At 53.4% G+C, this 71,166-nt stretch overlaps 1 protein-coding gene across 7 annotated transcripts; it reads right to left on the bottom strand.

Moving 5' to 3' along the window:
- Window positions 1–39,100: 39,100 nt before the first annotated feature.
- Window positions 39,101–69,530, bottom strand: Fam53a (family with sequence similarity 53 member A). Of its 7 annotated transcripts, none has more exons than XM_020177269.2 (6): window positions 68,088–68,370; window positions 67,708–67,839; window positions 56,141–56,379; window positions 50,216–50,270; window positions 47,436–48,202; window positions 39,101–39,934 (listed from the first exon to the last, which is right to left on the bottom strand). In XM_020177269.2, the coding sequence occupies exons 3-6, from the start codon at window positions 56,216–56,218 to the stop codon at window positions 39,650–39,652; spliced, it is 1,185 nt and encodes a 394-aa protein (XP_020032858.1). In that variant the 5' UTR covers window positions 56,219–56,379; window positions 67,708–67,839; window positions 68,088–68,370; the 3' UTR covers window positions 39,101–39,649. The 7 variants fall into 7 exon arrangements, with proteins under 7 accessions (XP_020032858.1, XP_073898862.1, XP_073898864.1 ...); XM_074042761.1 differs by having other exon boundaries at window positions 67,760–67,839; XM_074042763.1 differs by lacking the exons at window positions 67,708–67,839; window positions 68,088–68,370 and adding an exon at window positions 69,295–69,530.
- Window positions 69,531–71,166: the final 1,636 nt, after the last annotated feature.

The raw sequence follows: 71,166 nt of genomic DNA, 5'->3' as shown, positions 1-71,166 counted from the left end.
CCTCTGAGGTCTGGGGTCACTTATACTCCTTCCCGGCCACACCCTGGAGGGAAGCCCACTGAGGTGCAGCATCTCAGCCGAGGGCCAGCACCAATGGCCAGGCTCCGTGCAGGTCTTGGAGCCCCAGGTCCCTCTCGGGTTGCTCTGCAGTGCGGGATGAGCTCAGGCTCCGTGGCTGCCCCTGGACACCCTGCCCCATGCCCCAGCCTGCCCCCGCCCCATACACACACACTTGGCAGATCAATAGCTTTGGAAATCTGAAAAGAGCCCAAACAAAGAAGTGGGCTTGTAAGTATCCAGCTTGTATCAGCTGATAAATGGTCCCCTCTTTAAGGGACTTATCTCTTTAGGACTTGCGGAATGAGGGATGGCGTCATTTGTCCTGTTGGCTCGTCTGGACCAGCCAAGCCGGATCTATTTAAAAGATAGTGTGATACTGTCGACAGCAGAAGACAGGGTAATTGCAGAGCGAGTGCCGGGGTATAAATTACACGGCTCTAAGTGGTGGAGTGGCCGCAGGAGAGCGGAGAAATTCCTGACAATTTACTCGTCCCTGTGCCCCGCTGCCTGCTTATCACAGGCCAGCAGAAGAAACGCGCTCCGGGTGAAAAAATTAAGTATTGATCAAATTAACAGTTTTTACTGATCTTTTTAAGGGAGAAAAGGAGGGCAACAATTAAATTTAGAACACAAAAGACGCGGCAGGATAACTCTTGACCCCGAGTGGCAAAGTCTATGACACCAACAAGCAGGAAATACAGCCTGGGCAGGCGCCATCCTCAGAGATTTACCCGGGCCATGGCTGCCTCCACCATATGCAGAGCCCAGGACTGAGTGGACAGCCAGCTGCAGGGAGGGTCCGAGGGTCCCATGCTTCCCCAGACCAGGTGGCCAGAAGCCTAGCTCCCTGAGGGACCCCCACTGCCCCAGATCCACCCCCAGACATACTCCTCCCTCCCCTCTGGAACCAGCAGCACTGTCTGTAGCCCCCCAACCCTAGACTCCCACAAGTCACCAGAGGCAGGGTGGGCAGCAGAGAGGGGCTCAGGACAGGCAGGTCACACCCCAGCCTGGAAGGCTTCCTGGAAGGGGAGATGGGCAGAAGGGGATGGACCCAGCACATGCTGGCTCTGTGTCCCCTGCCTCCAACTTGGGGCCCTAGGCAGAAGCCCACCACTCTAGGCCTCAGTTTCCCCTCACAGATGGGGTGGGTTTCCAGACCAGGGGTGGTTCTCATTATTGTCGTTGCTGTTGTTCTTTGGGACTCTTTTCTCTCACCACATACACCTGTGGCCCTGTGGTCTAACAGGTCTAAAAAAAGGTTCAAGTCCCAGGAAGGTCACCCCTTAGTACCTGTCTGGGGCCAGAGGGCAGTCAGGACACACAGGGACCCAGGGGCCATGAGGAAGTGCCAGTAGGAATAAACCCACAGGGTTTACTATGATGAGTCCCTGTTCTACCCCAGACTCTGGATATCCACAGGGCCCAGCCTCCTTGGAAGCCAAGAGACTGGGCAGTGGGAGTCCAGGGAGCCGCTCTCTTTAAGGATGCCACAATCCTCAGTGGACAGTGACCAGGAAGGCCAGGATGCCCCAGCCCTCCTTGCTGCTCCTCCCACAGACTGGGGTAGGAAGGACTTTTGTCTTTTGGAAGCTGAGAAAGGGACTTGAAGGACTGGGCATCGTAACCACTGAGCACCCATCCTAAGCTGGACAGGGACAGGCTTCCCTCACACCTGGAGCCACGTTCCAGGATTTGGAGATGCTGAGGCACCTGGGGACCATGGACAGGTAAGTGACTATTGGGACAAGGCTGGACCTGGAGCTCTGGGAAGCCACCACTGGTATAAATCAGTTGTGTTGACCCAGGCTGTTCCTCTCAGTGGCCCAGATTCTGAGTGGGGTTCCATGAGCTCAGAGGTGACTTGTGGGTCCCTTTTGGCCCAGGACAAGAATGAGCTCAACCTGGGACCACCAGTGGACCACAGTCCCAGATCGTTCTGTGAGGATTGAACCCATGGCCAGCTGGGAGCCAGCACTACTCAATGTCAGGACCTCACCCTCTCCACGCCCTTCTCGATAAAGGCCCCAAACAGCCCCTAGCCCCTTTCTAAGATCGCTGATCCTAGAAAGTAACCATTGTCCCTACAGGACCAAAATATGCACTAAGGAGAAGTCCTGGCCAGCAGCCAAGAGGCCTCGGGGTGACCACCTATAGCATCAGGGTCAGCCTGGCCCCTTTCTGCACATCCCAATGGTCTGTGGGAAAGGGGGGGCCCAGGACCCCCAACACACACTAGGGAGGCAGACACCATGAGGGTGAGCCTGAGGAGAAGGTCCCATGTTCTGAAGCCCCACCATAACCAGGGTCAGCTATAGACCCTGACGCGCATCCACACAGAACTCAGGGGAAGAAGCCCATCCCAGGTGAGTGGTCAGGGGCCACTCGCCACCAGAAACATGGCCAGCACTCATGGCCTGGACAGAGTCTGAGGCAGGACCCTCGGGATGGATAGACCTCACGTAGACCCATGAGGGGCTGCACAGCTCCCTGTGGTGAGGACTTTGATTACAACTTGTTTGCTTCTAATTAAACTCTTTACTTTGAGAAAATTTAAGGTTCATGTACAGTTGTGAGACATAACACAGAGATCCAGCGTGCCCGTTGTCCAGTTTCCCCTAATGGTGACATCTGCAAGGCCACTGTGCAACGTCCCAGACAGAACATTGCTCTAACACAGGGCCCCCACGTGGTCACCCCTCCTTAGCTTCTCAGCTGCTAACCCTTCTTCACTTCTGTGATTCTGTCAAGACAGTCTAGACAGGGAATCACAAAGAATGTGACTTTCAGGCTTTTTTTTTTTTGCTCTGTGGGGTTCTCTGGAGATCTATCTGTTGTCATCCCTTTGTACAGCTGTATACTATTCCACAGTGGTTTGCCAAGGTTTGTTTACTTACCTATCTATGACATCTAGACTGTTTCCAGGTTTTCAATCATATCTCTGAATTGAAGCTTCTTTGCAAAGAAGAAGATAGACAAAGATAGAAGAAGATAGACAAAGATAGAAGAAGATAGACAAAGATAGAAGAAGATAGACAAAGACAAAGGCAGACATAGAGATGGAAACAGAGGGACCGATAGAGACAGAGACAGAGGGAGCCAGAGAGGACAGAGCCTCTTAGGGTGCGAGAACCATGTGTAGGGCTCACTTATGAGCAGTGCTGTGCTTCCCTGGGGAACCCCATCCAGCATCTGTCCAGTACTGTGTTCTCGTCCAGTCACAGAGAGAATCAGGAGAGGCTCTCCCTCCGCAGCACTCAGCTCCAGCCAGACACCACCAGGGCTAAGCCAGGTGCAGCCAGTAAACGCTCGGCTCCCCTGCGCTCCTGTCCTCCCCCTCCTCTCCGCCCTCTAGCTCCGGCTGCAGCTGACACAGCCTGTCTGACACAGGCAAGCTGTCTGGGTCCCCTGCCAGCCCCCCTTCCACAGCACCTACCTGTCTGTCCTGGGTGGGCCCCCCAAAGAAACACCTGCTGTGGACTCCTCCTTGTGCTCAGACAGGAGCTGGGACTGACCACAGGATCCTGTGGGACCCAGCCCCTCCCTCAGGTCTAACCCAGCTCCAGTCCCAAGCCTCTGGAAGGAGCCATCACAACCTCAGGGCAAACTCGGAGCCATTGGCAATACAGAAGCCTCCAGCCGGGGAAAGTCACCCACCATTGATGTCTGTGAGGCTTCAGAAGTGACCAGGGGCAAAATGGACGACCTTGGTGAAGCCATTTCCTGGGGGACTGGGGGAGGAGATCATGGGAAGTCAAGAGTTAGGGACCCTGGCCCTGGGGGCTGTTCCCACAGAAAGATCTGATGGCAACACTTCCAGATCCTGGTGGCACCTGAGGTCAGCTACAGGGACAGTGACCACAGGGCTCCTAAGGCCCCTTCCCCACTCAGGTTGCAAGGTGGAGCCACCAGTGCTCCACGCCTGGTGAGGGTAGCCAGGGCCTCAGGTCAGCATCATGACAGCCACCTGAACTGGAAGGGCCAGAAGACCAAGCCCAGAGTGTCATCAGCTGGCCTCGGCGAGGGTGACTGAAAAACCTGGGGCAGTTCCACAGCAGCCTCTCCCCACCAGCCAGGAGCTGGGACCTAGCCCTGGCTGCTCAGATTCCATTCCCCAGAGCAGAGATTGTTGGGGCAATGTGACCCCCAAAACCATGAGGGTGAAAAACAGAACAAGAGCTAGAGATGGAGGGAGGGAAAGAAGAAGAGAAGAAGAAGGAGAGAGAGAGAGAGGAGAGAGAGAGAGAGAGAGAGAGAAAGCCAGAAAGCCACAGAAAGCAGCACGTCCCTCAGAAGACAATTTTTAAGCATGAAGAATTGCTATCGCTGGATACTTCTGGAATGCCCCCTCCCACGTTTGATGCCTTTTCTCTGCATAGTAATGTGTCTTAAAAAAAAAAAAAGAGCCACTGATATATGTTACAAGAAGTGTATCTCTTTCACCGAGACAGAACATTTTAATTCCCCGACACCTTTTAGTGATTGCTTCAATTTCCGAAGATTTTGATAAAATCACACGGTTTAAGAGTCGTGGGATGGAGCGCCCGGCGCAGGCAGCTGTAATGAAATGCTTCTGTTTCATAGCCTTCATTTGACACAGCCCAGCTCCGGGGGCTAATAAACGCCATGTGATAAATGTTGGAGCCACGATTGTAAAAATATACTTGTAATTGGGTTAATATGCCTTAAAATACGACCCATCAGTTATCTTTCTTTCTCCTCTCTGAGGCGTGCGTGCACAGGGGCGCATGTGGGCCAGGCCGCCTCTCCTCCCCACCCCATTCACTCTCTCCATTCCTTCCTGGGCCACAGACCCTTCACCACCTAACTAGATGATCCAGAGACTGAGGGCAGAGCAGCCGCCCTGAACCCGCCAGTCACTGGGTAAGACAGGACACACAAGAGTGGGTACCCTTCGGTGTGGGGAGCTGGGCAGCCCTCAAGATGATGCCAAGGATGGGAACAAGTGCCTCAATTCCTGGGTGGGGTATGAGGCCCTGCTCTGCCCTGTGGGGTCTTGGAGAGGTCCTGGTGTAGCCTGCAGCAAACTCCCCTCACTCGATCCCACTTCTGCCCCAGCAGACATCTGTCCCAGAAGACAGGGTCCCCAGGGGCAGGAAACCAGAAAGGGGGAGCACCAGCAAGGTACTTGGGGAGACAGCCCTGAGGGTGGGAGACTAGCAAGACAAGACAGATAATGTGCTAGAAGCAACGGACTTTGCCTCCTTTGCTGTGAGGAGCAACCGAGGCAGGGATGGGTCCACAGGCAGGGAGGCTCCGCCCTGGAACAGTATTAGAGATGATGCTGAATTGAGGGGACCCCAGGCTAAACCACAGTAACCCAGCATAAGGGCCACCAGACACAACCTTGCCTCTGATCTGCCCCTCCACCCATATTGTCACCTGCCCACTCAAGCAGAAGTGGGGGTCACAAGACTGCACTATGTTCTCTTCTGCAGCTGAGATGCTAAAACAAGCCCTTTGGTCATCTGCAATGCTAAGACTATGGCCTGGACACATTGGTGTCCTGTCCATGTTTGTGAACTTGCTGACTGGATGGATGGGTGGGCAGATAGATGGATGGATGGATGGATGGATGGACAGATGGATAGATGATGGATGAATATCTGGATGGCTGGATAGGTGAGTGAATTGATAGAGGATTGATGGATGGTGTGGGTAGTGGATTGATGGATGAGTAGGTAGTCAGTGGATGGATGGATGGATGGATGGATGGATGGATGAGTGGGTGGATGGAGGGATGGGTAGAGGATGGATGAATGGGTGGATGGATGGATGCATGACTGCATGGATGCGTTGATGCTGGATGGATGGGTGAATGGACGGATGAGTACATGGGTGATGTTGGATGCATAGATGAGTGCGTAGGTAGATGGATGGGTGGTGGGTAGGTAGATGGGTGGATGGATGAAGAGGGATCCATTCATAGATAGATGGACGGATAATGGATGGATAGGATAGGTGGATGGATGTGTTGATATACTGGTGGATGGATGTGTGGGTCAGTGTATAGATGATGGATGTGTGAATGGGTGGGTGCACGATTGGATGGATGGATGGGTCACGATGGCTGACTAGATACATGGAGCAAAATTGGGTGGGTATATAACTAAATGTTCTTTATACCCAGCTTAGGATCCAATTCAAGCTGTAGGCTGGTTTGGCGGCTGCTTTGTGGGTGTGGAGAGGGCTCAGGACAGCCTTTGTTTCACACCTAGAGTTCCCCTCTTCTCCCATGGGGGATGTCATCTGCCTCCTGACTCAGTCTCCTGGCTCAGCCTTTCATTCCATCCTCCCACTCTCTCCAGTGTTGTTGAGGACCAGGTCCTTGGCTTCCATCAAAGCCAAGAGTGTCCAGTCCATGAGGAGCTAGACATATTAGGACCAAAGACAAGGCAGAGCCTGGGAGTACTAGGAAGGGGCAGGGGCTCCAGGTGGGATCTATACAGAGGGTCTTCTGGGCCAGTGGGGAATAGTGACCTTGGGAGCAGACGTGAAAGGGCCAGCTGCACCACACAGGAGACCCAGGTAGGGTGGGGTGGTCCATAGAGGCAGGACTTATAGTCTCAGTGCACTCCTGAGTAACACTAAGGGACTGGAATCTTCTAGAAGCTACCCCATGGGAGATGGGCCAGCCAACCAGGAGTCCACTGGGGGCATGGTATGGTGCTGAACCCCTCCCCTGAGCTGAACAAAACAATGTCCTCAATGTTCCAGTGACAAGAAGGTAAGGCACAGAGTGACCCCAGAACCCACATCTTGGGGCAGGCTAAGCCCAGAGTGTCCGGCTCTGTGGGCTGGGTTGGGCCTCTGGTCAGCACATGAAGTCTGAATGAGAAACAACTCTATGAAGGACCCGATGTTTGGCAGAAGGACCCCTCTGCCTCCAGCTTAGGAATTAGGGCCCCTCTCCTACCTCTGCCTCTGCCGAACCCACTTCCTTTGGTCCTGCCTGGCAGTTGCTCCTCCTAGAGTCACACACGTCACCACACAGACACCGCACACACTGACATGTGTACAAATCCCCCAAGCCCAGCCCCTCTCAGGACCAGCGGCCTTGAGCAGCAACCTCAGAAAAGCAGACTGAAGGATGATGGAGTCTGCTGGGAATCTTCTCTCTCTTGGTCCCCAGCCCTTCCTCACCCCTCTCCATCTTCCTGCAGGTCCCTGATCCCTGCTAAGATCCCTCCAACTCTGCTCAGCCCCTGGCCCCCCTCCAAGCCTAGGCTACCTTCCAATTCATCTGGGAGCTGACCCAATGGCTAGTGGGCAGTGAGCTGGTTCCCTGATGCAGGGGCCACTGGGCAAGTCCCCTCTTCAGAGTCTGACCAGCTGTGTGAGGGGTAGGTGAACCCTTGTCTCCTACTATGGCACTGGAGGAGCCTAGAGCTAGGGCAGGCCCAGAAGCAGGGGGGATGGGCACACTAGCCCCAAGAGGGGTCCTCTGAAAGGGAGAATTCTGGCCTGGAGTCAGGGCAGGCAGAGGCCTCATGCTCATCCACCCTTCCAGAGAGGATCCTTGAGTCAGCCAGTGCACAGAAGGACTAGGAGACACATGTCAACAGGCTGCAGGGCTAGAAGGAGCAATCCTTCCAGCTTTCATCTTTCCCCTTGCCTGCACGTCTGCCACCAAGAGGCTGCACACCCAGGTGCCACCCAGAATGACTTCCATTAATCCATCACTGCACCTCCAGCCTAGTGGCTGGGCATGGGCCGGCACCCACAAGGGGCAGGGGAGCCACCTTGGACAACTATGGCCCACAGGGCCCCCGCCCCCTGGCTCTACAACCCACTGTGGGCCTCACTTCTCAACCTGTTGCATCTCCCATCCTCTGGCATCAGCAGGCACTGCTCTAGGTCCTCAAAACAAGATGAGGCACAAATGTTCAGACAGGCAGGGTCAGTCCAGCTAGGACCTGGGACCTAGCCCTGTCCTTGGGCCCACCATCTATCTGAAGGGAGGTACGAAGAGGCCAGAGGCTCCGAGACCAGTGCCCCAAAGACCCCAAACTCCCCAGTGCCATACCCAGGAACAACTGGGCAAAGCTTCCCAATTTCTGGCCAGTTACTTTCTGGGCCTTTTTGGCCAATGGAATACAAAACCTTTTTCTGGTTGGCCCTGTACCAGCTGCCAGAGTTCAGGTGGGGTTTAGGCTATCCTGCACAGGGAAGCCTGAAACCCTGGGTCTCCCATGAGTCAGCGTCCCTTCATGTACAGGACCCCTTTTCCCAACCATAGTGGCTCTGGCACCTAGGGGTTCTCCGCCTAGAGAAAATCTGTACTTTATTGAAATCTGTTTTCAGGGCCCTTGGCCTGAAGATGGGATCCAGGCAGCAAGCCAAGACTATGCGGGCTGCCCATGAGGGTGTCCACCCACCCATCCGTCCACATAGGCCCTGTCTGGGCAATCAACCTGCTGTGGAAAGGAGCTCTAGCAACTAGCTCCCAGCTCCTGGCTTCCTCCTGCCCCTAGGCTTCCACCTGGGCTGTCTCCTTGCCAGGCCCAAGCCCCAGGCCACCCTCCACAAGCACCCATCTCCCAGGGCCAGTGTCAGTCACTGCCTGCCCCCCTTACACCCCCTATCATGGACTATGAGCTCCTGGGATACATGCCTTCCCTCAGGGACACATGCCCAAAATACCAAGGAAGAGAAATGGCTGCCAGACAGGCTTGGTAAATCAACCAGTACTGAGAGTTTGAGGTGACTTGGAAAATGGGGTACACCCTGGAGCACTGGCCAGCCTTGTGTCTGTGGCTCCCAAGGGCTGTCAATCCCCGGCCAGGAAGAAGACAGGGGGGGTCTCCGGTCACACAAAGGCTGCAGCAATGAAATGGCATTTGCCTGCTTATAGAAAGAGTGATGGAACTTTGAATGAGCCGCTGACCTTCTGCAATGACAGGTGACCCACAAGATAGCTGTAGTGGGCAGCGGCAGCCGCCTCGAAAATTGCTGCTGCCCGAAAATAAACAATAAGAGAGCGAATGTGGTTTGAAAAATTGACTTGCTTGAACACTCGGCGGGTGGGGGATGGAGAAAGTGAATTATTTCGGGCCACCAGTCAGAGCCAGTCAGCCTGCCCTTCCCTCACTCTTGCTGTGGCAGGGCCAAGCCGAACAAGGAGACCCCATGTAGGGCACTGTAGTGCAGGATGTGAGGCATGCCAGGGGGTTCAGGCCCACCCGTAGTAAGGAAGGGGCACCATAGGGCTTGCCATGCCGGGGAGGAGTCAGGGAGACAGAAGCACTGTCCAGCCAGGAGTCCACACAGTGATGCTAGAGCTGGAGCCCCCATGACTCCAGGGCGCCTCATAAAGACCTAGTCTGACCCCTCCCCTCCCCTCCAGAGGATCCCTGTCCTGCTGGCCCAGCATCATACTACAACCCCCTGCCTGGCAGCCATCTGAACACTGTGCATGACCAACTTCTAAAGGCTCTTCCTCAGGATGCTGAAATAGATCCCGAAGGCCCCAGCTGGTGGCCCACCTCCTCTGCCACTGTCCCACCCCGTCCTTGGGGCATAGCTCCTCCTTCCCCAGGGAGAGATGCCTCACCAAGAGGAGTCTCCACCTCCCCCTCCTCCCCTGCCCCAGGCCAGGCCTGACTGCAGAGCTGGTTGAAGTAGAAGGTCTGAGGCCAGAGGAAGAAATCAGGTCCCAGGCTTCCAAGGCCCTGAGACCATCCTCCCCTCCCTCTGGCTCTTGGGAAGAAGCAGCCCCTCTATCCACAGTGCCCACAGTACACAGTGACCCCAGTGAGAGTCCCCATGGGATCCCAGGCCTGGGCATCTTGTGGCAGCCCTTATCTCACCCACCCCGGCCTCCAGGGTCAGATACCTTCCTGCCAGGGATGTGCTGCCCCCAGCCAGGGCTGCCTCCTGCTTCCTAGCCCCTTACCACCCCAAGGAAGGGCCTCACTGACCACTACATCTTGTCCCCATGCTGGACACTTGGACCCTGGCAATGTGGACACACAGCTCCACCCCAAGGGTAGAACAGCAGCTCCCTCGAAGGGAGGTCTCCTTCACTGGCCCGTCATGCTCAGCAGGGACTTCAACAGCCTTGATGGAGAGACTCCCACTCCACAGCAGCAGCCCTGGGTAGGGAGGCTGGACTTAGGTGCATGGCAGGCTTCCAGCCAGCCCAAGTCCCCCTCCATTCAGCAGGGGGTCATTTCAAAGCAGTGCTTGGAAGACTCTTTGTTTGTCTCAAAGCACAGCCCATAGGGTCAACCCCAAGGGAAGGATTTAAAGACATCACAAAATGTGAGCCCCCAGAGGCTAGCAGTGGGCTCTGCAGTGCCACCTAGAGCCCTGGCAGTGCAGTACACACTGGAGAGGGCAGAAGGTGGCCACAGTCATCAACCTCAGCTCTCGGCCTGGCCATTGCTCCTGTCAGCTGTCAGCGCAGGCTGTAGTGGGTCCCTGGCTAGGCATCTGTGGGGCAGGGTGAGGCAGGACAGCAGATTAGAACCACAGTCAGGAAGACTGGGAACAGCTCGCTCCGCCCAGGTCCAACCCCTGGAGCTGCCGATGGCTCATAGTGTTCGGCCCCTGCCACCCCACTCCAGGTATTTGTGGTGAGGGTGGAAGCACCCAAGGGCAGGTCCCACACCTGGGGTGGGGGCTGTCTGAAGAGAACTAGGGTTGCTCCTGGCTCAAACAGGAGTGGTGGCCAGGGGCTGGGCATGCGGCACCCACAAGCCACTAAGTGTTCATCTCAGCACTGAGTGGAACTCTGAGTAGAAATCCACACATATCTGAGCCCCATTGGAGCCCAGGGCAGCTCTGCCAGCCAAGCTTAGGGGCTGCTCACTGCCCTCACATGGGCCTGGAGCAAAGTGTGCCCAAGCAGGTTCCTCGCAGGGCTTCCCTGCAGGGTAACAAAGTGGGAGGACAGGAGGGACCAGGCCTGGGGGCTGCAGGAAGGTACAGGAAGGGAGCCCTTGACGGGAACATAGAGGGCATTTGAGAGGGGTGCTCAGTGGAGCGGCTGTGTGCCAGGGGAGATGCTGCAACACCCTGTAGGGAGGAAGCAGGGCCCAAGACCGGCACATCCCCCACAGGCCCCAGCAGACCCCAAGTCCCCCACTGCCCTGGTCTCACAGTTGAGTCTTGGCCAGTCAGTGATGCCCCATCACCCCTTCCAGCAAATGCTCAGAACATTTGGGCCACATCCACCTTCCCTGGAATGTGTGACACTCGCTCTGGCCTCTCCTTTAGTGACACACACTGGCCCTTCTTTGGGAACCCTATCCATGGGGAGTCATTACTCTTAGAATCCCTGCCTCCCTGCTGCCCCCTCCTTGCTGCAGACAGGTCCATTCTAGCCAGCATAAAAGGACACCCTAGAATGTCTAGCCAAGAGCAAGTCCTGCTCCTTACAGCCCAGGCGCTCCCCATTACTCCACTCCTTCTCACAGTTACTCTCCGAGCTCCTGGCCACTTGGCCGCTCAGCCACCTGGCTCTGGTCCTGCCATCCAGGTATCGATTTTCTCCTCACTGAATCTCCTCTCCTGCTCGGCCCTGCAGCACGGGGCACCACAGCTCCATCCTGGTGGGACCTCCCCTCTCCCCTCTCCTGGACATAGTACTCACTTTCTCCCCTGCCTGTGTTTACACCACAGCCTGCTCATCCTGGCCTTTCCCACCTGGCCTGTCCTCACTCTTGGGTGTCCCATTGTCCAGTGTGGCATAAGGATCCACTCCTGCCTGGTGGTGCAGGCTAACCAGGATGTCGGGATGCTAACCAATGTGGACCCACATTAGACAAGGCACAGCAGGCCAGGCTGATTCCTCTTCCCAAGGTCTGGGACCTTCACTGGAAAAGTCTACCCAAAGTCTGGGGCTGGGACCTCCTACAGGCATTTTCACCCCACGTCTGTGGTGGATACAGCCTCAGGACCCTTAGCTGAGATGTCAGCCACAACTTCACCCTGGCCTCTCAACGTGGCCAGGCTTCCTTGTAGCTCGCCACCCAGGTCCTGCAGCAAAGAAACCTTGGATGAAGCAGAGGAAGCACCATCACTGCCTGCCACCTGGCCTTGGAAGTCAACCAGTCACCCTCAGGACTTCAAGGGGGAGGAGCACAGAGTGGACAGTGTCAGCGGCCCGAGGCAAGGGCAGCCCTTGAGATAGGAGATGCTGTGACTGCTTTCCAAAACTGTGCCTTGGGCCACCCTCTGGCCACAAGTCCCATCTCCCATGCAGAATAAATGTCCCTTCTCTCCCTGAACAGCCAGCCTCACACTCGTTACCACACCAAGTCAGGGTCAAGGCCAAGGACCAGTCCAAGTGTGGCCAAAGCTCCTTGGCATAGCTCCTTCCTGTGGACCCAGTAGACCCTACAGACTGGAGAGGGAGAGATCTGCCCCCACACTACACATGTGACAGCAGGGCAGGCACAGGGCTCTCAAACCGCTCCCTGGCAATGCTGACCCCTGCAGCCAGGAACCAGATTCGGATGACAGATGCCATCCCTGTCTGAGAGACTGGGCTCCTGGTTTCTAGCTTGGACTTCTTGCATGAAATGCAACCTAGGCTGGTTTCTGGAGGCCTCCTTGCCCTGCTCCTCCACAGGCACCCAGAGAGTTCCCCACCTATTCTGTCATCATCCTTTTCGGGGCACACTGGAAAGGCTTTCTTTGATTTTTAAGCAGCATAATTGGGGCACAATAGAAGCAGAGCTTCTACTGGAAACCTTCTCGAAAACTTTATAGGTCTCTTGTGGCCCTTAAAGGGCAAGGCCAATACATGAAAGCCACACTACCAACTCTTCAAGATGAGCTCTCTTCATCCTGGGCTCCTTGAGGGGCTGTGAAGACCACTGAGACAAAACCTTCTATTCCAGGAGCCCCAAAACAGTGGAGAACATCCTCCAGTGCTAGAGCTCGCCAGGTGGTCCCTTGCAGGTCATAGTGTAGCCAAACGTCACACCCATCACCCATCAGGACAAGGCTCTCCCCTTGCCCGGGCCCCATCCCAGATCACATCTTCCACACCATACAAGTCCTGCCCAGAGAAGCAAAGCTGCTGTGATTATTGGAGGATTATTGTATTACTGGAGAGCCATGTGTGTTGGCTCAGTAGTCTATATAGGCCATCCTGACTGCACCTGGTGCTGAAGCCAAGGTCAGCAGAGCTGGCCACAATAAGGAAAGGCAGCCACGGAGAGGGAAGGCAGCCACGGAGAGCGAAGGAGACCACGGGGAAGGAAGGAAACAGGGGAATGAGAAAAACAAGAACTTTTTTCTGGGTTCCCCGTCTCCAGGCCACAGTGTCCTAGGAAAAAAGGTGACGCCTATCACCACAGAGCTGCCTGTGCTGGCCCAGGATTCAGAAGAACCGAAGAAGCATCCAGAGGGTAGCATTGCTGTGCAACCACCACTGCCATCCACCTCCAGATCGCCATCTTCCCCAACTGAAACCCTGTCCCCATGACACGCTGGTTCTCCACCCCCTCCCCAGCCCCAAGCACCCATTCTATTTTCTGTCTGCCCTAGGTTCCTCTTTTAAGTGGAGTCATACAGGATTTGCCCTTTGTGACTGACTTATTTCACTTAGCACAAAGTCCTCACGGTCCATCCATGTTGTAGCAGGTGTCAGGTTTCCCTTCCTCTTCAAGGCTGAGCAATAAGAGCCTGTGGTGCACAGATGCTCCCTGACTTGTGATCGGTTATGACCAGGTAAACACATTGTAAGGTTCCTAACCAGGGAGAAATCACCTAACACAAAGTCTGTTGTAAAACAAATTTTGGGGTAGCTCCTGTGATTTCCTGAAAACTGTGCTTCAAAATGCATCAGAAAGCTTGTGCGGGTCTGCTTTACATTGTTCTTGTGAGAAGATTCCAAGCGGAACCACTGCAGTCAGGGCGATCTGCACAGTGCTGTTCATTGCTCACCTGCCGACGGATGTGTGGGTAAAGCCACTGGGAGGACAGTGTGCGAGAGTCCATCCCAGTCCCAGTTCTCTGTTCTTGCAGGTGTCTGATCAGAAGTCGAACAGCAGAATCACCTAGAATTCTGTTTGCTTTTTGAGGAAGCTAGCGACCAAACTGTCTGCCACAGCAACCACACCACTTCACGTCCCCACCAGCAAGCACAGTTCCAATTCTCCAGGTCTCGTCAACACTTGTTTTCTGGCCTTTTGATAACAGCCATCCTAACAGGAATCTCATCACAGTTTCTATTTGCATTATTACAGAACTGTTCACATATACATGAAGGGAGAGAGACCTACGCCAGGGACCCCGGACCCCTCGGCTGTCATCGGTTAGTGCCATCTGCTTCCTTGTCCACCCACCCCACCCAGACTATCCAGTGCGATCTCCACATCACTTCCTTCCCTCCTGTGCTTCAGGACATATATTATAGTAACTGAGTTGCGCCATTCACCATAGTACCTCCCCATGGGGTCACTTCACTGGTCACCTGTTCCATCCTCACATGACTGGCATGTTCACATGAGGACCTCAGCTGAGGCCACGCACGCCCTGGTGTGCTTCCTGAACCACCTGCACGGAGCCCGGCAGCACCTCTGCTCTCTGTGCTACCGCAGCTCACAGGTCTACGTGTGAACCCTGCTGGGGGTCTTGGCACCCACTGCGCCTGCTCCTGACCCCCACGACTCTTCCCTAACCTCTGACCTCAGATGCAAACATAGAGGCTCCTCGGCCTCTATGGCTTCCTTCTCGGGTGATCACAGTCTGAGGTTGGTAGATCAGCCATTCTGTTTGTAGGCCCCTCCCCAGCCCGACATCACCATGTGTCCTCTGTCCCACGGTCCTGCTCTGGAGCTCCCAGGGAACTTATGGCCAGTGGCAAGTGCACCCCCCAGGAGGGACCAGCAGGTGGCAGGAGATCCAGGTCAAGAAAAGTGAGGTCTCACTGGTTTCCTCCAGCTGGGATGACACACAGTAGGTGTCCATGAAGACCCTGAGCACAGCGTGTCCAGGGGTCAGGAAGGATGAGTTCCTGAGACAAACCACAGGAATGACTCCAGGCCAGCCAGGCGAGGGCAGTCAGCCTGACCCACCCCCAGTTTTCCAGGAAGCTACAAAGCCTCTGCTTGGGGTCCCGCTGTCAACAGCCACTTCCCAGGCCTCCCAGTGCTCCCCTGGGTGGGTAGGAAGGCCATGGGTAAGTGTGCTGGGCCTGGCAACCCCCACTACCCTGTCGGCACCCAGCAGCCTCAGCCCCGTTTATCACCCTCTGTCCTTCACCGCCCCTGCTCCTCGCCCGAGGGAGAGCCGTTCGGATCTGCCCAAGCTGAACAATACAATATTTCTGTTGAGCTGTGAGGCTGATTAATAATTTGGAAATGAAATCAATATAGGCTCTGCTTCTCATTCCTGGTGGATCCTCATGCACCTGGCTGCTGGCTTAGGACAGAGGGACAAGGTGCCAGGGGCAAGGCCTACTTGGACCTTCAGGAGCAGGGAGCCACTTCCCTGGGAGGGGTGGGCAGTCCTGAGCCCCAGGGCCCTGATGGGATGGACAGGGCTCAGCTTTCTGGAGCAGAAACACCGGAGGAGTCAGACCACAGCCTGACCTTGTTCCCGGGCCCCTCAAGTCTTAGGGAGAGATGCTTTCCAGGCTTCACTTGTTGCCCAATACCTATAACCAGGAGCCTCTTTGCCTAAGGTCATGTTCCCTGCAGGGAGCAGCTGCCCCTGCCTAGGGTCCGTCCTCCTGGATGCAAAGCTTGAAGCCTGGGCCCCCCACTCCCTTATACGTTCTAAGGGGCCTCACCCATGTCCCCATGTCTCAATAGGCCAAGTGGTTCAACCACATCCACTATGGCTTTCCTGAGCTTCCCATGACCCTTAGATCTTTGTGGCTAAGCTCCCAGCCAGCTTTCCCCACCTGGCACTGGGAACCCGGGGTCCCATCCACAGAAATCCCACTCATCCTCAGGGTGGAGCTGCTTCTCCAAATGTCCCCAGTCCTCACCTAGCTGGCCAGCTGCCCTCTGGTCAGAAGGAGCTCTCCTCAGGACGCTCCTCCTGCCTCTGCCCCAGACAAAGAGTGGCCGGAGGAAAGAATATCCTGGTTCATCCAGGACATGGCCCAGTGCAGGTGGCCCTGGTGAGGGTGAATGAAAAGGTGAGAAAGTGAAGGGAGGCTTGGGCAAGCAGGAGGGGCACACTGTTCCAGCATCCACGAGCCAGAAGCCTGAGGACCCACAGGAACTCAGGGCCAGAGAAGTAAGAGATGCCCCAATTTTGGGGTATGGACAGAATCAGAACCAAGACAACAAAAGGGCCAACAGGGGTGGCCTGAGTGCAGGGACTGACCCAGGATGGGCAGGTCCTGGGGTGGCAGAGGGAGACCAGGCCTGAGGAGCCCCAGGGCTTAATGGGCTCCTAAGGGGAAAGAGATGAGCAGTCACTCATGGTCCAGAGCAGAAACCCCTCAGAGCTCAGCAAGCCTATCCTTGGTGGTCACGGGCCTGAGGCTGGAGCCTTTTCCAGACCCCTCCCCAGCCCATCAAAGTGCCTGGTCTGCCCATGTGGGTGCTGTGTCAACTGTCCTGACCTTGCCTCGCCTAGCACTGTTGGCCACCTGGCACACCTAGCCCTTCCCTGGTCCAACTCCAGCTGCCCCCCGCCGCATGCCCTTGGAGCAGCAGCAGCACCCAGCTGCCCCTCAGGCTGCCCAGGCCTTGGAGCCCCTGCCCTGCTCCAAGGCCCTGGAAAGAGGTGGGGCCCCAGCATGAGCTGTGGGATGGATGAAGTCTCTGTGACTTCTCCTGCTACCCTGTGTGACACCACTGAGGACAGCCAGGCTCCTGCAGCTGCAGGCAGGGAGGCCCAATCACAGTCCCTGAGCCCCGCCCAGGGACTGAGCACAACCTTGAGGCATCATCTGGGAAACAGGAACACAGAACAGAGTGCCCAGGCATTCTCTACAATGCAGCTCAATGGCTCAACCCCAGCTGGGCAGCAGGAGGCATGGGCAATGGCCTTTCTCCTTGTTTAGGTGGGAAAATGTGCTGGCCTGGGCACGCCCTCATTTGTCATGCTCAGCTTGGAGTATGGCATGGGCCAGGGTGTAGGGATTTTGAAGAACTGTCCCCTGGACCCTCAGAGACCCCCTGAGTGGTGGCCCCTGTCCAAGCCACCCTAATCCAAAACCTTGGTGTTCACTGATCAGTCTTTACCCCACCCCAGGAGGCTCCAGGTCTCTGCAGCTGAAACCCACCTTGTCTACCCCAAAGGCTAACCCACAGGCCCAAGGACAGGCCCCAAAGGTTAGCCAGGCCTGGCCCCAAAGGCCCTTTCATTACCAGTTCTCAAAGCAGTGATCCTCCAAGCTGGCTATGATCAGGACAGCTGACAGGGCGTCCCCCAAAGTGGCTCCTGTGTACACCATTTATCTGGCTAAACAGTCTTGAGTCCCCCACTGGATCCCTGCACAAATGGGCCTGAGACTGGAGCAGTCACCACACCAGGCAGCAGAGTAGGGCCACTAGGAAGGCCCTCACTCCCGAGCCCCAGGGTCTCTGTCCACTCAGGGAACAAGAGGCCAGCATGGAGCGGTGAGGGACCCCCACCCAATATTCTCAGCACAGGCTAGGGAAATGTCCTCTCTGCCAGCGGATGGCACCTGTGGAGACACGGGTGCCTCTGCCCCAGCTGCCGTGCTCATCCAGCCAAGCAGCTCCCGGGAGCCGAAGTTCCTTGACCTGCGCTCGGGGGAGGTGGTTTTATAGGAACCATTGACTGGCAGCATTGATCCCCAAGAATGTATCGCACAAATCATTTTGCACTAAACTGCAGAATCGATGGAGAAATCTCCCGGAAAATTTATATTAAAAGTCTCTGTTTGCCTAAATGAGTTCCCAGTGCCCATATTGAATATTTGGCTGATGAATTGAATGGGTTTAAATTTGAACATTGCAGACCCATTAAAGAATGAATTCTTAAATCAAACCCTGCCATTTATGATTGAAATGAGATTTCCTCTGCGATGGACCAGCCGCTATATAAATCAGCTGTGCGTTTTATACTGAACCATAAACAAGATATAATTCTTTTAAATACACAACAGGTGCCTTAAATCTTTTGATGCATCTTGTATTTATCTGAAGTGCAGATTGCTGTATTTACACCAGGTCTCATGGGGCTTCTGACGGCACTGGCCGGTGAAGGTTAAAGTCATCAGGCCCTTGGGCCCCTGCCATGCAGAGTCCCAGAGGAGCTGGGGTGGGGAAAAGTAAAGCCAGACTCACCCAGGTGAGCACAGAGCACCTCCAACATACACACATGCACTTAGGTGGGCACACACATGTTCGCACACAAGGCATACCTGCCTGCACTGACCCGCACTTGCAAACAGCACCCAAATGCACCAACGGATGCACATGGAAGATGCCTGCACATACACATACCAAAAACACGTGCTGGGGAATGCACATGTCATGCACACGTGTGTACATGTTCACGTGTGTCCAGGTGGCACACATGCATACATGTTCACGCATGTCCACGTGGCACAGTGTATAGATGTTCGTGCATGTCCACATGGCACACAAGCATATATGTACACGAGGGTCTGCATAGCACACGTGTAGATGTTCACACGTGTCTGTGTGGCACACATGTATAGATGTTCAGTATGTCCACATGACACACGTGTATAGATGTTCAGTGTGTCCACATGGCACACAAGCATACATGTTCACACGTGTCCATGTGGCACGAGCGTACTCACACCAGCATACACAGTCCTTGTGTACACATACAGGTGGGTAAGCATGAGCACCCTAGCACATGTACACCCAGAGCAGGCTCACAAATGCACACATGAACGTGCTGGCCCCCATCCACTGCACAGATGTGTGCACCCACATGCAGGTCGTGTGTGCTGGCACACTCTATACACACCCAGGCACATGCTGATAAATGAGCTCGTAGCACCCACACGAGCACATAGAACACATGCCAATGCATGCACTTCAGAGGCCAGCTGTGTATATGTACCCTCTGCAAAGATGCACCAAACGGGGCTGGGCAGCCATGCCTATGATGCCAGCACGGAGGAGGCTGAGGCGAGAGAAGTTACAGAAAGACCCTGCCTCAAAAAAAGATTGCACCAACACAAGAATGAGCACATACACAAGCATGTGTGTGTGCACGCACATATGTACCCACAGTGTGCACGTTCTCACACAAGCACATGCGCCCATGCCCACATATGCACTTTCCCTCCAGCCGGCGTGTGCAACACGCAACCTGTGCACACACTTGCACTCGTCTCTTCACTCTGCAGGAACATCTGAACTGCAGGACAGCCAGCCCTGCCCACCTGCCTCCTGTCTCACACCGTGACTCCCAGCCACCCACCTGGCCTCAACCTAAGAGCAGCCTCCTGCCACGCCAGACAAGACCCACCAGATGGCCACCTGTTTCCCCAAAGTCCTTCCTCCCTCCCATTCCCAAGCTGTTCTGTGGATCTAGAGATGAGCAGAGTCTCCCTCCCCTGCCTGGGGACCCAGGAGGAACTCAGGACAGCAAGTACACTTGGGCAGGCCATGCAAGAAGCTATCCTGTCCTGTACCTAACCCAGAAAGAGTGAATGCTCCCTGTTCTCCCCAAGCACACACGGGCCTCTGCTTGCACTCCTGTCTGCCACCTCTGTCCACATCACGCCAAGCCTCAAGAGCACATGGCCTCAGCTGGTCACGCTGGTGGGAGGACCTCTGCTGCCCACCGCAGCTGTGGGATATTGCTGAGTTTGGAAGACCACAAAGAGCCCTACCTGTGCAGGAGGGAAGAGCAGGTGGGAAAACTGAGGTTGAAGGGGACTGGGAGTAGGACTCAGGACAAGATGCAGAGGGCCCATTTCCATGAGACCCCCACCATTCACCCTCACACTGCCCTGTTCACTGGCCTCACCTGACACAACCAGGACTCTCCTCCTCCCTGGTTCTCAGAGCCAGTGCATTCTATGGAAACTGGCCATCCATCCCAGCAAGACCAGCTCAAAGAGTCATATGGCTGTAATCCCAGCACTCAAGTGCCAAGGAAGGACTGTGAGCTCGAGGCCAACCAGGGAGACACAGTGACACCTTGTCTCACGATTAGGAAACTTTCAACCTACCCCAGAGCCCTCCTCTCCTCACTCCCAGAGCCCTCCTCTCCTCATACCCAGAACCCTCCTGTCCTCACACCAGAACCCTCTTGTGCCTGTTCTCTGTGCTCCTGTGACCATGTAGCCATTTCTGACGGATCTGTTGGTCACCACAGCTGGTCACACACCTGGGCCTGCCCCCCCCGTCACAGCTGTGAGCACAGTGTCCAAAGTCTCCCCATAATCCAAATTCAGCTGTCTCCCAGGCCTCCCAGCTCAGAGAATGCCTCCTGATTCCCGGATTCCACCTTATTAATGAGGCAGGTGTGACCCTCCTCTTCGTCTGCGTTACTATAACTAAACGCCACAGATGGGCCAATTTACAACTAAACCATACTTATTTCTCCAGCTCTCGGGCTGGGACTCCTAAGTCCAGGTCACTGGTGTATTCATTATCTGATGAGAGCCGCTCTGTTACACAATGGCCCCTGAGTCCTCACGCGTGAAGGGAGCAGACATTCCACTCTCTGGAGCTTTTATAGGGCCTGAATCCCATTCCTGAGGACAGAGCCCTGCTGATTCAATCACTCCCTAAAGGTCCTGCCTCCCGGCACGTCTGCCTGTGGGATCCATTTCAACGTGACTTGTGGAGGGTGCAGTCTTCCAACCATAGCAGCCCTGAGGCCAAAATGAAGCACGTGCGTAGAAAATCACGCACAGCTAAGGGACACAGCGGGTGTGTGCGTGCGTACCTGGTGAGCGTGGTGTGCATATGTTCATATGTATGCACAGATGTACACGACGGGCACACGAGCACACGTTTTTCTTCTTCATTGTTTTTGGTTTTTCTGAGACAGGATATCACTATGTGGTGCTGGCTGGCCTTGAACTCACAGTTCTCCTGCTTCTGACTCACAACTGCTTAGAGTTAACAGGTGTGAGCTGCCACTCCTGGCCGCCATGAATGCATTTTAAATGAGGTGCTGCTGACCGAGCGTGAGGGTGACACATGTTCACATGTCAGCATGTCGAGGTGTGCTCGATATATTGTGTCCTCCACAGAGCAGACATCAGGTGCTCAGATCCTACACCCGGTCAGTGAACGTGTGAGGAACAGAGCAGTCAGCCATGCCTTAGGCAAGGCTCAGAGGACAGACCATGGAGCTTGGGGAGGCGGGGTCTGCAGCCAAGCTTATAGGGCCACCGCTGAGGAAGGACAAGGAAGCAAACACTGCGCCCAGGTCACCAGAAGGAGGCACAGTCCCACATGAGTCTTGAGACACACGGTACACTCATTCTGTGAGGTCCCCATGAGCAAGCGCACTGAGCGGGCAGGTTACAGGGCCGGGTTCCTGTGAGCCTCACGAATGAACCCACGAATCCCTTCTTTTGCGTGGCTCTGTTTACGTATGGAGCAATCTTATCCCATTGATTCATTGACACTGAACTCAAGGCCAACAGCATGTCATACACCCGAACAAAGCTTCGCTAACACCTGTGTGTCCCCTAAGCCACATCGCAGCACCCGGTGCTCAGGACACTGGACAGCACCCAGCCAGTGCTGGGCTACTTGCAACACAAAGTCACAAATCACTCACACCAGGACATTTGAGTGACTGTACATGTCTGTGAAAGTCAGTCAGGGTGCTGACTCGGGGTAACTGACTTCTTAATGAATCGGCGAATTTGCAAATACAGAGTCTGAATAAGGAGGATCAGTATACCTACAGAGCAGTTCCATGCACTTCACCCTAAGCCACACACACAGAAAGACCCGGGCCAACCACACCAGGGAGAGCCGGGAAGGTGGGAAGGTGTGTCCAGGTCTTAGGGATATTGGTTTGGCCGTTTTCACAAAAGTTCACTGATCACAACTCAAGGCACAATATCAGCAGCCCTTTCCCAGTTGCTTGTCCTGCCATCTATCCATCTGGGGTGCTGGGCCCACCTGACCATCAACACAGGCCACAGGCCCAGCTGCAGCGTGGGAGATTGTTTCACTGAAGGAAAGGGGGGACCACAGATATGAGCAGACAAAGAGGAAGAGAAGAAGGAGGAGAGAGAGGAGGAGAGAGGGGCCTCCCGCCTCCCTGTCAGGCCCAGGTGGGTGGTGCAGGAGCCAAGGTGGCAAGGGCAGCAGGGCCAGGTGAGGGCACATGCATGGGGAAGAGTGGACACAGGGATGGCCAAATGGCCAAGTATGTGAGAACAAGTGACCCAGGGCCCAATGTGTTGCAGAAGGAAGTTAGAGGGGAGAAGGACTGGAATGATCCCGGGATGTTGGGTTAGAGTTCAAGGTAACAAACTCATATGGGTGGACACAGAAAGATGTGGGTTCAGGGTCCCCCCTGCAGATTCTGTCACCCTGTATACTAAACACATAGACTCTTTTATGTCATTATTCCCTAAACAATATGGTTAACCACTATTTATATAGCATCTATTTTGCATTAGGGATTGTAGGTGGCCTTAAAATGATTTAAAGTATACAGGAGGATGTGTGTAGGTTATACACAAATCTACGACTTTTATACAAGAGCCTTGAGTGGGTTTTGGGATCTGTAGGGTCTGGAGGATACTTCTGAGGATCCAAGGGACAACTGTGTGCACACTCACACCCACATGTACTCAGGGATGGGGAGACTTATGGAAACACTACGTGCATAGAACCCCAAGTCCTCCCACCTGCTGCTCACAAGCTTCAGTTGCCCCCGACCCTTGGTCACTTCCTCCACAGTGGCCACTACAACCCTGGGATCTGCAGTCAAGTTGTGTCATTAGCTGCCGAGAACACCCACCCTGCCCTACCCTATCCCTCCATGCTCATAAACAACAGAGCAGTGGCCATAGGCTGACCTTGTCACAGTCCCTGTCCCTTACTCCTCTGTCCTCTCTACTTCTTTGGTCTCATTCATCTGCCCTTGGGACACTGACCCTCGCTGTCCCATCAACAAACCCTTCCTCTCCAACTAGGGCCTTTGCCCCTGTGTTGCCCCTTCAGGGAGCTCTTCAAATGAGACCCCAGCCCCACCCACAGCTGGACCCCAGCCAACGGCCTTGAGACAGAGCCCCAGTGGAGTCACACCATCACCATGACAACTGAGACAGCATCTGTCCTTGTCAGAGAATAATTTTTGAGGGGGTGGCAAAACTAAGGACTCCCCAGGACATCCACCGGAACTGGTAACTGACTTAGTGAGAGCATAGGGTGTAAGTTCACTATCTAAGACTCAATTTTATTTCTATAGGCTAGTAACAAATCAAAAAAAATTAAATGCAAATTGACACCAAAAAATAAAATTACATGGAAATAAATTGAACAAAACATGTGCAAGAACTCTCTGGCGATAATTGAGAGAAATTAAAGAAGACATGGATTGAAAACTCAATAGTGTTAAGATGTAAATTCTCCCCTAAATTGGCGTATAGATTCAACATGATCCCAGTCAAAATGCCAATGGCCTCTTTGTAAAACTTGCTGAGACACAAGGAAACACAGAGTCTAGAATGCCCTGAAATTTTTGAAAGACAGTAAAAAAGACCTGACATTTCCTGATTGCAAGACACACTGTAAGACAATTGTGACATAAGAACAGATAGGCCGGTGCCACAGAGCAGAGGATGCAGACAAAGGCCATGTGTCTGCACACCCAGCCAATCCTCTGTGACAAGACACCAGTGCTCTTTAACAGAAGGGAGGTCTTTCCAAAAAATGGTGCCAGCTCACCACTAGCTGTCTGGAGGACGACCCTCACCTGGTCCTCCACGGCCCACCTGAGCATGCCTTCAGGATGGCCTACAGGCCTCACCCTGTAAGCTGAGATTGCAGCAATTCTAGAAAAACTCAGGACTCCCTAGTGCACTTGTCCATGTGCTGGCTTGGCGAGGGCCTCCTGTGTCTCCGTGGAGCGCTGTGACCACTGCCCATAGTGGTAATCACACACAGCCTGGCACTGCTCACTGCTGTGGATTTGTTGCCAATCTAAGCAAAGTGTAGAAACCTTCCCAATGTCCCTTCACCTGCCCCTCACAGGGCAGTCATCTTGGCCTCCCCTTTATATCATCTGAACCACACAGGCTCCAGAAAACTCAAGAGGAGCACAGGCCACCACACTTCCCTGTCACCTGCTCCCTTCTCAAGGCCCAACTTTCCTTCTCTTCCCACTCTCACTGCTGCCCAGCGAGCACCCTTAGCCCCTCTTTTGGGGTGGTCTGCTAACCAACCATTACCTTCCTGCCACCTGGGTCATCTTGACACCTGTCGTTCTTGAAGGATATTGTCACTGGGTACAAAACCCTGCTGACGCAACCCTTCCTCCAGCACAGAACACGCCTGTGTCAGCCCTTGATCAAGCGTCCTGTGTGCCAGGACAGGACAGCTCCCTGTGCACAACCAGCATCACATCGCCATGGGAAGGGCACCAACCCGACAGATATCATGGCCTGCAGGGTATGCTTGGGACAGAGCAGGCCAGTGAGGAGAGGAGTGGGAAGACAGCAGTTGTGCTTTGCCTTGGCTCAAGGCTCTTGGAAGGGAGGCTAAGGCAGATGAGCGATGACTGGCGGGGAAAGGTGAAGCGGAAGCAGAGCAGATAGAGCCTTGGAGCTTCTGGCTCAGGCGACTGACACCTGGAAACCCTAAGAGGGTGGCTACAAGATGGCTGCCACAGAGTAGACGCCCCACAGGAAGCTGGCCAAGGGTGGGCTGGTGAGCAAGAGGTAGCCAGACCCTGAGGAAAACCAGACCCAGCTGTAAGATGACCAGCTGGTGAGGCCTGATGGCAGCTCTGTACCCCAATTCCCCTAGCAGGAATACACTGCCTGTCCAGATACCCAGTCACGTGAACTGGGTGAGGTGTCAAGTTCTCATGGCTGACCCTCCCCACCTGGGCTCTGGGCACAGGAACAGGGCCACTCTTAGGAGGGAGAAGAGGAGGAAAACTTACCTGGCCACCTTGGAGGAGGCAGACACTAGCCTCGGGGGCCAGCAGGTATGGGCAGGAACTCAAGGTCCCAGTGTGCCAACCCTGCATAACCTTGGCAATGAAGCCAGCCCCTGGTCCAACAGCCCCTCACTGCGCCCGGCTACACTGACCATGGGGATTCCTGAGCAGCAGCTCAATGTCGCCTGTGACGCAAGAAATGAAGACATGGTGTCTGCTCTCAAACACCAGCTCAGGAGCCCTGAAAGGAAGCCTGGGGCACAGACACATGCTGGCCGGACACCAGTCCTGAAATGATGGCGAGAAGGAGGCTGGAGAGGGCCTCGGAGGCACTGCCTCCCCAGCAGTGGAGTGGACCTGGTGCTTTGCCTCCCCTGGTCCAGACCACCTGGACACCTACCTCCCATCCAGCACCTTCTAAGCTAAGCAGCTCATTACCATTAGTCACTGAGCCTGCAGCTGTGAAGCAGACGAAGGCCTTGTCAGCAGCCCTAAGGTGGATCAAGCCCTAGAGGAAAGGCCTTGAGGCCATGTGAAGGTTGGGGTGTGGTGGGAGCAGGTCCCAGGGCTCCAGGGTCCTGGGCTGAGTATCTGTGGGATTGGGCCACACTGACGGTGCCTCCTATCCTTTCCTGGTCCTCATGCAGCCTGCGGACAACAGGCTGTTTCCTCTCTACTTTCCATCTCCTCTGGCCCATTGACACATCTGTCCCTGCAATCCTCCTCTTCTCAGCATCCTGGATTCTTATGCTTACCCCACCCTGCATGGCTAGAGCCAGGGCACTGGCCTGACTTGGTCTCTTGCTGTGGATGTGAATTCTGCTCTTGCAATTTGATCACACTTGCATGAATCACCCGAAGGAACAGAGGCCTGCAGGGACCAGGGTCGGGATGTCCCTGTAAGCGCCACTGTGACTCCCTCAGCTCAGGAGCCCTGAAAGGAAGCCTGGGGCACAGACACTGGCGAGCAGAGGGTCCTGACTAGGTCAGGCCCAGGTCAGTGGGCAAGGTGAGGAAAGCCAAGCACCCAGCTTGGCGGGATGAAACCCACACATCCATGCTGGCATCTCGATTAGCTTCATTTCCTCTGCCCCATGACGATCTGAGTTCTCATCTTGTCTCCACGTCTCTTCCAGGTGTGCTCTCTGCTGATGTTGAATGACATGAGCTCTCCTTTTGCAGGACCTCCCCCAGGATCCACATGGGACGATGTCAGGCAGCTTTTTCTACATGGGCCGGAGTCTCCTTCACTCTGGCCACAGTCAGCAACTGTAGGGGCCACTACACCACCACCATCACCACCAACACAACCACCAACAATACTAACAACCAACACCACAAAAACCATCATCACCGAAAACACTAACAACCACCACCAGAAAACACTATCATCAATACCACCAGCTACAACCTAACAACAACCACAACACACCACCAACACAATAACCACTACCACAACAGACCACCATCAACAACACTAAAACCAGCAACACCACAATACACCATCACCAACACCAACAAACCGCCACAACGACACACCACTATCAACACCAACAACAAAACATCACCAACAAAAGCTGGCAGAGTGGCTCAAGTGGTAGAGCGCCTGCTTAACAAATGTGAGGCCCTGAGTTCAAATTCCAGTACCACCAAAATAAAAATCACTAACAATATTTAAGGACAAAAGAGCCATAAAAATGCCACCAACAACAGCAATTAAGACAACACCACCACCCCAGACACCAACACCAGCTCCAACACCAGCCATCGGACACAACAGAGCCCTTGCAGATGTCCCTCTATTGTAGACATCAGCCTCCAAAACTAAAGCCAATAAATTGCAGCTCGCTAAGTGTCCCCCTTACCCATAGGAGATGGGTTCCAAGACCCCAGCGTATACCGGAAACTGCAGATATGAGACCCCGTGCCCACCACTGCAATGCTGCAATAGCCCAAGTAATGACAGATGGTCACCAAGTGGCAGGAAGTATATGCAGCATGGACATGTGGACAGAGGGAGAATTCAGGCCCCAGGCAAGAGGGTGCACAACTTAGGAGTGTGCACAATTTAAAATTAGTGAATTGTTTATTTCTAGAATTTGCCATTTACTATTTTTTGATAGAGACTGACCTTGGGTAACTAAAGCCACAGAATAGAACACCAAGAATGGGAGCTGCTCAACAAACACCCGCTGTGTGCCATTGTGTCATCCGCTGTGATCACTTCAGGGCCCAGCCCCGGCTACCACTCTACTTAGCCTGTGTGACAGTCGAAGCCCACATGGGCATGAGGACAGGGACAAGGATGAAGAGGGCTCCTTCCCTGGAAGCAACCACAGTTAGACTTGTGCTGGGGCAGAGGTGCCTCGAGTGGCACCTCTGCCAGGGTTCCTTATGGCCCCTCAGACTTCCCGCCAGACCCTGGCTCCACAGCCCCTCAGGCAGGAAAGGGCCCTGAGGCCACCTGCCCTGGGCCCCTCACCCCACCCAGAGCCCTGTGCCCACACAGCCCTACCCTGCCAGGGCCAGACCATCTCTGTACCTCTGCAGCACCTGAGCAGGGCCAGTCTCCGGGGTCCCTGTTGGGGCCCCAGCAAGCCTAAGGTCAGCAGCAGCCACTGTCCCTTGAGGGCCCAGCACCAGGAGTAGGACAGCACCTCCTGTCCTCTGATGATGCCGTGTATGAGGGTGCTGCTGCCTCCTACCAGGCCCTGGGCAGCGCAGGCAGGAAGAGGCCACACAGGGGCTGGAGTTTGCCCAGCGCAGACACCATGCCTTGCCCAGGCTGGTCCATTTGTCCATCACCCTCAACAAAGAGAAGGTACTATGTTCTACCATTGCAGAGTAGGAAACCAAAGCCTGGCCAAAGGGGTCTCCCACAGCCACACAGCAGCACATTGGGCACTTGGGCTCTGTACCTCCATCTTGGCCACAAGCCTGGCATCTGGTTCTCCCTGCCTGGCACAAGAGGGCCCTGGAGTTTCTTCCTGCGATGAAGCCACCTTCAGAAGGTGCTTTGTCCACCACAAGTGGGTCTTGGCCCCCATCACCTGTCAGCTCCCTGGAGACGGGTCACAAACCCACTGGATGCAAAGGGCCGCTGCTCCATGCTGGTCACTGCTTTCCTGGTAAGGAGGCCTGGCTGGCTTCCCAGCAGCCATGCTGGCCTGGGCCTCTACATGAGGCCATGCCATGTGGACAGCAGCTGAGGTGTGGCCTGGGCTTGTGGCACTTTATCAAGAGATGGCCCAGTTTTCTGAGTCCACTTGGCCACCTGCCACGGGGCTGCCCCACCTCCCCCAGCGGCCTGGCCAGCCCCTCCAGTGCGGGTGGCAGCTGCGTGGTGACCTTGTGGTAACCTGAGTCCCATCCGTCAGCGGCTGGCCGCCAAGCTCCAGAACACTGCGGCAGCTCATCTGAATTCAAATTACCCTGGGAGCCGCACGACGGTGCTAGCCATAACTCAGTGCGCGAGGAGGAGCGTGGTCCACCCGCAGATTGGACATTACCATACATTCCAGGGCCGTCGGACAGGGCTGCTAATGAAAATATCAATCAAAAACTCGGCTGACTTAATGGTCAATTTAAATTAATTAATTGGGGAGGAGAAAAAAGTTGAGGAGGGTGGCGTTGCTGGGCTCCGTTTCTGTGGGCAGTGAGAAGTGTGGTGGCCAGCTGGGTGCAGCCCCCAAGCTGGGGACGCCCCACCTCAGGCACCCACAGGTCACATCCGAGGGTCCGGGGCTATGCCTGCTAGGGAAGGGGTACAAGGCCTGGGCTTCCTGTCTTGGCATGTCCAGGCTAGTCTCCTACACAACTGTCCAACTTCACTGTCTGCAGGGACAGCTGGTGACCTCCTACCAGGTCTCCTTCCAGAGCTGAAGAACAGAAAGTCCCTTGTCCAGAGAGTGGTTCACACCGTGAGCATCAGGCAAGTCCCCGGTCCTCTGAATACCCACTTACCAGGATGCTGCAGGCCAAGGACTCACCAGGTGCTCAGAGTCAGGCACCTGCGAAGACTCCTTAAGGGGTGAGTAAACTTTCTTCCACCTACAAGAGAGAGGGCAGGCGCCTAAGAGAGTCCCTTGGGGTACAAGATGGCCATAGCCAAGGGTGTCTGTGTCCCTGAGAGCCAGCTGCAGACTCCATGGCACACCAGCTGCTCGCACCAGGCAGACAGGTCCCAGCACAGCAACACTACCCATGCCTCAGGGATTCAAGGAAGATGGATGCCCCCGCTTTACAATGGGGAAACTGAGGCTCGGAAGAGGGGCAGTGGAGAATCAAGGGGGAGAACCAAGACACGACCCCTCTGAAACCCAAACACAGCAGCCCAGGAGAAACTAGGCAAGTCAGACAGGGACCCCATTTCGGGAAAATTCCAAGGAAAGGTTCTCACCTCAGTCCCACCAAGGACATTTTACATCCTCAGAAACAACAGCAGAGTCCTCCATGCAAACAGGTAGGGAAAGTCATGAGGCCCCTACACCACCACACACCCTCCACCCCCACTGCAGGGCACAGGCCAGGCAAAGTCACCTGCCCAGGGTGGCAGCTGGACTGCTGTCCCAGTGGCTCATGTCAGGTGACAGCAGGGACGTCTCTCAGATAGTAAGGGCCAAGATGCTGGAGCCGCTCGAGACAATGCACATTGCCACAGGACCCTGGGTGATGCAACCAAGCAAAGGCCCAGAACTGGGCAGGAAAGGCCCTGCATCACCTGATCCAGATCGGGGAAACCTAGGAGGATGTAGGGTGCTGGAGACCATGTCTCCAAAACCCACAAAGGGTAACTTGAGATGCTGCCAGCTGTCCAAGTCCCACCCACCAGCCTGCTAGAGCCCTGGCAGGGCTGGGGTCCCTGAGCACCTGCACCTGGGGAGGGGCCTCCCAGCCTCCAGGTAGGGATGGGGGGGGGATAATAATGCCCAGGGTAGGGCTGTGGGATGGGACAGACTCCAGTAAGTAGTGGCCACCGAAGGCAGAGAGAGGCCAGCTGGAGGCTGTGGACCAAGCGTGGTAAGGGCAGGATACAGGGGACACAGAGAGACAGGAGACACAGGCTGCAGAGCAGACACAGATGGCAGGGATACAGGTGATCTCGCCTCCTCCCACCCTCACCTGCCTCAGTCTCCCTCCTGCAGTGAAGACTGGGTTGTGGGTAGCCCAGTGGGGCCATGTCCCAAATCTTGGGATTAACTGGAGCTGGCACCTTAGTAAGCAGGACAGGACTGGGGGACAGAGCTGGCCCCAGAGAGCAGCCATGGTGAAGGCTGATGGGAACAGTGGGAGCCCCAGGACCCTGATGGGCCAGGAACTGGTGAATGGACAGAAAAGTGGAATGCAGAGAAGACAGGGTGGGCCAGGCTGGGTCATCTTCCAGCACTGCAGGCTCAGGATTTGGGGCAGTGGAAGATACAGACTGAGGTGAGACTGGCTTGGGGACAGCATTGTGACTGGGGCGGTGATTGAGCTGAGCCCCGCGAGGCCCAGCAGTCTCCCCAGCTGGCTAGTCCTCTGTGGGATAGCACCCATGGGAGACCTGGCTCGGGGTCCAGAGAGGGGCTGCACAGGCTGTATTAAGGCCTTGGTGTCCAGGGATGAGGACCTGATTAACCATAGACTGGGCTCCCAAGGGCCCCCACTCTCAGTTTAGCCTCTGGTCCCCGCCAGGTCTTCAGCCAGGAGTCCACTAACCTGGTGTTGTGCCCTCACATGACCTCCATTGGTCCCCAGGTCCCCAAAGGCCCCAGCAGTGGGCACTCAGTGCTCTGTCCAGCACAGCAGGTAGAGGGGACTCGACCTCTACCCTCTGTCCCCAGGCTCCCTGTCTGGGCTGGCTGGACTTGATACTGCCAAGGCCATGGCAGTGCTCAGCAGCTGTCCCTGTCCCCTGACCAGCTCCCGCTCTCAGGCAACTGATCAGCCGTGAATAGCCCCTATTGACAGACACATCTACCCAGATGTTATGTGTCACGGTCACTTCTCCAATAACTGTGGATCAATCACTTGGGGCCTCAGACCAAATGACTGTGAGGTACCACAAGGGCCCACTGAGCCCACCACCTCTGGATCCGACCCAGCCACAGATCCCCAGCAGAGCCCAGTCCAGCCAAGAACTGGGGGGACAAATGTTGCTAGGCCTCCTGTCCAGCCTGGGCCTGAGATGAAGTCCCTGATGGGGCAGTGGGGCCTACAGTCACAGCCAAGATCAGACTGGTGGGGAGGGGGGAGAGGGGGAGAGGGGAGGGGGGAGGGGGAAGGAGGGAGGGGGAAGGCGGGGAGGAAGGGAGGGGGAAGGGGCTCAGGGCCAAAGGGATCTTGGCCACATCACTGCTCCCCTCTTCCTCTGGCCCTCTCCCTCCCTGCTGCTCCCATCAACAGCCCCTGGCATCTCTGCTCGGCATCTCTGAAGGCACGGAGGGTGTCAGCGAGACCTGGGCTTAAACCTCGAGGCTCCCCACACTGTGAAGCCACCCCTGAAAGAGTCTGCTTGCAAGCTCTATGAAGTTGGGCCCATTGCCCCCAACATCTCTGTGCTCAGGCTCCATGGAGTGCCCAGCAACGAGGGATAGAGGATTCCACAGGCCCTGGGGTTACAGCCCACCTGGGGTGGCACTGGTCAACAAGGGGCACCTTGCCTGGGCACAAAGACACACAGGCCCTGGAGCCAGTGAGTTGAGTGTGCTTTCTCCTGACACTGCAGCTAGGCTAGACATCTTCCCTTCTTCGCCTTGGATGTGTGGTCACCCTATACACACAACATGGTGGGCATGGGGCAGGGACTGGGCTCCTCCCCACCCATGGCCCCCCCTGGGACATCCAGCATCCACGCTCCTGGGGATGACATGATGGGGTGGCATTGAGAACCCCTGGCCCAGTGCACTTTCCCCCTGGAAAGTGGAGGGAACTGGGTCCCTGGGACATGAGGGTGGGCAGGGCAAATAGGGGCACATTCTCCCCACTACATGGGTCCAGATGATCTTCAACCCCACAGGGCTTGGCTCTGGGGCCCCTAGAGCCCCGCCCACTCCAGCTGGCCAAAGCCATAGCCATAGTCATCACCAGGACTGATCTTTGCTGCCACCCAGTGGCCATTATGGTCAGCACATGCAGACCCACAGCAGGACACCCAGGGAGGCTGGCCTACTGACCCTGAGGACTGGCCAGGGGAGGCAGAGCTGCTGGGCCTTATGCCGCCAGGGTGGCCCAAGGTCAGTCCTGGGCCTGACCAGGAAGGGTGGGTTCGCAGGGGTCAAACCAAGTTCTGACACATCTGTCCAGAGAGCTGCTCTCCAGGATCATGGCCTGCGCTGGACTGTCCTGGCTCCCCCAGCTGGTCATCCTTTGCCTGGGGAGCTGCCTGCCACCCTCGGTGAGTCTACGGCCTTCCTGCTCAGAGCCCTCAAGGCCCCCGCTTGGAGGCACAACCTGGAAGCTCTACAGCATACACGCCTAGGAATCTTCCACCTGCAAAGAGGGGTCACCAGGGACCTTGAAGGGCAGCACTGGGCCAGCCTCAGCCCCTGAGTCCACAGCCTCCTCAGATATCATCATGCTGAGATGCCACAGGCAGAGTCACACCTGTCTCCACAGCATCCCCAGGTCCCCAGAGGACTGGGGAACCTGTCAACTCCTCCCCGCCATGATTCTGGTTTCACAGGCCTCACCCTCGTCCCTACTGAGTGGCTCGCAGGAGGCTGGAATTGCTCCCTGTACCACCTTCCTGCAGAGGGCCTGGTTCTCCTTGCCCCAAGACAAAGTTGACACTCAAGGCCTCCCTCCAGCACAGGACAGCCCCCAGGCCCGGCAGATAAACATGGCAATGCTGACTACTGGCCCTGGTGAGAGGTGGACTGAGGGCTCTCAGAGCACAGTCATGGTCCTGACACTGACTTCTAGGGAGGGGTTTCCTGGACTGCTCAGCATCCCCCACTGCAGGCCTGGCCTGGGCCCCAGTGGCTGAACTGCCCATGATCAGTTCTGAGGACAGGGCAGCTACATGCTGACCTCCACAGGCCAAGGGCCAGCTACCACTCTGGTCGGTCTGCATCCCTCCACGCCCCTGGTTAAAGCCATGGGTTTCTTTAGACAGAGAAAGGTGAGAACAGGGCCTGAGCTTGAGCGGGTGGCTAGACAGGGTCTCTGCTTTCCCTCCCTGCCTCCTCCTCGTACCTCCAGAGTGGCGGCCTCAGTAGGGATCTGTTGAATGGACATCTTCTCCTGCAGCCCACCTGCTGGACAAGTTGAGGGTCCATGCCCTGGATAATGAGTCCGACTCCTCACACACGAGGGTGTCCACCACCCTCTTCCTGGCACCCAAGAGCCCAGTAAGCTGGGAAAGAGGGAGTCCATCCCCCAGACAGACACAGACACAGAATCAGGGCTCACCCAGCTCACGCACATTCAAGCTGCCCCCCTGCCCTGACCCTTGTCCAGTTCCCATGTCCTGTAGCTGCAGAGAGCCTGGCTGGGCCTGCTGGGGAAGTAACTGCATACCCGCCGGTGGCCAAGGAACCACTCCACCTTGGAGTGGATTCAGCCAGCAAGCTTCTTGGTTAAATGCCAAACAGCATCTGCGCAAACTTCTCACCTGCGCTTCCGTCACACAGCAGCCTTGGTCGTACGCTCACCTGTGCACGGCCACGTCCCCGTGACACTTTAACCACGGAGACTGACAGGGGCTGGGTTTGGCCCGGGGGCCACCGTCTGACAGCCCTGGACTAGTGGGTCATGCTCCACAAATAGGGCATCAGGGACCTATAGAGTAAGGTTCGAAGAAGCACACCTTAAGCCACCCCGGCTGGGGGGTCTATGACACCCCTGGAGGCACCCACAGCCTCTCCCAACCCCACTACCCTCACTTGGGCCCCGGCTCATCTCAGGCCTGGGACCTGCTCTAAAAACTCTCATGGACCCAGATACAAAAGGCCCATGGTGAAGTCTGCTTCTATAAAACACCCAGACAAAAAGCAGATTAGCAATTGCCAGGGTTTCCAGGGAGGGGCTGCTCAGGCAAGGGCTCCATTTTGGGGTAAAATGTCTTGGCATTCACACAGTCTTATGAAGGTACTAAAGGCCACTGCATCGAACGCTCAGTTTTATGTTACGCAAATTTTATCTTAAAGATTTAAAAAAACAAGTAGAGTTTAGATGTATATTAGTGTGTAAAATCAATACTCCACACCTGCACGTTTGTTATATATCAGCAATAAAAAGATTGTTTCTAATAAGCTATCCTAACACTCTAAAAGTGATAATAGTGGGAGAGGCCTTGACCCCAAGCCTCTGCCTTGCCCAGCCTCCGCCGCCCCGTCCCTGCTCCTGGATGGATCTGACCTAAGGTGGACACCTGCTGCCTGCACCCCTGCCCCTCTCCAGGGTGCTCCAGAATGGCTGTGGACATCCCTCACCCCACCCCACCAAGCCCGACTGTGCACAGCAAGGGTCACAGAGAGGACGGGACTATGGGGCTGGGGGGCCCAGGTGAGGACGGTGTTCCGCCAAGGTGTGACCTACGCACACCAAGACTGGGGACAGTGTGCAGGTCTCCTCATCAAGTGGCCTCGTCCCCACAGCCTGTCCCTCACTAGCAGCGAACCCCTAGAGGGGAGGGTCCCAGTCACTCTGCCCAGCATATAGCACACAGGCACAAGAAGGACCCCCAGAACTGACCAAGAGGGCAGCTCCATGCCCATAAGCACAGATAGCCCTGTACCCCCTTAGTGGCCACTGCTGGGCTGACACTGGGGACCAGCCCCAAGGGTTGCTTCTATCACCAGAATTCTGCAGATGTGACAGAGCCAATGGAAGAACAGGTGACAAAAGACTGTCACTCATAGACTGGTTTGTCCTATGTGGAGGCTAGGTGGCAGGGAGCCCAGGGTGACCCCAGGGGTCAGTTTGCCACGCAAAGGGCAAGCTACTCAGTAGGTTCCATGCCAGGTGTGGGTGCCACGTGGGTAGGAAGATGCTCAGTAGGGATGGAGACTTGGGCAGTACAGGAACTGTTCAGTGGTCTGGAGAGAAGGTGCTCTCTCTGGTCAAACCTATGACCAAGGTCACCCCAGAAATGGCAGCAGGGGAATTCCCCAAAGGGACTGCCTCTGACTGTCCTGAAACAGGGCTGGCTGAGTGGACAGTTTGCACACGGTGCCCATACCTGTGCATACAGGTACACTTGCACGCACGTGTACTCATAGCGCCCATGTTCCAAAGTGTCAAACATCACAGGCTTCATTGTTTAAACCAACGCAAGGAGCGTAAAGGTTCATCAAAAGGAAGCCGGTGATTTGGAAATTCAGAGATGCTCTCTAAGTAACTCTTGGTTCAGAGAGTTAATAAAGTCGGTGACAGGCGATTCTACAATTACGTGTGAAGAGAAACTGCCCGTCTCCAGAGCAGCTTCAGGCGGAGTTGACGGAGAATTCACAGCCTTAAATGTTTTTATTACTGAGCAAGGGAGACTGAAAATAAACGAACTGAACACTGGACACAAGGAGGGAAAACAGAACAATAAAGCGAATCCAGAGGAGGCAGGAAGGGTAAAGATAAAGACGGATTAATGAATTGGAAACAAGAAAAATGGGACAGTTCGTCGGTAAATCCAAGAGCTAGTTCCTCCAAATAAATAAATAAAATAAACAAACCTCCGGCCAGTCTAATCAGCAGGCAGAGAGAAAACACAAAGGCCCCTGAGGAACAGGAAGAGGAAAGTCGGAGCAGCCAAGGAGATTGAAAGTGACAAGTTAGTGCATTCAGAATTCTTGATAAAATTGACAGTTTTCTAAGACAATAGAAATTACCAAAATTAACTTAAAGACACTTAGAAAACAAACTGCAGAAAAGCATGAAGAGGTGCGTGATCAGGGTTCTAGCTACAGGACTGGCCTGCCATCCAACACAAAATGGGAGCAGAAACCCACCATTCAGAATGACCAGGGGCAACTCAAGGATCAGGAGCTGCAGGAACCACTGGAGGATCCAGCCAAGCACTGGGACAGGACCAAGGGTCAGGAGAGGCAGGAACAGGGTGGGGGTCCAGGGAAAGGCTCTCTGGTAGTGGTGGGGTTGGCACAGGGAGAGGGGCTAAGACACCTGCACAAGTCAATAGGACTAGGCCAGTCTACTTCCACAAGATAAGTGAGCGTGTAAACAAATGAGATCTGGTTTCTGGGTTGCACCTGCTGGGCTGGGCCAGGTGTCAGGAGACTACAGGAGCATCATGGGTTCAAGATTCCCATCCCCACCTGAATCTGCCCAACAGGACCTGCCCTGGCCTCAGATCCCACAGGGACTGACCACTGAGGCAGATGCCCAAGGACAGGTCCCAAGGACCCAGGGACCAGGCCATCTGGGCAGAGCTTTGGAGAGAAGGCCACCTGCAGTGGGCCTGTTCCCAGGCTATGGAAGGGCCACAGGTAGGGAGTGTCCGGGGCCTGGAAGGGGCATCTGTGAAGGTGACTCAGGCGATCAGGAGGCCAGCGAGGGGAAGCAAGTTCCCACGCCATGGGCATTGCAGTCTGGGAGCTGCCAGGGGGCAGAGCAGTAGACAGAGTCCATGAGAGAGCTAGAGGGGCCAGCGGCTAGGCATGTCTCTGTCCCCTCAGAGTGGAAAGAGCCACTGTCTGTCTTGGCATCCTTGTAAATCAGTGAGAGCCTGGGTTGCTGCAACATGTACAGACAGACCTCAAGGACATTATGCTGAGTGACCAGCCAATAGTCACAGGGCAAGTCCTGCAGAATGTCACTTACACAAGGGACCTCGAGCCACCAACTCAGGGGCAGGAGGCAGAGAGGGCTTGGGGAGCATGGGGGTCACAGGGCTGCAGCTTGGGGAGATGGAGGTGGTAACAACTAAGCCAGGTGGACAGCTTCATGTCACCCAGCAGACCACCTGGTCCTGCATGGACACACATTGGTGCTTTGTCCTGGGGTGTTTTTGGTTTTGTGTTTTTTTGGTGGTACTGGAGTTTAAACTCAGGGTCTCACACTTGCTAGGAAAGAACTCTACCACTTGAGCCACACCCCCAGCCCTTTCTGCTTTTGTTATTTTTCAGATAGGGTCTCACGTTAATGCTCAGGTCAGCCTGGACCTCAAGCCTCCTACTTACTCTTCCTGTGAGGCTGGGATGACAGGAACATGCCACCGCACCCAGCTTGTTTGGTGACATGGGGTCCCACCAACTTTTTGTCCCCAGCTGGCTTCAAACAGCAATCCTCCCAATCCCAGTCTTCTGAGTAGCTAGGATTACAGGCATGTGTCACTATGTCTAGCCTTTGTTTTGTTTTTTTAGACGGGGTCTTGCTACCTTTGCCCAGGCTGGCCTTGAACCCATGATCTTCCTGTCTCCACTTCCCCATTAGTTGGGATTACAGGTGTGCACTACCACTGTTAGCTTTTGAGGCCTCCATAAGTGGAGATATATGGACAACAGTAAGGGGCAGAGGTGGGGACACAGGGAGGAGTCCCGCAGGGAGAATACAGCCAGGAGCAGGCCCAGGCTCCAGCTGCGGGAGAAACTGCAGGGTCCAAGGTGATCCAGTGACAAAGAAAGAAGGCCCCACCCACTGTGTAGGGACAGCACCAGCAGCCTGGACTGGGGCTGTAGGACCTGGGCAGGCTGGAGCCCAGAACAGGAAATGGAGACAGAGTAGGAGCCAAGGCAGGAGAGCGCCTGGAATGCAGAATAAGGGGACTGTGGGCAAGGCCTAGCAACTTCCATGGGGTCTGGGCTTTATCCAGGGCCTAAAGAGAAGCCACTGGGTCTGAAAGGTAGGAGGGGTGCAGAGGAGGAGCCCACAGAGACCCCAACTCACTTAGGAGAGGCCGCAGCCCCTGGCCCATACCCAGGCCTGGCTGGGCCTATGGCCCTCTAGCATGCTGGGTAGGGCAAAGCAGGGCTGCTCATCCTTGTGTCTATCTGGAGGCATTCAAGAAGGTTCAGGGAATGCTCCAAACCGTGGGTGGAGGCAACTTTCTCAGGGTCAAGCATGAGGGCCAGTGGGTGAGATACTAAGGGGTCTTCCCAGGCCTTGGGACATTGGACAGCCCTGGAGTTATGCCCTGGAGGGCTCCTTCCTGGCCCCAGTCCTCCCCAGGCAGGGAATAGGACTCTACATGCAGATTTGAGAGCACAGAGCAGCAGTGCTCAGAGCAGAGTCCCCAGGCCTCTCCCCCAGCCTACAGGGTAGGGAGCCTGGTAGTGCCAATGCCCACAGCCCTGGGAGACGACTCCACAGTAACACCCGGCTGCCCAGCTGGGAGAAGTGCTGGGAGGACTCTGCCCGTAGTGCTCAGGCCTAGACGATACCCTCTATCTAAATCATGGCCCCCACGGTGAGAGCCACTAACTCAAGGACAGGCTGCTCTAGAACTAAGCACAGGAGGCCCTTGCATGATCAAGTGTCGTGGCTGGGCTGGCAGTAGAAGGGTATTCCCTCAGTCCAAGCCAGTGCTGACCTGTGAGTACCAGGGCCACTGAGGCGGTAACCCAGGTTCTAGCAGAAAAATGTCCTTGGCCATTAATGGAAAGGGAAACTGTTATGGCCACATCACAGTTGTGCAAGTAAATGTGTCAGGAGACAAGGTGCCACTGAATGAGGACATGTATGCTGTTCAAAGGGCAGATGGCAGGGGTAGGGCACTATGTGCTATCTGCCCACTCGGAGAGGCCAGGGGCCTGAGAGCTACACCCAGAAATGCAGCTTCCTTCTTACCTCTGCCCACTGTGACCTACACCCCAGGCAGCCATGGGGGCAGCAGGGCTAATGTCAGTCACCTCTCACAAGGTTTCCTGGGGGGGGGGGGGGGGCACAGGGGGGAACCAAGCAAATTTCTCCTGTTTTCTTTCCTGTTACCAACTTCCTCTGCACAGTGCTTCTTAGGTGAGTGTCTTCAGTAAGAGTCCCTGTGGTTTTGTAAGTTAGAGGAATGGAGGACAGATAGCCCAGCAGTGCTGAGCAAGGACAGCAGGCCCGAGCCATGGAAATGATCAGTCAGAAGTCAGTACAGAACAAACACCTTTTATTGAATTCACTAAGAGGAGCCGATGGTGCTCTGCCTCCTCACACCCCAAAAGTGCAAAGGCCACTGGTCATGAAAGCAGGCTCATCAGTGAGACCCTGCAGCTCAGCCAGGCCAGCCACACCACCATGGCTAGAAAGCCAGGTAGTCCAAGCCTGCAGTCCACCAGCACCACGTGAAAAGGACAAGGGCACAGACACCCCCGAGCACCATGCACCCTCTACATGAACGCACAGACTGTTAGCCCCAAGGTCTTCAGCAAGCACCCCATAGGCTCTTCTCAGTAGGCTTCTTACAAAAGGAACATCACTAACAGACTCTAGGCAGAATCGCATTTAAGAGAATGCCCTTCTGAAAATTCATTTCAAAATAGAGAAGCTCTCCCAAACTGTAAAAGTCATAAAAATGCAAAATACTTCTTTAGGAAAAATTGAATCAAAATTACACCTCAATGTTCAAAATACCAGGAAACCTATTTCTGCCGGCTAGTCCCAGGGAACAGACAGCAATGCCACTCAGTGAACGGCGTCAGTTGTTCTCAATCTGTTCCAGGTCCAGGTCCCCGCGGTCCAGAGGGAAGACACCCTCCTCCCCAGCACTGTCCCAGTCACTGGGGTCCCCGCTGCTCCCGCCCTCACCCATGTTGGCCACTGGCTCCCTTGAGGCCCACGGGCTGGGACTGCAGCCAGGTGTGATGATGCCTACAAGTCCCTGAGAGTCACGTGGGGAAGACACAACAGTCTTCGCCTGGGTGTCATCCTCGTCATCATCTTCACAGTTGAGGGAGCAAAGGCTCTTTGAATTTTTTAAAGTCTGCAACAGAAAAGGACATGGCTGAAGGCATCTTCAGTGGCTTGTCTGGAGGCAGCACCCCTCCCCACAGTAAGGGCACTGTGTGCTGTGTCTACTTGTTCCCAAATGATCAGAGTGCTAGAGTCCGTGGACCCATAAGTCAGCCACAGCCCTCAGGCTATTCCTGGAACCCTGCTCATCCTTGTCCTTGGGCTTACCAGCCAGCCAAGGACCTGCTGGCTGGTGCTTAGAGACCCTCCAGCTCAAAGGCACCATGCTTATGGGTATGCCAGACACCCAGGGCCTCAGTGTGAGCTCTCAGGGAGTGAACTGGGCAGGGAGGGCACAACCCAGTTTCCAACAACCCCACCAGGGCCACACGTGTTGCCTCACAGCTGCCTCCCAGGCCTCAGGCAGGGGTCCATTATAGCTTACCAGCTGAACCTCAACATCCCCTGAATCTCGCCTGCCTCAACCCAATTTCCTACCATCCCCTCCCATTTTCTAATAGTTATTCTTGCACAAATGTAAATCTGTGTAAATCTTCCACATGTGAAGCCATCTATGACAGACAGAGACACACACGATAGAAGGGGCCCCTAAGCACTGTCTCCCAAGGCAGGAGCCCCCCAGCCCTGCTCAGCATCCCCAGGCTACCTTCAGCATGGCCAGGGCACAAGGCCCCTGATGAGAGGCATGGGTAGACAATGACGCTGCTCTCTCTACAGATGCATGGGGACCCCTCTTGGGTTAGCTCAGGCAGAAAGCCAACAGCCTCTAACAACATCTACTACACACTGCTGCTCAACGAATAATCTGACACGAAGCCGCCATCATGGCAAGAAAACCAAGGCCCAGGGTAGAGGGGCTGCAGGCCACACACCAGTGCCAATGAGGACTGGCACCATCTACATGCTTGACCTCACCCCCAAGGGCTGGCCCAGCACCTGCTATGGGTTCAACGCTGAGCTGCATCCAGCTCAGCATGAACTTGACAGGCTTATTCCAAAAAGTGAAGACCAAGTCTCAAGTTCTAAATTAGAGCTCTAAATATTAAGAGGTCTCAAGCTGCATGTGCCCAGTGTGGTCTGTGGGGACCAGTTTCCTGAGACAGCTTGGCACAGCAGAAAGCCTCCAGCACCTATAGCCAGGTGACCTCGGCAATGCCTAAGCCAGTGAGACTTGGGGAGGAAAATGGCACCCTCCTACAGCCATCCTGATGCCACATCCACACTGACCCACCTACTGAAGCCTCCGGCCTGGATCCAAGCTCTTGTGAAAGCAAGCACGGTTCACTGCTAGCAAGGCTGCTCAGGACCAATACTAGTCTGTCCACTGGCAGGGTGGAACCAGAGCCCATGGGATGGGCCTGTGCCTGGAGCCTAGACACATATACCTGCACGCCAAATCAGGGCCCAGGTATGGCCAAGAAATTGCAACAGGTATCTGGTCAAACCCAGGAGGGCAAGGAAAGACCAGCCCATCCTGAGCCACAGAGGCCTGAGGGCACATAAGCATCCACACCTCGGGATGGCACTGCTGGGAGGAGCCTCTGGGAAGTGAAAAGGCATAGGACAGAGCCCTCCCGGGTGGATATGCACCTGCAGCGGGTCAAAGGGAACTGGCTTAGGCCAGTTTTTCCCTCCTGTCCCTTCTGCAGGCCCTTCAGCAGACCACAGTAATGGTCAGGAATGTCTACTACTAACACATTGCTCAATCTATGGAATCTGTTGTGCAGTGAAGATGGACTAAGACAGTCTTCTTGGTCCTATCAACTGCTACAAGCTCTGGAGTTGTTTTAGTTTCAACAAGGAGCAGGAACAAAACTACTCACAAGTGCCTCAGAGCTTCATGACATGTATTAGCAGCCGTGGCCTCGAGGTGACCCTGCCATCTCCCCTCCCCCAGCTCCAAAAGCCATGGATGGCATCATCTGCTCACTGAACTCAAGATTGCCAGTGCCCCGCAATGGCCTGTACCTACTTCCAGTCCAATTATATTGAAGTTCTTTGAGACCCTGATCATTACTGAATGTGCAACAGTCTCTGATTACTGGCTGGAGGTTGCACCAAAAGAGGTTTCCTCTACAAGACAGGCAGAAGCAGCCACGACCCCCAGAAGCACAAGCGTTCTCTCCTGGCATGGGAGGTCAGGGCAGGCAACATGTGTCTGCTCCTTGCTGGCTGAACCTTACTCAGGAGGGCCCCTTCCATCTCAAAAATAAAAGCACTATTTTCATAGTGATGGAACCACATTAAAACTCTGGCCAGCAGTCTGTAACAACACACCATGTGGACTCCTTGCTCTGCAGATTCAAGCAGCATGCTCAGACCCAGGTCCTGGCTGTGTGCAAGCCTCCCCACTCTGTGCTCTGGGGGACAACCTCCCTCCCACTGTATTTTGTAAATGCCCAGTGTGAGAGTGACGCTGGGGAAGCCCACATCCGAACAGGTACTGACCTGGGGAGCGGTTGCAAGCTTCCCACAGGGGACACGGTTTCCAGGGTGATGCCTCCTGAGGCATGATAGGCCCTGGATGCACATCTCCACAAGTACGTCATCAAGGTGCTCACGATTTCCAGCTCCAAGGACAGCAACAAATGTGGGAGTGCTGGGTGGACAATGGGCTCTGTAGCCAGAATGAGGACCCTGCTCTAAGCATTCCTTTAGATAGCCAGGCTTCCAACACATTTACAATGTCTCTGACCATGCACACTTAGTTATCCACAACACAAGGAACAGAACAGCCACAGATGCACCAGGAGGGAGAAGCTAAGTCTCAGGGATTCGGTGAACAACTTTATGACCCCCAAATTGACCTTAAGTAAAAAAAAAGGTCATTTCTCACAAATACATAACACAAGCTGAAAATGAAACATAAAACCCTCATTAAAGCAATCTCACAGGCAGGTATATTTAAATCTACAAATGTCCCAGGTCCAAAGGGCTTTTCACTGAGTTCCCCCAAAACTCCATGGGTAGACAGGACCTGTCTCAGTACACTGAGACACTGGGTGTCAGAAAGTGGCCCCCCAACCCCTCCCTGAGAGAGCCCCCTCCTCAGAGAGGCTGATGTGATGCTGAGAGCCAAGCTAGATGGCAAGAACAGCAGATGATATGCCAGACATCCCAGTCACAAATACGGATGCAAGTCCTACAGCAACCCCAGCCATGGGCACACTCACACAGCACACACCAGGGTGCTGCAAACATAAAGGAAAACTGGAGTTGTATTGCACCCAGCCTGCGCTCTGCAAGTGTGAATGCAGCACGCAACCTGTGTAGGTGTGAGCGCAGGAATACATGCGTGCACCTGTGAGTGCAGTATGTAGGTATGCCTACCTGGCATAGCATGCAATTATAAGGTTTGAGAAAAAAGCCCAGCACTGCTCTTTGATACCAAGGAGACACGGGTAGATGGCACCACAAGCCATTTGTTCACCTGAAGTGCCTTAAGGTTATAATAGATGCTGGCCCAAGCTGCACCTGCAAGGGGACTTTGCAACACTCATATAAACAATGCCAGGGTCCTGACCAGAGCAGGAGAAAGCCAAGAACCCCCAGGAAAATCAATGGCACTTCACAGAAGAGACAGATGAAGGCCAAGAGAGATGTGAGTCTGTGTGTCTTGTCAGGGGATGGGGAAGGCAGGCTTGGTACCATGGCAGCCACAGCCCATAAGCCATAAAAAAGCCAGCTGGCCCCTGCAAAGAGGACATGGGACAGGGCTGCACCGGATGGCACAGCCACTCTGAAACAAGCTGGAAAATCCTAGGAGGGTCAGATGTGCCCACAGGAGACCAGCAGCCATGAGGAAGGGGCAGAAGAAAGAAAGCAGGTATTGAGTGCAGACAGACAGCATGACTGGCTCATGCCATCACAGTTCCTGCTGCACAGGACAACCAAGGTGGCACCACAGCATCACATGCACAAACCCCAAATCTGTAGATTTTTCTTTTTTTCTTTTGGTTTTGGTGCTATTAGGAATTGAACCCAGAGCCTTCCACTTGCTAGGCAAGTGCTCTACCACCTGTGCTATGTCCCCAGCCCTGATCTTCAATTTTGAAACAAAAAATCTAGCACACACTCCTGAAGTCAGCTGATGGCAGGAGTGGAGGCTTGGGGGCCAGTTAGCGACAGGGACAGGGAAGCCGGCACAGAGGACCATGGGCAAGGAGAAAAAGAGGGGGCCAGCTCATGGTCAGGAACAGCTGACAGGCAAGAGGAGTGAGGTGGGGAGCAGGCTGGGTCACTGTGGTCCTGTTTGTCCCTCAGGACCAAGGTTAGCAGAGGTCCAGGTTCACAGAGTAGCACCTGCCTCCTTGGGGCCTTGCCTCATTAATCCTATTTGTTGCGAAGAGGAAAATGGTGTGTAATGGCCACTGTAGCATTGAACATGTGGAAATGCTAACGTTGTAACACAACCCACATCACTTGGTTGTGATGCATCACACAGCTATCATATGCACCACAGGTGCCAAACTTCATGGGCCTGAGTCTTGGGAAGGACACAGAGCTATAAGGTACCTGCACCTCTCCATTTCATTAAGAAAGTACCTAAAAAAAAAAAAATGGCAAAATGTTATCCGTTTACCCTGAGGTGAGTCTACAATTAAGTTTGAGGTGTTGCTGGGCATGGCTGTAATCTTAGCTACTTTGGAGGTAGAGACTGGGAGGATTGCAATTCAAGGCCAGCATGACTAAAAATTCGTGAGACCTTGTCTCAACAAAAATAAGCTTGGTCTGGTGGTGTGTGCCTGTTATCCCAGCTACATGGAGGGGTAGGTAGGAAGACAGCAATCTGAAGCCAGCCCCAGGCAAAATCTTGAGACCCTATCTGAAAAATAACAGACTAAAAAGGGCTGGAGGATTGGCTCAAGTGGTAGCATACTTGCCTAGCAAGTGTGAGGCCCTGAGTTCAAACTCCAGTACTACCAAAAAGAAAAAAGTTTGAGGCATTAATCTTTCATTGTAATTACGAAGATTATGCCAGTAAATTCAGAGAATGGAAGCTTCAATAATTTTGCACTGTGCACAAAACGTACACCAGCTCCATACCTGCTGTGTCTACTCTGGCTGCAAACGTGTTAGGTCTCAGAAACAAAAGAACAGTGTGCGTGTCCTTGACAGGCAGAAAACAGTTTCTACCCTAAGAACCAGGACACTGACTCAACCAGGGCCATCTTAAATTACTAAAATCTAGCAATTTTTTAAGACAAAAAGAAAAGTCATTGTGAGGTACACATGGTAGGTCCTTAATGCACAATGCTCTCCCTGCCCTGGCCTCCCACACTGTTCAACTTGTCCTGACGACTCCAGACACCATGGCCAGCGCTGTCATGGTCACACCCATTCAACATTCGGGGCTCCTTAATGCACTTGCTGTGTAAAACATCTCCATGCCACTCCCTTCAGCAAGAGCTCTAGCTGCACAAGCTAGACAGAGTCCTCAGAAAGCAAATCTGAGCTGACAGAAGCTGGGCAACAGAGGCCCTGCAGCAAACTCCTTGGTGCCCCCAGATCACCTACTCTGGGAAAGTTGACGATGTCCACACGTCCCACAGAGGCCATGTGGCCAAGAACAGAAGCCACAAAGGGGCAGCAGGTCCTGCTGCTGAAGCATGAGCAGGACTCCCAGCCAGGCCTCCTGCCTCCTGTTCCCTCCCCTGCAGAGACAGCAAAGCAGCACAGCTGTGATGTTTCCAGATAAACTGGGCTCACCTGTTATGCAGCAACAGCGATCCTGAACCTGATTTCAGAGAGATCATGCTGGTGGGGGTGACAAGGTAAATCAAGGCTGACAATAGTGTAAGAAAGAACCAATGAGAGTAGGATCTCAGGAGTAGAGGATTTCAGAGCCTGACACAAACAACTAGAGGAAACAGGGACAGACCACAGAACACCCAGGTGATAGGGCAGCACCCCAAGGCTTAGCGATGGAGCACAGACCAGGTAGAAAGTCCAGGTCCTCCAACAATTGGGACCACATGAACACTAAGGAACTGATGGCCTTGATGCTCCCACTCACCCCACAGCCCTCTGGCGGATTCTGGCTCCAGCCCCATGCAGTCCCATACCTCTTCCCAGAGAGAATGAAACCACTGCCCACACTGCAGCAACACACACCTGCTCAGAGGAAGCCAAGAGCCACCCAATTCCAACAATGCTCACCTGTGCCCACAATGCTCACACGCTCAGCTGTGGCCCTGCAGTTTCAGATCTTGACTTCCCACACCTTCATGCACCTGGGGCTGCCCCAGGCAGCCGGGAGCCACCATGCCTCATCTGGGGCCTAATAAGTCCTTGCTACTGGCCAAGCCTCATCCTATGGGAGCATCCCTGCCACCACACGGAGCCACATACCTGAAATGTCCAAACACCAGCGCCACCATCTGGTCATACCCACCTTCCTCTCTCTCCCACAGATGTGTATAGAGCGTCCACAGCATTTCCAGAGCAGGACTGTCCCTTGATCATCAACACATCCCTGGCACAAGCTATTCCCAGCCCCAGAAGGCACCCAGTCAACAGCTCCTCCTTCTTCCCCTTCTCTTACACTGTCCTCCTGACATCCATGGGTGATACCAACTTGCCACATACCATGACACTGGCTAGCAGAGAACAGTTCAGTGTGTCCAGAGTTTGCACCAGCTTTCCAACAATCACCATCACATGTAGGTCATTACCTTCCTTTCCAAACCCCAGCTCTCTGCAGAAAGATTCAGAGTTGGGGAGTCTAGGCTCTCAAATCCCACTGCCACCAGGAAGAAACCAACCATCAGTGAGAGACGCAAAGCCAGCAGACACACCATCATGGTACAGGCTGGACATCCACACAAGACTGCCAGTGTTCCTCAGCCTGGCTGCAACTGCTGCCTTATCTATTCATATCCTGATGTAGGGGTCAACAGATCACACTCGAGCCACTCCCTCCAGGATGGCCCTAGTACCACTCACAACATGTAGGGTGTGACATATACCCACAGCAGCACATACAGAGGAGGTAAGGTCAGGCCTGCAGTCCTGGACAGGCAGAGATCGAAAACCCAGGCCCTTTGGCTCTTGGGAGGCAATGAAAGCCACTGGCCTGGGCTGTGCTTCCTTTGGAGCCCAACCAGGCCTCTGCCTCAGATGGGTTCCCGAATGGCTTCTCACTTCCTGAACAAAGTAGTCAGGTGGGATAGCCCTGTTTGACCAGAAACTCCCTGCCCAGCTTCTCTCTGCTTCCCCCAGACCTGGGGCAAAGGCCCACTGCGGCCTGGCCAGCCCCCGTGAGCCAGTGTGCGGGGGGTCTTTGTTTAAGTGTGAACACAGTGCAGTAATCTACACATCTTCACTACAATCTGGGCTGTGGCTGAACTGCATGATTGACTCACTTTGCTGCATCTTGGTTCAGAAAAAACCAACCAAACGATGAGATGGGTTTGCTCCTTGCCAGAACCAATCTCACCCCTCACCTTGGGGATGACCTCCATCTAGACCTAGGCTTTCCTAAGCACCAAGAAACAACAATGCAGCCTCACCCGTGTCATTTTTAGCAAGTCCAAGGACGGGCGGGTCCACCTGGCCTCCTCACGTCTCCGCTTGCGCCGGCTCCTCCTCCCACTGAGCACACATGGCTGGGAACGGCACCGGAGCAGGCCATGACGCCGGCCTAGCTCAGGTGTGGACGTGGGGGTGCTGCTGGCCGAAGGAAGGTGGGCACCCGCATCTGCAAGGTGCTCCTGTGAGAGAGACAGGCGGCGCCTGGAGAGTGGGCAGGGCCCCACAGCGCACCAGGAAGGACCAGAGCTTGTGCTGCTCTCACTGCTGTCTACGAAGCCACTGCTGGCTGAGGCTGGCCGGGGTGCCAGGGGAGAGGTGGGACCACTGGGTGACACAGGGCTCCTGGGCAGGCCTGTGCTCCTGCTTCCCTGCACGGCAGTGCTCCCAAGGCCACTGCAGCGCTGCAGTGTGGCACTCCCACCACTGTTGCACCGCCTCTTGGAGACCGGAGTCCAAACCTTGGAGCCACCAGGGCGCCATGGAGATCGGCAGCGTGCCAGCTCCTCTGGCTCTGACAAGGACCGGCAGTGACGCTTGGTTGGTGGTGCTACTGGTGGCCCTGTGTTCTCACAGAGGTCCAAGATGCTGCCCACGCCCAGGCCCACGCATGGATCTGGTGACTCTGGCCTCCAGAGACCCTTGGTGTGAGCTGCACCACACGGCGGGAAAGGGCAAGCAGGGCCTGCTGCCACCTGGCTTCCAACAGGCCGTCTCCCACGCAAGGCTGTCCAGGGGTTCTTGTCTGCTGAAGAAACACAAAGGGGCAGAAAAGAGACAGGTGAGCAGCGGGAGCAGCGGGTAAACTGCCTGACAAAACAGGGAGGACTGCTCTGCTGCTCCCCTCCTGGGTTCTGCTCTGAGGGCATGGTATATGGCCAGCAGGTGCACACAGGGCACAGACATGTCTGAGCCTTCCTATTGAGTCAGCTACAGGGCTTGTTTCACCTCAAGGAAAACATCTAATCTTAGGCAAATTAGAGCCTATCAGAGTTTTTCCTGAAAATAATGACCTGACTCTGTTCTCACACCCATTTCATTGAGACACACGCTTTTCCTCTCTCCCTGGTCACAGGACTGCACCTCTGACAGCAAGGACCTCCAGAGAGCAGCCTCCTAGAAACAGTCATATTCCTTTGTGACATAGGAAGAGCCAGCCTCAAGCTCTGCTTCTTAGGGACATCCTGAACCTCATTACACAGAACAGAAAAGAGCTGTCTCCTTACAAGGAGCCCAGCCTAGACATTCACCACTGCAGTCACAGCCCAGATGAGGGTTGTAGACCAGGACAGAGACACCTCAGCACCCTCAAGTCTCTTCTTCCTCAGCTGTCAAACAAAGTGCTAGTGATGGACCCTCACTGCTGGGGGTCCTATGAGACACCATGTGCATGACAGTGTTATAAGGAAGTGTGCCGTACGGGGGCTCCCTCTGCCCCCTCTTCATACTCTGAGGAAGACTCAGGAGCCCTTCAGGCATCAAAACCCCAGCAGCTACAAACCTCAGCACCCCAAGGACCAAGATTTGCATCCCTCCACACAGAAGGCCCCCTTCCCACTAGCCCTTCCCACCCAGCCCAGCCTGGTGCCAGGACTCCACATGTATCCTCACAGCTGCCACAGCCCAAGCTGTCAAGGGCAGGAACTTGCTTCAACCATCACCTGGAGAAGACGTGAATGTAAAGTCAGGAATGTGGGTCTCCTCACATGGGAGTCAGCACCAGCTCTGAATCCCAGATACCCATGGACTTGCCCAGAGGAAGTTCTGCATGTTCTCAGCAGAAGGGCATTCAGCAGGCCACTAGGTCTCCTCCTGCTGCTTCTACAGTGACCATCCAGCCAAGGGACATTGAAGCAGAAGCATCCAGGCCCACCTCTGGGGAAAGGCATGTGCAAGGGCCCTAGGGTGAGGAAGTGAGGAGGCCAGCTGGGGAGTTGAGATCAGAAATAGAGGTGAGGAATGTTGGAGGCCCAGGGGCTCTGGGTGAGGACTAAGATGGTCAGTCTGGCCCCATGTGTAGTGTGGAACCCAGGAGGCTGAGGTGCAAGTAGGAGTGAGGATGCAATGCCCTGAGGTGAGACGGAGACTGGCTGGGGACTCATACTTTTGTGCTTCCACCTACTCATGCCAGAAGTTGATAAAGACCTTCACTTTGGTAGCCCAGTGCTCAGCAAGGTGAGCCTGGCACAGCATCAACACTAGGGCTGCTTGGCATGGCACCAGCTCCCTGGTCAGGGCTAAGACAGGGTTATACTCTACCTCCTGGAGCCTTTGCTAGGAGGACCAGGGACTTGGGTTCATCAAGAGTATGGATACCAGTGAGCCCCCACACTCAGAGGTCACCTTCTGCTCCAGCCACTGAGAGGAACACATCAGGGATTGAAGGTGAGCCTGGGCAGATCTAGGAACACACGGCCCATGGCCAGTTAGGGTGCACCACAGTAGAGCTGCAGTCAAGACCACAGGCAGTGCCTCTGGTGGCTGAAGGACACCGTGGGTTGGGAATTGTACCTCCCAGAAAGGACAAGGCAGTCTCCTGGCCATCACCCACATTGCCACCAGCAAAAAAGGGAGGGGCCCTGGCTGGTCCTGTTCCACTGCCCCATGTTGTATGACACAAAAAGACTTCCCTATGCCTTGCTCTAAAGACGAGGCTCATTTCAACTCCAAGATCCCCTCCTGTCCCAGGGGCCTGGTTCCACCCTGCTCATCCATGGCCAGTCCAGCCCTGAAGACCCTGCCAGAACTGTGAGACACTTACCACCAACTTCCAAAGAGAACAAATGGCCACTTCTGTTCAGTTTCTCAACAGAATACTGAAAGTGATAAGAGAGAAGTTTCAGTACTGTGACTCATGTGAAAATCAGAGAGATGAAATATTCCCATGTTTTTATCACTGCAATAAATCCTGTTTCTCCCTAACGCTTTCTTTTTGGTAATTAAAGTAAGAAGCACTAGCCTCTGGAACACTCTTTATTCCAAATAGAGGTTTTTAAAAACTAACAAGCTTCAGCTGAATAAATGGATGTTTGCATTGCAAGGTGTAAGCCTGCTTTCCAGCACTGCTCCTGAAACACTGGCTCTCAGCTGCTTTGAGCTGCCTCCATCTTTCAAACTTCACCACGTACTCTTCAGAAAGGTCTTGAGCCAGGCCCTAAGTGGCCCTTTCCTACTTGTGACAGTTTCGATATGGGACCAGGCCCTAAGCCAAGGAGGGTAGCCTTGGTCTTGGGAAGTGTCCAGATAGCAGGGACTCAAGCTCTAGGGACCAGGCAGCATCAGGGTCTGGCAGGGAGGCACTGTGGCTAACACCACAGGGTTTTTTCTCTTGGTTCCAACTCTGCCCCACAAAGTCTCAGGAACTACTACTGCTTCACATAAGGGGAAGTCCAGGCACAAAGTTCTGCCCAGCACTCAGAGGCAGAGCAGGAAAGCTGGGCGTGGTGGACACACTTGTAACCCCCAACCCTCAGGAGGCAGAGACAGGAAGAAAGCAGGTTTAGCCTGGGATACATAGTGAGACCCTGTCAAAAAAGGAAAGAAAGGAGAGGAGGGGAGAGGAGGGGAGAGGAGAGGAAGAAAGAATAGGAGAAAAGAGGAGAGGAGAGAACAGGAGAGGACAGGAGAGAAAAGGAAAAAGAAAAGCAAATAAATTGAAGAGGCTCTTCAACAGGCAGGCTGTCCAGACAGGTAAACTATACTAGGCAGGGCTGCACCTCCACCAGCATAGCTGTGCACAGCTGCCAAACACACTGCCATACTGGGCCTGGCATGGGCACAGGCCTTCAGGTTCAGGTGGAGAGAGATAAAAGCAGCTCTGCAGACAGTGGAGACTCACTGGTCAGCACACGACCTAAAGGCTTTTATACCATTGTGCAAACCCACAGTGGGCTGCAAGCACCTCTGGGGCTGCAGATCCTTCCAGCCTGGGGCTGGAATTCCCGCTTCCCCTTCCACATGACTGGCAGCCTCCCTCCCCATAGCATGCACCATGTCCATGTGCTCTGCCTGCTCAGAGCCCACCTTCCCCAGCCTTGTCCCCAGTGTGCAACAGAACACACCCACCCCAAGGATGCTAGCAAAGACAAGTCTTTCTCAGCTAGCTCAAATGACTCCCAGGATGGCTCAGGAACCACAGCCCTGCACCTGCCCAGGTGCAACCAACTCAAGTGTACATGCAAGGGGTGGTGGAGTGCAGCCTAACACTTCCCAGCCAGGATCCACACAGCACTGGTTGAGTGGAATGTGAGGTAAGCAGATGAACAGTCTGAGAACATGGGCCCAGACACTCGGGATATTAGGTCCACCAGCTTCTCTGCCTGAACGCAGAGTGCTGCATGCCAGCCACTCTCTGGGACCAGCCTGTCTATCACACCTCATTCCAGAGCCCTTGTATGTACATCATGTCTTGTCCCACGAGACATGGCAGTTTTTGAACACTCCTTGGGAGACACCACAGATGTGCTGAGACCTCAAGCTTGAGCTGAGCCAACCCAAGCCTGTACCTGTGCAGCTGGACAGTATCAACATCCAGGCCAGGTGCACACAGACCATGTCCACGCAGGCCACGTCCACCCAGGCCAGGTCCACACAGGCCACATCCACCAGGCTAGTGGCACCATGGACTTCCCTGTGCCTCTTGCCCCCCCCTCCACTTACTCATGTCATCCCCCCCCTTTCTCCTCAACCCCCAACATCCTTTACCTCAATTCCCACCCCCTATCACTCACCTCAAGCTAGCAGCTCTCCCAGCACCCCCTGGGCCTCTTCTCCCTTCCCTGCCTTGTAACTAGAGGGGGCTGCTACCCTGATCTGCATCGTGACCCCTCTGCTTCGAGTCGAATCCCAGGACCTAGCTGCATGGTCTCCACTGCCACCAGGTCCTCAGCTAGGAAGGTTCTTCCCCAGCCACCCATACAGCTCACCACCCACTGCCTTCAGTTGCACCCAGAGCCACAGCCCTGGCCACCCCAGCCACTCTAGCACTCCAAGGGCTCCATTTTTCTCCAAATACTGCAGCAACTCCTTCTTCCTCCAGTCACCATCTGCCTCCCTGGAAGTGAGCACCTGCTTTCCTCAACAGTCCTCCACATGCAGTCACAGGCAACTATGTATGCCATCCCTCAAGGTGGGAAAAAAAAAAAAAAAAAAAAAAACCTCCTTTGGCTGACAGCTGTAAACAATCAGACGAATCAGAACCTAAGGCTCCATGGAGAACTCAGCCTGCTGAGTCCCACCAGAGTGGAGTTAGGATTATGATGATCCTCCACTGGTGAGTGTTACACACTCAGGTGCTGACACCCTAATATGTTCCTCCACAGTACAAAACAGCAAACTAGAGGCTCATGCCACAGCCCAGTGGCTCCCCAGACAGTTATGTGGAATGAAAAGCCAACCCTAAAAAGATTACATGCTATGTGACTCCATTCATGAATCACTCATGAAAAAAGAACACAGGGTGGAGAAGATGGAGCACTGCCAGGGAGAGATGAAGGAGAGGGTAGTGTGGCCACAGCAGGGGGACAAGGGGAGCCTTCATGCCATCTGAAAACTGCTACAAGCAGAACTGGAGACTCCAATGTCTGTGCCATCCAGCACAACAGCTGCCACCATTCAAGCTGGTCATATTTAACTTACATTATACATATTTGACATTCAGTTCCTTAGGCACATGGCTGTACCTCCAGGCTACAGCAGCTCTACATTAGGACAGCATGGATCCCATTGTGGCACAGGGCTCCATGGACAGCACTCTCCTGCCCCACCCACCCATTACCACAACCAGGAACTGTACCACTTTATATGGAGAATGCTAGAAGATTCAAGACAGGCCAAGGCACTTACTCTTCTATCAGGACAGGGGATGGGGGCAGTGGGACCAGGGTGTAACCTTTCATCCTATCTTTATAGGTCTTTTCGTCACAGCTAGACTATCCTCCATCCCCCAAGTACCAGGAGGCAGGGCAGGAGAAGCTGGGCATGCTTCAGACACAGACGTCTGTAAAAAAATAGGGGTTTCATCGGACCAGAGAAAGTAAACACAAAAAGGAGCATGCGAGAGGCCAGGCCCTCTGCACCTGGTGAGGACAGGAAGGACACAGCTCTAGACCAGAAGGGACAACCCTGCCAGGCATGTGTCACGAGCAAACAGCCCCTATTGGCAGGCGTCAGCTACCATCCCTGCCAAAGCTCCCTGCACTCCTTTCCAGCTCTGCTGCACTCTGCACTCAATGGCCTCCTCACTCCAATGAGGGTCCCCACCCAAGGGTCCTAGATGTAGGGTCTCCACCTGGCCCAAGGGTCAGGATGTAGGGTCCCCACCTGGCACACAGCAGTGCTCAGGGCAGCTTGTACAAATGACCTGGGATGAGCACCATGACTACAGAAATGGAGGAACTGAGTGTTTAATGACTTGCTTTTATTTAAATTTCATTGTTTTAGATTTTAGTTTTAAAACTGATACTCCATTCACTTGAAAATTTTCAAGTGTGTTTAGGACAAGTAGCATGAATCTACTTTTAAGTGAGAATTTTATGAAAACTAACTGCAGATCAAGTATTTCTGTAACGAGGCTGGGCGCCAATGGCTCATGCCTATAATCCTAGCTATTCAGGAAGCACAGATTAGGAGGATTGTGGCTTGAAGCCAGCCCAGGCAAATAGACCGTAAGACCCCATCTTGAAAAAACCCTTCATAAAAAAGGGTTCAAGATGTAGGCCCTGAATTCAAACTCCAGTACTGCAGGAAAAAAAAAAATCTATAATGAAATTTCTTGTTCCTTTATTTTGTAATTATAATGTCCAAATTGAGATTTGCTGCAGTGTAAAATACAAAGTTTCAAAAGATTTAGCTCTAAAAAATGCAAATTTTTGACAAGGATGGCAAAGACCATTCATTCAGTGGGGAAGGAATAATTTTTCCAGCAAATGATGATGAGCATTTTTTTCATACGAAAATATGAAATTGGACCAGGCACACTGGTGAACACCTATAATCTCAACACTTGGCAGGCTGAGGCAGAGGATAAAAAGTTGGAGACCAGCCTACACAATGAGACCTTGTCTCCATTTAAAAAAAAAAAAAAAGAAAGAGAAAGAAAGAAAAAGAAAGTGGACCCTTAGCTCACATCATATACAAAACTCAAAATGGATCAAAGACCTACATGTAAGATTTAAAACCATAAAACTCCTCAGAGAAAGCACAGGTATTGGTGTAAATCTTTATGACCCTGGATAGGGCAAAGGATTCTTAGATATGACCTCAAGAGCACAAGCAATAAAAGAACACATTAACTGGACCTCATCAAAATAAAAGCTTTGTGCTTTAAAGGACACTATCAAGAGAGTGAAAATGCCAGACACCGGTGGCTTGCGCCTGTAACACTAGCTACTCAGGAGGCTGAGATCAGGAAGATCACAATTTGAGGCCAGCCCTCATCTGTGCTCCCCCCCATCTCCAAAATTACCACACAAAATAGACTGAGTACATAGCTTATGTGGCAGAGTGCCTGAAGTGAGAAACCCTGAGTTCAAAGCCCAGTCCTACCAAAAAGAAAAACAGAGTGAAAATTCAACATGCTGAATGGAAAAAAATCTTACAAGTCATGTATCTGATAAGGGCCTAGTATCCAGAATATATAAGTAAGCTTTAAAAACCAACAAAGAAAATACTTAACACAAAAAAGGGCTGAGTGCTCGGGTACTCAAGCAGTGGAATACCTGAGGCCCTGAGTTCAAACCCTGTACTGCCAAAAAAAACAAAACAAAACAAAAAAACCCTAAAGATTCCAATGGATACTTCATCAATGAAGACAGACAAATGGCAATGAACACATGGAAAAATGTCTGCCATCAACAGTCACTAGGGAACTGCAAATCAAAAGCACAAGGGGACAGCACTTCATACCCACAAGGATGCTATAATCGTAAGGCTGGACAGAAACAGGCCCCTCGTGCCCTGCTGGGAGATGTAAAATGATGCAGCTGCTATGGAAAACAATGTTAAACACGGGACACCGTAAGAGCCAGCAACTCACCCCGAGAATCATACCCACAAAGAACTCATGTCCACACCAAAACGTGTGTGAGTATCAATGGCAGCAATTCTCCTAATAACCAAAAAGCGGAAGCAGCCTGAATGTCCATCGACAGGACAGTAAACAAATGGTGGTCTATGTATGTGAGTCTGATGACACTGGAGCAGGGCTCTGGTGACAGGAGGGAAGCAGCTCTGAAGACACCCAGGCCCTGTGGAGACCCTCCCAATATGGCCACCTGTGTTGTACTTAGACCGAAGGCTGGACACTAAGCCACATCCTCTTGCACTTACAATTTAAACTGGGCAGGGGTGTCCTGAAGGTGGCATGTCAATGGCTCACACCAAGTTCAGGCCAGGCAAAATGAATCTGTGGTGATAAATCTGATACAGGTTCCCTTGGAGGGCATCTGTTGGGGTCACCTGTCCTGATGGACCTAGATATATATGCAGGTCCATCTGAAGGTAAGTTTTTCATCAACTGTTTATTTGCTCAGCAATGCTGATGGGCTCTCAAGCACACTGATGCATGTCAGACAGCCCCACAGAGGGTCCCTCAGCCCTCAGCCCGAGCCTCCACCTCCAGTGCAGCTGTCTCCCATGACACAGCAGGGTGAGCAGTGCCCTGTGTCTGGTCCTAAAGCCAACTCACCAGGCCAGTCTCCCGGGCTTTGTGGCTAAGGTCATCCAGACTCTGGTTCTGCAGCTTCTCAGTGATGAGTGTGACCATGGTCAGGGCCCTCTCTCCATCCACACCAATGGGGGCTGGAGTTCCAGAGCATCAGACATCAGCAGGCCCAGATCACTGCTGGAGCTAAGCTATGTCTCAGGGTTACGTCTCCATCTCACAGACGAACAGCCCATTTCCACGGGCTCTTCAGAGCTGCGTCTCTGCAAAGAGAGATTGCCACGTGACTACAGGTAGAACCATTCTGTTCACTGTGTTACATGTGGAGTCCTGTGTGAACAAAATGTTCCTGACATCCCTGCTGCATAAACACCCTCCCACTTTCAAAACCACCAGGCATGTGTTTTCCTGGAACCTCTAGTAATGGGGTCTTCTGGATAAAGGACACAGGAAGAGGCGCACATCAGAACCAGCCCTTTCCAAAGCCTGGCCTGAAGCAGCAGGAAAGGCCACCCGCAGGCCCTATTGCAAAAAGTGCAATGAAATCAGAAAAGAGAAAACGGCAGCCTCACCTTAGAAGCTGGGAAGTCGCCAGGAAACAGACCTCCAGCTGGCAGTTGAGAACCACACTGGAGAGCTCCTGAGCCCACATACCCCAGGCCTGCTCCAGCAGCTGGGTACCCATCCCTCTCACTCTGGCTCCTGAATCTGGGATTCCCTCCAAAGGATACCGGGCAGGGTGGGAGCAAGTGCAGAGCTCTGCACCAGGCCAGCCAGAGGCAACAGGCCAGGATGACAAAAGGCAGTCCATGAGCTCTGGCTCTCCAGCCTGTAAACAGATAGCTTGGGTCACTTTGCCCATAGGGAGAGGTGGCCCAGCAAGGAGCCTTGCATCCTTGGTGCAGCTGTCGTGCACCACCCATGCACAGCTCCAATCCTTCTCAGTTGAGTGTGAGCAGCTGCCAAGGGCCACCAGCTCAGCAAGCAAAAGCAGTCAAAATAGATGGCAGGAAAACAGATAGAACAAGCAAAGGGGAAGAAAGAAGGTGAATGCTCCCCGTTTGGTCAGTCTTGCCCTCAGTATGACAAGGTACTGTGTCACACAATACATCAGAACAAGCATACTCCTGGGAAAGGAGCATGCAGAGAAAACACAAAAGAGCTCTTGGAAGCTAAAACAGCCTGACAGGACCACCTCAGGACCTCCAGGGTGTGCGTCCAATGGGACCCAGTCAAGGGGCAGGGTGGGTAGCATGCTGGAGCACCTGGGGCACAGGCCCCACACTTCCACCGAGCAAAGCGGCCTGAGGAGCGTCTGCCCCAAACCAGGCAGGTGCAAGCAACATGGCCCACACCCACTGGGAGCACCGTCACAGCAAGAGGGGGACTGCTGAGAAAGCAAGACACATCCAACTTATAAATATGTCAGCAAAATGTCAGCAGATCTAAAGAAAACAGCATATGAACACTTACATAGATGCTGGAAAGATTTCAACAAAATTCAACACCAACTTTTCTTTCTTAAAAATGCACACACACCAACTGGGCACCTGTGGTTCACATATGCTACACTTGGGAGGCTGAAATCAGGATCATCACTGTTTGAGGCCAGCCTGGGCAAATAGTTTGTGAGAGCCCATCTCCAAAATAACCAAACCAAAATAGACTGGAGGTGTGGCTCAAGTGGTAGAGCACTTTGCAAGTATGAAGTCTTGAGTTCAAACCCCAGTCCCACCAAAAAAAAAAAAAAAAAACCCACACACACCCAAACAGGAATCAGTAATTTCCTCTGTATAACTGTGAAAAAATGAGGCCCAAAAGCCACCATCAACACTGTAACCAGGCAAACACAGGGCAGCTGTGGAGCCTGCCTTTGAGCCCATTAGAGGGTGTGGGACCAGGTGGCCCAGCCCAAGCAGGTCTGAGTGCACCCCAACCAAAGGTGCCATCCACATGCCAGGAGCTGCTCCCTGCCAGAGGCACAACATAACCACAGAAATACTGTCCCAGCTGGCTCATCTGACCAGGAATGGCATCACTGCAACTTTAGCTCTGTGCTGGCATCACCAGCCCCCACCTGAAAGCTATGGCAGCTAAGGCAGGGCCGGCCAGGTCTGTGTGTCTTTCGAACCAAGGGCTTGACTCAGAGACAGCTGTACTGCTGGCACAGCATTCGTTCTACATCAGCTGAGCAGGGCCAGCAGGGACTCAAGAAGCCATGGGCAAACTGGCACACTGCTCATCATCCTTGGCCCCAACTTCTAAAGCATGCCCTCACAGTGGACAAGGGCTTTGCAGGGCCTCCCTCAGCTGGATGGCTGGCAAGCCAAGCACTCTCCTTAGGTACTGTCAGATGACAGTACTGCATCACTGCCTTCACGTTCCTGGCTCACTGCCATCCTGTGTGAGGTGTGGACATCTGGAGGGTCTACACGCACTAACTTGGGGAATGGCTAAATAAGTATGGAATGCTCATCCTCTGTCATAAATCAGATTTAAAACATGGAACAGCATGCTCACAGAGACTGCTTTGCACTGCATCTACAGGAAGGAGTGTGTATAGCACAATGCACAGGACTCACACAGTGAGTCTAAAGCAGCTCACTGGACTGGGATGAAGATCAGTGGTATAGCACGTACCTATTACCAAGCCCCAGCACCACAATAAAAGGCAGCTCACCATAAATGGATGGGACCAAGCCAGGTGCTAAGAGCGTGTTCCACCTGGAAGCAGAGGGGCAGGGGCTGTGAGTGTGGAGACCCCATGTAGAACATGCATTTCTTTCAAGGAGGCCATGTCACTCGGCAGTCACTAACACCTATGCTCAAGTCCAGATGCATTCCTAGGGCTGCCACAACAGAGCACCACACACTGAGTGACTTAAACAACTGAGGTTCATCTTCCCAAGGCTCTGGGAGCCAGAAGTCCAAAGTCAGCGTGCGCCTCCTTCAGGAGGCTGGGAGGGCCGTCGGTGGGTTCTAGCCCTGGTGGCTCCTGGGAGGCTTCATGCTCCTTGGCTCCCATGTGTATTGATCCACTCTATCCCATCGTCACACGCCTTCTCCCCAGGATGTTTCTTCTGGTGTGGAGCCCACCCTGCTTCAGCACGGCCTCATCTTACTCACATCTACAAATGCTCTATTTCCAGATACGGTCACATTCACAGGTCCTGGGGTTAGACTTGAATACAGCATTTGAGAGACTATTTCAACCCACAATGCCACAAGAGTCTCCCTTTGTAAGAATCTGAATAATCAGGTTGCAACGTGGTCATGAGGCATAAGGTACAGCATCCCATCCTCCAGGTGGTTTCTAATGGTCTGCATGAGGAGCCTGCGTGAGGCCCTGGGATGAAGTAGGTCAGACAGGACTGGAGGAAGCCAGAGATAAACAGAACAATAGCAGATGGCAGTGAGAAGAAGGAAGCCAGAAAGCAGATGCCATCAGTGGCAATGGCCTGTTTACAGGGGCAACCAGAGAAGTCTCTCTAGGGGTGACACCAAAGCCAAGACTGAGTTGGGATGCTGATGGCCCATGCCTGGAATCCTAGTTACTTCAGAGGCTCAGCAGAAGGATCACAGTTAGAAACCAGCCCAGGCAAATAGGTTGCAAGAACCCCTCTCCAAACAAAACAGAGTAGCTGGGTATAGGTGGTTCAAGCCTATAATCCTAACTACTCAGGAGGCAGAGATCAGGAAGATCACAGTTCAAAGCCACCCCCAGGCAATTAGTTTGGGAGATCCTATCTCAAAAAATACCCGACCAAAAAAAAAACCCCAAAATAAGCAGAGCAAAATGAAGTGAAGGTATAGCTCAAGTGCTAGCGCACCTGCTTTGCAAGCACAAAGCCCTGAGTTCAAACCTCAGTCCCATCATCCCTCCCACCAAAAAAAAAAAAAAAAGAAAAGCCAAGACCGCCAGCTGAGCAAATGGCTCCAGAGAAGAGAAGGACAAAATCCAGTGCAAGTGGAGAGATCCCCCCACCCTGCCCCCTGGTGCCAAGGTGGACGCAGAGCAGACACAGCAACGTGAGAAAACCTGGTTCAGGGACAGAACAGACCAGCCCCTGCCTGTTAGGCATGGCCAAGGATGGTACTCTGGCAAGAACTTAAAAAGAACCAGAAGCTCCAGCGTTCAGGAGGCACAGCCAATGCTACCACCCACCACCATCCCAGATACTGACTCCCCATGTGCTGTGGACCCCCTGAGGACAGGTACAGCAGGCACACTTCCACGTTTCTTGTGCTCCCAATGGCTCTGGCTCTCCTTTTGCAAGTAAGCCAGTGACCAACTGACCTTCTGCCCCACTCCTCCAACCCTCTTCCACACCCCACCTTCCAGGCCTGGCAAATGCAGCCTTAAACCAGCCCTTCAGTTCACTTGGCCTCAGCAGATGATCCAGCACTCCAGGACCCAGAGGTCCCCCTTCCAGAGCCTTAGGACAAAGCACAAAATCCTCACCCTGGCCCCAGATCCCCAGGCCTTCCTACTCTCCTCTTCTCATCCTGTTTCAATCAGAGCCGTAAACCCTCCCCAACCCCAAGGCCCCAGAGGCATCACACCTGAGCAGGTGCCCCACCGAGGCAGTGCAGGAGCCGCCCTCAACTTGAACAGTGACATAAGCCTCCTTCTCTGAGGACCCACCCTCCAAAAGTGGGTCTTAGTTTTCTAATTTTCCAATTCAAGTTTATTACATGGGGTCAGACACAGCATGGCAAAGCCATCAGTGTCCTAGGAATATCATAACAAAGCCCCACAAAGTGGGTGGCCCAGAACAGCCAGTCTTTGTCCAGGCCCTGGGGTTTAAGATTCTGCTGCTCACAGCAGAGCTGCTCCCACCCACCCACTTCATTCCCTCAGATTGGTGTACACCTTCCCCCCTATGTGAGGACACCAGTCATTTGGCATCAGGGCCCACCCCATTCCAGTATGAGCTCTTCATTACTCACACATGTTACAACCCTAATCCCAAATAAGGTAACATTCTGAGGTCCTGGGAGTTAGGACTTCAACATACAAATCTGTAGGACTCAACCCATAACAAGTTGTATTTTTTGTCACCACAGCAAGGCCCACCCCCTGGTATAGGTTCAAAGCTCACACAACTGCACGTCTGAACTTGAAGAAGATCACCCACCAGCAAATACAGATACACTTCCATCCTTGTACTGCTGGACTGGGACTCACACATGTCGACAGTGAAAAGTCCCTGCACACAGCTGCTCCCCACCACCCCCGTGACACATCATCCACCAACTCCAGGGAGTATAGGACATTTTGTCCTATAAAGGGCATTCCATACAGTGACTCTGTTCCCAAGTTAATAATTCCCTCCTTTTTGAATATGCAAGGTCTGTGCAGAATCGTAAGACTCCCAGGAACAAACTTTGCTGGGTCAAGGATACCACCACCCATGTACTTTCACGCCTGGAGCCCCAGCACTCCCACTGCCCAGGACTGATCTCACCCACATCTTGCAGCTTCCTGGGAACAGTGCCTAGGAAGCCTACGCCCCTTCCTTCTCCCAGTGCTACAGGGAGCAATGTTCTCTCTCTCTCTGGTGCTGGAAAATGCACAGAAGTCTCATGTAGGGTCTTTCAACCTGGGGGGACCAAGTCCTGTGGGCCTCTGCAGACCACCGACCTTGCCCTCCTGCCAGGTCTCCACTCTTTTTGCAGTTGCCACTGCTCTACTTGGTAGAGTTCATCTGCAGCTTCATCTTCCAACCTCTCCAATGACATCCTGACTTCTCCTTGGATGCACCTCACCTCCAAGATGACACTTGGAGGTGACACTCTTGCTTTGGAGTCTTCTCTCCTCCCTGGGACTACATATCACAGGGTATTTATGTCATTCTTCTGGTCCTACACTGGACACCTCAGGGCTGGAGTTTCCTCTGATGTGTGTCATCCTGCTGTCCACTCAACTACAAGGTAGAAACTGTCATTTGCTGCCTCACATACTGAGGGACTGAGGCTTAGAGGGCCATAACCCCTTTGGGGGGCAGAACTACTCCTGGCATCTTCACCAGAAGGTCACCTGACACTTGGGAGAATCAGTAAGGATTTGCAGCATAAAAGGATTTGTGTGGACAACCAGGCTCAGGGCAACTGGAGTCCAGAAGAGATGGAGAGAGCCACCCCTAAGCAGCAGCAATCTGTACCTCCTGAAGCCCAGGGCAAGCGCCAAGTCAACCCAGACCTGCCACTGGCAGCACATCAGGCCCTGAGTTCAAATTGGAGTCTGAATGAGCTGCTTTACCTCTTCTGCTCTGGTTCCTAAAGCATGAAATGGGAAGACAGGCTCTCAAGACTTGCTGTGCAGTGAAATGAGAGCCTGAGACACTCTGCCAGCTAACACAGGCTTCTCAGCACCTGCACTGCTCCCATTTAACAGCACAGAGGCACAGAAGCCCTCCAGCTCTAGCAAACTGTATAATCCCAAAATCAAGGAGTGACAGGCAGACATGTAACTGTGTAGCTCACACACTGGCACCTAGTGCCAGGGTTCTCTCAAAAAGCACCTAAAAGCCGACACAGTAGTACATACCTACGAGGCAGGAGGACTGCTGAGTCCAGAGGTTGAAGGCAACAAAGGGAGAGTTTATCTTTTTTTTTTTTCTCTTTTCAAGTACTAGGGATTGAACCCAGGGTTTACATGCTAGGAAAATGCTCTCTATCACTTGAGCCACATCCCAGGCCACCTCTAAAAAAAAAAGCACTTGAATGATGACTAATACCTGGTTGCACATCAGTTACCAACTATGGACAGTGAGTGTGGTGGACTCAGAACATGCTTGAAAATTCCTTGACATACTTCTCATGAACAGATAGATTCCAGTTCCCACTGTGACCACAGACAGAAGCTAGGCGACAGGGAATAAAGTGAAAAAGGTGCTATAGTACTACTTACCTTAGCACCCACAAAACTGACTGAGATATAAACTTAATAAAAAACGTACAAGATCTGTATGAGGAAAATATAAAGCTCCAATTAAAGAAGTCAAAAAAAAAAAAAACCACTACATATCTGGAGAGCTACTCCATGCACATGGTGAGGAAGACTCAATGTTCCTCTAACTTGACATTCAATGTAATCCCAATTTGCTCAGTCCACTCAAGCTGTCAGAACAGAATATCATAAACTAGGTGGCTTATAGACAATAAAAAACTTATTTTCTGGAAGCTGGGAAGTCTAAGATCATATCACTGACAGAGTCAGTGCCTGATGAGGGTCTACTTTCAGGTTCACAGATGTCTATCTTTTCTCTGTGTCTTTACATGGTGGAAGGGGCAAGGGAGATCTCCACAATCTCTTTTTGAAGGATACTAATTCCATTCTAGAGGGCTCCATCCTCATCATCTAAGCATCTCTCAAAAGTCCACCTTCAAATACTATTAAACTGTGGATTAGGTTTCAAGATATGCATTTCAAAAGACCATAAACCAATCAAAATCCCAGAAAATTATTTATGGATATTGAAAAATTGGCTTTGCAGTTACATGGAGAGGCAAAAGGCTCCAACTAGAGAATATAACACTGAAGGACAAAGACGGAGGAGTGATGCTATCCAACTTTGGCATTTGTTATGAAACTACAATAATCAAGACACTGTGGTATTAGCAAAACTGATAATGTAACAGAATAGAGTAAATACAGTCAACTGATCTCTAACAAAGGAACAAGGGCAATAAAGGGACCAGAGAGTCTTTTCAACAAGTGGAACTGGAACTGAACATCTACATACAAAAAAAGAGTCAATCTAGATAGACCTTACACCTGTCAAAAGTTAACTCAAAATGAATCGCAGACATAAATGTAAAATGTAAAGTATGAAACTCCTAGAACATAACATAGGACACTCTAGATAAACTTGAGTTTGACAATGACTTTTTTTAGATATAACACCAAAGGTACAATCCATGAAAAAAAGAAATGATAAGTTGTCCATCATTAAAATTAAAAAATTTCTGCTCGGAGGCCAGGTGCTGGTGGTTCACACCTGCAATCCTAGCTACTTAGGAGGCTGAGATCAGGAGGATCTTGGTTCAAGGCCAGTCCAGGCAAAAAGTCCATGAGACCACAATCTCAACCAATAAATGGCTGTGCAGTGGCATACACATGTCAGCTCAAGCTACCCAGGAGGCTGAGACCAGGAGGATTGTGGTCCAGGCTGGCCTGGGCAAAAAGTGAAACCCTATCTCCAAAAAATAACCAGAGCAAAAAGGGCTGAGGTGTGGCTCAAGCAGAAGAGCACCTGCCTCGGAAGAGCATAGCCATGAGTTCAAATCCCAATAACGCCAAGAAAAAAAAAATTCTGCTCTGTGAAAGACACTGAAGAGAATGAAAAGACTAGATGCAGACTGGGAGAAAATATGTATAGAAGAGGTATCTGATAAAGGACTATTATCCAAAATATACAAAGAACTTTTAAAACTCAAAAAAAAGGACTGGGGGCATGGCACAAGTGGTAGAACACTTGCCTAGCAAGCAAGCAAAAAAAAAAAAAAAAAATGGGCCAAAGATTTTCACAGACACCTTAGCAAAAAAAACAAATGATAAACAAAAAAGGCAAAGATGTTCTACATCATCTGTAATCAGGGAAATGCAAACTGAAATAACACTGAGGTACCACTCCACACCTATTAGAATGGCACAATACAGAACACTGACCACACCAAGAGATGATGAGGACGCAAAACAGGAACTCTTTCATTGCTGGTGGGAATGCAAAATGGTGCAGGCACTTAGTTAGGCAGTTTCTTCTTACGAAATTAAACATACTCTCACCACACATACAACCACATTCCTTGGTCTTTAACACAAAAACCTACAGAGGCTTACAGCAATTTCATTCCTAACTGCCAAAACTTAGAAGCTACCAAGATGTCCCTCAGTGTGTGAATGGACAAAGAGACTGTGATACACCCAGAAAACAGGAATTACTCAGCACTAAGAAGACATGAGCTGACAAGTAGATAAACTTAAATGCACATTACGAAGTGAAAGAAGCCAGTCGAAAAGAATGCACGACTCCAGCCATATGACATCCTAGACTAGGCAAAGGATGGACACAGTAAAAGAGCAGTGGTTGTCCAGGGTTTAGGGGAAGGAGGGATAAATATGCAGATCACAGTACATTTTTGGGGCAGAGAAACTACTCTGTATGATACTACAACGGTGAACACATGTCATTATACATTTGTCAAAACCCATAAAATATACAACAGCAAGAGTGAACCCTAATATCAACTACAGAGAAATTCAAGGCCAGACTGGGTTACATAGTGAAACCCTGTCTCAAAAAATAAAGTTGTTTTTTTTTTTTTTTTTTTGGTGGGACTGGGGTTTAAACTCAGAGCTTCATACTTGCAAAGCTGTGCTCTACCACTTGAGCCACGTCTCCAGTCCATTTTGCTGTGGTTATTTTGGAGACAAGGGTCTCACAAACTACTTGCCTGGGCTGGCCTTGAACCACCACCATCTTCCTAATCCAGCCTCCCAAACTAGGATGACAGGCACAAGTCATTGGCGCCTGGCTAAAGTGTATTTTTTAAGTACATAGAAACCATGCTTTAAGTATTACCTTTGCAACTCAGTATTGCCAGTACTGGGGTTTGAACTCAGGGCCTCATGCTTACTATGCAGATGCTCTACTGCTTGAGCCACTCTTGCAGCCCTTTTTACTTAATTTTCAAATAGGGTCTCCTTTTTGCCCCAGCCAACTTCTACCACAATCCTCCTGATTTTTGCCTCCCAAGTATTTGAAATTATGGGATTGAGCCACCTCACCCAACCCAAACTTGAATCTTAAAATGGAAATTCTCATCTCCTTTTCTACTGGTGAGTCCAGACTGCACATCACCCAATGGGGAAGATAAACAGCACCACGAATCTCACTCTGAGATAAAGGTATGAGGTGAGCTCTCATCAGCTGAGTCGAAGACCCACATTCAGACTCCCACTGGCCTGCGCACTAGCAGGGCTCTCCTCAAGAAGTGACTTCACCTCTCTGGCCCTGAGTTTCCTGGAAACTGCAAACAAGAAGGAACCACCCATTCTACTCCATGAGGCCTCAAGGAACCAAGGTAAATAACACATGTGAGATGGCCACTTAGAACAAATGCTTAAAAGATTATGGAAGTCAATTTTCCTTTGAGAAATATCATTGCAGAAAACAATAAAAGGGTTTACATTACAAAAAATTTTTTTAAGTTTTCAGTGTTTCCAAAGCACCAGTGAAAAAGACGTAGGGTTTTTTTGGTTCTACCAATCAGTAAAACTGTGTTTTCTCTCAGACTGGAGCCTCTTTGTATTTCTGTTCCCTCTGTACAGAAATGCACATAAACAAATGTCTCCACAACTTGGAAATGTCTCCCAATGTTTGCACTTAAAAATATGATTGCTTTGCTGGGGGCACAGTTCACAGTAAGTGTGAGGTCCTGAATTCAATCCCCAGTACTACCAAAAAAAAAAAAAAGGATTGTTTTAGCATTTTCTACATCTTACACATTTTGAGTATAAAAAAAACTGTCCTTGCTATGGTCACCAAATCCAACCTAAGTCAAGAAAATGTGGGCTGGAGGAATAGTTTGCAAGACCCTATCTTGAAAATACGCAACACAAAACAGGGCTGGTGAAGTGAGTGACTCAAGTTCTAGTGAGCCTGCCTAGCAAGTGTGAGACCCTGAGTTCAAACCCCAATACCACCAAAAAAAAAAAAAATTTAATTTTTTAAAAGATGCAAAGGTCCATCCAAGGGGCAAAACTGTTAGTACAGTTCCAGACTGAGACACTGCTAACCAGTCACTGTAAGACCCTCCAAGTGGTGGCACCAAGCACATCAGAGGAACAAATCTCCAGAACCAAGTCCTAAGTTCATGCATGGGACAGCAAGAAGAACCATTCATCAAACCACTTTCGCACAAAGGGGACCAAGGAGAGAACAATGGCACCAGACCCAGAGAAGGAGAACTAGCAGGAAGAATGACATCCTACAAATCCCTGCACTTATTAACCCAATTGCACAAAAAAACCACTGTTTTTAAACAATCTCAATTTCCATTCTGGAGTAATATTCAGAGTTTCAAAAACAAAACTGTTGGGCTGGAGGTGCAGCTCAAGCCATAGGGTGCCTGCCTAGCAAGCAAAGCCCTGAGTTTAAACCCCAGTACCACTGGGTGGGAGGGGGTCAACTTAAAAAGTGCTCAGCACTGAGAGATAACAAACTCAAACAAGCAAGGAGTCAAGTCTGAATCTTAAAAAAAAGGCCTGGGGATGGAGTTCAGTGATAGAGTGCTTACCTAATCCCCAGCACATTAAAGTAAAATAAAATAAATAACAAAGAAAAAAAGAGAAATCTGAAGTTATGGTAGTTTATATTCAAAGAGGAGGCACCCAATGATAAAATACAAAAAGGTCAAGAGTCGATTCAATACAAAGATAAACTTATCTGCAACTATACTTAGAGCAGGAAAAATAAAATCCAATGTACAGAGTAAGGTAACAGCCAATCAGGAATGGTAAAATATACCCTAAACATCTAACATTCCACTCTCCAATCACAGGAAAAAGTCTTAAAGGGACTTACACCCCTTCTGTCTACGCAGAAAAAGTGGCTTCAGAATCCACTTGCAAGTCACCTTCCACAGGTCGTCTGGGTCTACTCCTGGAACGCCCTCACCACACCGTGCAACTCTTCAAACTTCCTGCTTCTGTCTGGCTACAAAATGACAAATACTGAGCGCAGAAAGGGCTGTGGCCCACAGGCTCAGCGCAGGGACGAGTCTCAAAAACCGACATGCAAAGCTGATCAACAAGTGGAGGACGCCCCGGGCGTGGCTTGGCAGGCCCTAGCAGCCGGGGCACAAGAGCTCATGGGGCCGGGCCAGTCGGAAGAGCCCCGGGGTGCTGGGGGACCGGGGGTCTTGGGGTGCCAGGATCCCGGGCGCGCGGGAGGTGTCTGAGTACCTGGGACCCCGGGGCGCGCGAGGAGTACCGGGGTTCCTGGAGCCCCGGGCCGCGCGCGGGGATGGGGCGTTGGGGGTCATTCGCATGACATGAGCCCAAGTCCTTGCAGCCTTGGCGACCGGCCCCGGCTGTCCACGCCCGGTAGGGAGCGCTTAGCGGACGAGCAGACCCACGCGGGCGCTGACAGCACGGGGACGCGACGTCCCGGCCCGGCCCAAGTTCGCGCGACCCCGTGACGGCGCGCGCGCGCGCGCGCGGACCCCGGCCGGGCGTTCACTCGGCGCGTGGCGGGCAGACGCCGGGCTCGGCACCTACGGCCGAGCGGCTGGCCGAGGCCGGGCGGGGCGGGGACAAGGGCCGCGCAGGCCGCGCTCCTTGCATGGGGACGACGCGCTCAGCCACGGCGGAACAAAACCGGGGCCGATGCCCCGCCCCCTCCGGCCGCCCTCATTGGCTGCCGCGCCGCCGCCACCGTGAGCCGTCAGTCACCCCTGCCCGCGCGCCGCCGCCGCCGCTCCCGGCCTCCCCTCAACCGCGCAGCCGGGCGGGGCGACGCGGGTGAGCGGGGCCGGAGTCCCGCCCCCCGCCCTTCCGGGAGCGTGCGTCGGGGGCGTGCGCCGCGTTGGCCCCGCCCCCAGGAGGACCCCCGTCTCTAACAAGACCCCCACCACGGGCGCTGACTTGCGTCGGGACTGACGTCACCCTCCCTGGCCGCGAAGGCAGGCGGCCTTGGGCAGCGGGCACTTAGCGAGGAGGGCCGGGGGTCCCCAGCCAGCACCTGGCCCAAGGCTCACCGTCGCCGCTTCCCCGCGCTCTCTGTCTCGCTGTGTGTCCGTGGTCCAGTCGCTCGCCTCTCGGACCTTACTTCTGGATCTGCAGTGTGGCCGGCAGCGCGGTGTTAGACACGCGTGGGCGCCCGGGCGGACTCGGTGTCGGCAGTGAGACATGTCGGGGCCTGGGTCCACCTGAGCTCCGCTGGCCCCGGTGACCGGACTTGCCGGGGGTGTCTGGGAATAGACAGCCTGCAGCAGTGGAGGCTGCCGGCGCGGAAGGCCGTCATTGCCCGCGCTCAGGTTCCTGCCGCCCCCTGCAGCCTCCCAGCCTCGGGGTGGGGGGTCTGTGGCTGAGGTGGGGCCCCCGGTCCGCAGCGTTGGCCTCGGGGGCCGCGGACTGCCCTGGACCCCAGCAGACGCAGGTTCGCACCCACCTCCCGCAGGTGCGCTCGTCCTCCGCTGTCGGCAGATACGAGAAAACGGGGAACGACTCGTGGCGACTCGTGGGGTTAAAGCTGGAGACCGATAATTTAGTCAAGGGGAGTCGGCAGGAAAACGGCCCTCACCCTAGAAGGAAACTCTAGGGCTGGTACAGAGACCCCACACTGGATCCCGCCCCGAGCTTTCCGTGGGGTGGAGAAAGGGTGAGGGGGACAGGCGGGCCTGCAGCCACCGCCACCGCAGTGTGCCCTCCTGGCCACACCCTCAGTGGCCCTGAGGCAGAGGACTGGTTGTGTGTAGGTGGCGCTGAGAAGAAAGGCAGCAGGAGGAGGTGTGGGCTACCGCAGGTAGAAAATGGAGTCATTCTGAGTGGTATTTGGGAAGACACCCAAAGGGTCTGGGTGTAGGGGACACTGAGGCTCCCAGGTGTCAAGGCCAGGCCTAGCACAGCTTCAGGGCCCAGCAAGGCCAGTCCTGTACAAGCAGTGAAGCTGAGCCAGCTGACACCAGCTGGGGCTGGAACGGATACTCACCTGTCGGGAAGAACAGGAGTCCCACCAGGGCCAGTGCTAAGATCAACACCTGCACCAAAGTCCTTAAGTCCCCTCCTCCAGATTTCCCCAAGGACAGATGGCTTTATGACTGGGGCCAGAGTAGGCAGGGGCCAAATGGGGACTGGGACACCTGGCGGGCAGTTGGCCAGGGGGAGGCTCAGCCAGAACTGCCCTTTCTGAGCTGGGCTTTCTGTCCTGGCCCATCTGGACCGGTGGCAGCCTCCTCAAATCACCAAGGTCACCTGTGTGGACGCCAAAGCCGTGTGACTGATTAAGTTTCACCCACTGCCCCTCTCATCCCTTACTGGAGTGATTGCTAAAGGCTGTCAGTAATCAGGAGTGCCTGGACCCCTTTAAAGTACTGCTTTAAAGTGCTTTAAAGCGCTTCAAACCCTTCCTGCAGGTGAGATTGCAGGGATGAACTTGAGGCCAGCTGTAACCACTGGGTGTCCCCTCACATGTCTGGGTCAGATCAGGCCACATTCACTTTGAGCACGCCGGGACAGGTGCCAGACATCACAGTGCTGTTTACAAAGCCTAAGCTGGGCATCAGCCATGGGAAAATATTGGTACCATCCCTGTTTTCCAGATGAAGAAGCAGGGGCTCAGCAAAAGGGTTTTGGCCCATGTGGTGGCCCAGCAAGTATCATTGCCACGACCCTGTCTCTTCAGTCTTGCCTCCAGCTCCCGCTCAGAATGTTATCTGCACTCATCTTGGAGAGGCCAAGGGGAAAGAGCAGTGCTGACTCAGCACCACACACCTCCCAGTCCTGGGTGGCTGCTTTGGGATAAGGGTGCCCTTGGTGCACAGATCCCAGGACAGGCCTGAGTGCTACAGAACAGGGGTGGGTTGGTATAGCTTCAAGGAAACAACAGGGCAAGAGGAGCCCACCCCAGCTCACTCCAGCATCCCAAAGTGCCTGGTTCCCCAGAGCCTCACAAGGACTGGCACCCACCTTCCCTCTGAGGTCAAAGCCAGCACAATACTTAGGATGAGGAAGGTGTTCTGCAAGAAGGCCTCATGATGCTGGGCAGTCCCCTCACTGCTGCCCATCCAAGGCTCCTGGAGCGAGCAAGTCAAATTAGAGGGGACCTCCATGAGTCCACAGGCAAGAGTGAAGCCCCAGGCACATGGACATCACCGGACCAACCAGCTGACCAGCAGCCACACTCCACACAGGGATATTAGCCCTGCTCCCAGTCACAAGAGCCTGGGCTCTTGGTCCACGGAGACCCCACTCAAGACTTCTGTCCAAAGAGAATGCTTTGCACCACAGTAACTTTATCAGCTCCCTGTGGCTGCCACAGAAA

The sequence above is a fragment of the Castor canadensis genome, chromosome 9, assembly GCF_047511655.1.
Source record: "Castor canadensis chromosome 9, mCasCan1.hap1v2, whole genome shotgun sequence".
NCBI lineage: Eukaryota > Metazoa > Chordata > Mammalia > Rodentia > Castoridae > Castor > Castor canadensis.
The sequence above is the reverse complement of the archived record's forward strand: the minus strand, read 5'-3'. Positions and strand labels throughout refer to the sequence as shown.

What these genes read in the sequence shown, in the direction of transcription:
- Fam53a (XM_074042763.1), bottom strand. Translation starts at nt 56,218, where the DNA reads ATGGTCACACTCATCACTGAGAAGCTGCAGAACCAGAGTCTGGATGAC. An exon ending in AAGCCCGGGAGACTGGCCTG is followed by an intron (nt 50,271 to 56,140) that starts GTGAGTTGGCTT and finishes TATCACTTTCAG; the next exon opens with TATTCTGTTGAGAAACTGAA. An exon ending in ACTTGCTAAAAATGACACGG is followed by an intron (nt 39,935 to 47,435) that starts GTGAGGCTGCAT and finishes TTTCTGTTGCAG; the next exon opens with ACTTTAAAAAATTCAAAGAG.